The sequence below is a fragment of the Dasypus novemcinctus genome, unplaced genomic scaffold (genome assembly GCF_030445035.2).
Source record: "Dasypus novemcinctus isolate mDasNov1 unplaced genomic scaffold, mDasNov1.1.hap2 scaffold_98, whole genome shotgun sequence".
NCBI lineage: Eukaryota > Metazoa > Chordata > Mammalia > Cingulata > Dasypodidae > Dasypus > Dasypus novemcinctus.
The window spans coordinates 1664364-1736452 of record NW_026688629.1 but is presented as its reverse complement, the minus strand read 5'-3'; positions in this window follow the sequence as shown (position 1 = coordinate 1736452).

Below are 72089 nucleotides of genomic sequence, written 5' to 3'. Positions count from 1 at the left end.
GTTGCCTAAATTTGTTTTTGCCTTACTTTTTTCCTCTGGGTGCGTAACAAAAGGAAGCATTTCTACCAACTACAAGGCACAAGGTAGAAAGTACAGTTAAGAGAATGCAGCACATATGTAGAGTATGTTGGAAAACCCAGTAACCCCCAAGCTCACTGACTCCAGGATCTCAGACTGGGTGAAAGCAGCTTCAACTGAGTCTCTACAGAACCTTCACACACCTTCCATCCTGTGCAAGACACCTGGTCATTCTGAGAAAGGTGTGAAGATAAGTCAGCCTGGTTGTTGTCCACAGCCACCCTGCTAAGGCCAGCAAGGCAATCCTTAGTATTGTCTTAAAGTTCTTAAGAACTACAGGGGTGCCATGCTAAAAGAACTTGTCTCACAGCTGCTGGAAAATCTGGTGTGCTTGTGCTCCAAGTCACTTTACAGGATGGGGAGGACAGAAAACCTCCCAGTATGGGCTCAGGGCTCTTGCTCACACACCACCACTGGCCAGAACAAGCCCACCACAACTGAGCTTCCTCCCACTGTGGCCTTCAAGCTTGTCCACTTCTGGCATGGTCACAGGGTGCCCTGGTCCACTGTGCCTGTCCACTTCTGGCATGGTCACAGGGTGCCCTGGTCCACTGTGGCCTTCACTTCTGTGGAAAGCATCACCTCCAGTATGGCTCCTACACACCTAGGTTAACAAGAAGCCCAAACCATGGCCAGTGATAAAGTTTTCAGTGTTTGGTACTGTGAAAACTGGATAGCTCTTTGGGTTAAAAATAAACTTGTATTTTCCCACTTCATTGCAGACAAAAGAAAATTCTGGATGGATTTTAAAAGGTAAGTGAAAAAACAGCTCTAAGGGCCTTTTAATCATCAAAGCAATGGGGAGAAATCAAAAAGAAAATATCAAACACTTTGACTATATGCCTTAGTCAACAAAAGGGGTACTGATGCAAAGTACCAGAAATCTGTTGGCATTGACAAAGGGGGTTTATTTTGGGTAGAAGCTTACAGTCACAAGGCCATAAAGTGTAAGTTATTTCCCTCACCAAAGTCTGTTGCCACATGTTGGAGCAAGATGGCTGCTGGTCTCTGTGAGGATTCAGCCTTCTTCTTCAGACTCCATGGTCCCAGCTTCTTCTGGTCTCAGCTGTAGGCTGGCATAAGGCTTGTCTCTCTGTCTGGCACTTGTTACTTTATCGGCTTGCCGGCTCTGGTGTTGCCACAAGGTCAACAGTAGACCATCAGGTTCTCTCTCTTTCCAGGCCTCTGCCATGTCTATAGAGCCATCTCTGTTCCTCTGTGTTCTTCTCCTGTGTGTTTACTTCCCTGGGATCCAGCATCAAAACTCCAACTACTTCCTTTGCCATGTCTTTTTCTTAGTGAGTCCCTGCCCACCAAGGGGGTGAAGACTCAATGTCCTACTGACATGGGCCATTTCAACCCCTGATCATAATTTAACAAAGTAAAAGTGAAACCTCTGAAGTTAATACAATCTATTATGCCCATAGGAAGAGACCAGTTTACAAACATAATCCAATATCTATGTTTGGAATTCATAAACAGTATCAAATGCCTATACTATATAAAAATTAAAGACATTTGAATTAAATAAAATAAAATCCAACATTTTAAGAAATGTAATACACCGTGGAGAGATCACATTATCTTTAACATACATAACGTAGGATGTTGATTGGCCGAGAGTCACCTCTTGCTGGCAGTGTTATGTCCTCTTGAAGGAAACTTTGTAGGTAAACCCCCACATCAGAAGGCCCTTCGGGAACCCAAGGAAGCCCAAGCACCCCACCCACTCTTCTGGGATGATACAAGGTCAATTCTCCAGAGGAGGAACTTGGTCTCCTGTCAGGGAAAGTTCTGGAATCCAGACCCTCCCCTCTGAGGTTCAGAGTTACTGCCCAGCCCACCTGAGGCCATCTGGAAAGAAAAAAAAAGATAACATGGTCCCCATCACTCACATCACCTCCATATGCCTAGTAAATTAAGGACTTAGAAAGAAGCTGGGCTCCTGGTCATTCTGTGGCTTAAGTCCTTCCTGGCCAGCCCACCAGTGGAACACATGTGTGGCTGGAGAAGAGCCACAGGGTCCAACACATAGACCAGGTCTTCAGACACGTGGTGGAGAGGTGGGAGGCACCTTCCTCTCTCACACCTGAAATCCTGGTGCCAAAGGGGACAGGGCACCATGGCAGCCAGCAGGGGGCAGTGCTAACAGCAGGGGAACAGGGAAACAGAAGATCCTCATGGAAAAGGCTGGGCTTGTGCTTCCTCTGACCCTTCTGAGCTGAATTAACACCTAGGGTTCTTATTCTGAGAGAAAGATCCTAAAGGGGAAGGATGGACTCAAGAACAGAACTTGCAATTACCCTACACTGAATGTAAGAGCTAATGGCACTTTATTTTGTTCCCTAAACTGGAGAAAATCAGCATAATAGAGTATGATATGCTACATTATTGAAAAACGCCCATTTCTTTTCCTAATGAGTTCTAAAACTCTCTTTAAAGTAAGAATGATGAGTAAGCAGCAATGCCTGTCCCTCAAGCCCTGGATTAGTTACCAGGAGCCTATCATAGCTCAGAATAACTTCCCTTAGCAATGCTGGTGGAAGCTATCACAATCTTAGACAGCTCTTCTTTGTGGGGATTTCGCATATTCAGAACTTTTGCAGAACAAAATGAAATTTTCTATCACAGAAAAATAAAGAAAAAAATATTCATCACCAGCCAGCCTCAGTTAGTAACATGACTATCCATTTCCAAAAACTAATCAAACAAAAATCTGCTTTTCCTTGATTTGTTTCACCAATTTTTCTTCTTTCCTCTTTTTTTCTTTCACTACTTTATGGATTGAAGCAGAATGTCATTAATAAAACCGACCCAGATTTACATGCTACCACAAAACGGAGCTTCTGGGTTTATTGGTATTTCATTATTACCATTTCTCAAGGGATTTCTTGTTTCACACAGGATGTTGCTTTTAAAACACAAAGCAAAAAGAACCCCACTTACTTTTCTCTCTTGATGTCCATTTGGCCCTTTGTGTTTTGAGTATTATTGAAATTCAGTGTTTCCTGATACTGGTTTGGCCCTTGCTGTCTACCATCAGCTTTCCCTCAGAAAATAGCTGAGGTGTGAACAAAGTGCAGGGTGACACAGAAGGAGGGTTGCTGAGGTTGGTGGTGCTGGGGGTAGGAAACAGACGTGACAGTGGAGGAGACCTTGCTACTGCAGGTAGAGCTGCTGGTTGAGAAAGGGCACTTGGTAGGAGAAGCAAGGGCTTTCCAACAGTGGGAAGTGGAGCCAGAGACACAACCTCAGAGCATTGTTCAGGATCAGCTGAGTGGCAGATGGCACCAATAGCCAATTCTCCTGCACTCCCGGCCACCCACAGGAGTAACCGTCCCTGCTCCTCTGCTAGGTGCTTGCATGTGACCAAGGAGCCATGTGTGACTCTTCAGGCAGAAGCATGTAAGCACCCATGGCCAGGAGCTCCAAAGACTTCACACTGAAAGGACAACAGCCTGACTGGTGACCCGCCCTCCACCTGGGTTCCTGAGACTGGACTGGGCAGAGCCTCCCTGCCACATACACAAACACACACACACACACACACACACACACACACACACACACACACCTTTTGGCATGGGAAGTCTATCTTTACTTTTAGCTGCTGTCTCAGTTTGCCAGGGCTAGTCTGACAATGCCCCAGAACTGCTTATTTAAGCCCCCAGGTTGAAGGTTCTATCATGTGCCTCTCTGACAGTGGTCAGATCAGGAAGGAAAGGCTTGGCCCAGTGGACCCAGTCCTTAGCAAAAGGGCACTGACCATCACTAGCCAAAGCCAATTAGTCTATGGGGTGCAGCAGTGCTCCAAAATGTATTCACCAAATACAATGAATGTGCCACACTAATGAAAGAGGTTGTTGATGTGGGAGGAGTGGAGTGAGGCGGTTGGGGGTATATGGGAACCTCTTATATTTTTTGAATGTAACATTTTTTGTGATCTATGTATCTTCAAAAAATACAACTAAGAAATTGATAGGGGTGGGGGTGGGGAGTGGGGTATATGGGAACCTCTTATGATTTCTAATGTAACATTTTGTGTGATCTATTAACTTTGAAAAAAGATAATTAAAAAATAAAAAAATAAAAACAAAACAGTAATTAGAGCTCCACCGACCCAGGGCTTACTGTGAGCCACTGTATGCGCACTAAGCACATTCATTCTCTTAAGTGGTCCATGAGGTCAGTTCTGTTTGATCTGTCCTAGAATGGCAAAGTGAGACAGAGAGGCTGTGACTTGTGAAGGCTCCACAGCTAGTCACCACAGAGCTGATACTTCCACTCGGGGCTCCTCAGCCTGGGCTGCTAACCAACACACTGACTACTGTTAACTGTGCTCCAAGGAAATTGATTTAGGAAGAATTTGATCAGCTTTAGTACAGAGTTTGATCAGCTGTAGTACAGAATTCGCCCTCTTTATGACCAATGATCCCAAGGTCAGAGAAACTGCTCCTGGAGCCCTGGAGCTGATCAGATACCAGTGCCCATAATCCCAATACCATGGTGTGAACATTGGTTCAAATAGACTTTGAAATGCCTTTTGCTGTTCTTGTTGCTTTTAAGGCTCTTTTCTTTAGATTTTAATTAATATTTATTTCAGTTGCATAATTTCCTTTTGGCATGCACAAAGCCCCAGGACTTGAATTTGCCTGTAACCTCAGCTAACCAAAACTGCCCTGAAATGCTTTAAACACATAAAATCCCATTTGAATGCATGCGTTCTAAAGACAGTTACCAGACATTGTATGTCCTCCCATGGCCCACTGGGTGGACTGTGGGAGAGTGTGGGCTATAATGTGGACCATTGACCATGAGGTGCAGCGGTGCTCAGAGATGTATTCACCAAATGCAATGAATGTCTCATGATGATGGAGGAGATTGTTGCTATGGGGGGAGGAGAGGGGTGAGGGGAGGGGGGGATATATGGGGACCTCATATTTTTTTAATGTAATATTAAAAAAGTAAAGACAAAAAAATAAATAAATAAAGACATTTCCCATTTTCCAGGAGGCAATAAGGCATTCGAGCAGCAGTCAGAGACTTTCTTTCTGGAGGGCCAGGGGGGAACTCTTCTGGCCCTGTGGGCTCTGCCGTTATCACTCAACCCCAACATCCTGCACAGGAACGTTAGAGAAATGAATGGGTGTGGGTGTGTTCTAATAAAACTTTATCAAAACAGGCAGGTGGCCAGATTTGGCCTGCAGGCCTTAGTTTGCCGACCCTGTCATATAGAAAAGTGTGCTTATGGCTCATTCCTGATGTCCCACCAAGAGATAGAGCCCTGGTCACTTCTTACCTCGGGGTCCCTCTCTGGCCCTTGTTCAGTTAGCCCTGGAAGGCGGGGCCATTTATCAGACCGCCAAATTCTGGAAGGAGACACTGAGTCTTCAGGCTCACTCTGCCCTTCTCCCTCTTGGGCCTGGCCCGCAGGGGGCAGGGGCTCTGCCCTGTATTTCTACCACATTTAAGCTTCAAAAGCCACAAGCCCCACTGTGCAGTATTCAGCGGTACCTTCCATCAGTGACATCCCATCGAGGAGCAGTCTATAGTCCACCTTATGGAAAGGGACTCCTCAAAGGTACAAACAAAACGGTGTAGTGTGAACTGTCTGTTATTCTGAAAATCCAGATGAATTTTATATTCTCTAGATAAAGAAGATTTGAACAACTTCATACACCAAGAGTCTTGGCTTTTTGACTATTATCTCATGATGGCCACCAACTCACTGGCAGTATCATAGGTACCGTAGACTCAAAATGTAAACCCCACTTAATAAGTGAAACTATTTACAGTTGTTCAAAAGGTATTGCTCACAGGAAGAAAACAGATGAGGTGTGTGTTTACAGGTCAGGAACCCTTCCGATAGACCCCTCTCCTGTTTTAATGGCCAGCAGAGACAGGTACCTTGTCAGACAGCCCCAGAAGTCCCCTTCCTCCATATTGTTCTTCCACACGCTAGAAGCCAGGCAGAGGGGTACCTCAGATTCAAGAGACATCCCGGGGGGCAGGCTGAGGGCCATGGTTGCTTCAACCAGAAACTACGCTTCTGTGTGTGAAGTGAAGCTCATGAGATTCAAGGGGCCTCCCATCAGTACTCGAGCGAGAGTTGACCTGAACTGGGAACTCACCTGGGCACCACTGATTGTGGGTGGCTAGGAGAAGAGGAAGGAGGCATTTTGTGGGATTATTTTATACACCATTAACTTCCTTTCCAATGGAATCTGTGTTCCACGTTATGGGTTGAGCTGTGTACCCCAAAAAGATACCTTGAAGTCCTAATCCTGGGTACCTGGGAACACGAACTTTTTGCAAAAGCGTTATTGCAAGCAGAATCATTTAAATTGAATGAGGCTGACTGCAGTGGGTGGACACTTAGTCCAGGATGGCTCGTGTCTTTAGAGGGGGGTGTGGACACAGACAAAAGTGGGGGCCGGGAGCACCATGGGAAAAGAGACAGAGCAGGCCATAGGGTGACTGAGGAGGCACTGAAAACCCAAGGCTTGCTGGCCAAGGGACAGGCGCCCCAGCGGCCAGGACTGACACACCAGCACGGCCCACGCACTTGCGGCTTCAGCCTGCCGGGCTGAGAGAGCCGTTTCTGGTGTTTTCAGCCACCAAGTTCATGGCACTTGTGACAGCAGCCTGAGAAAAGTGAGGTGTCCCTCTTCTGGCAGTCCCATCCCTCCAGGAGGCCTGAGGGATAGCCCAGGTGCCCAGCTGTCCGCCAGGCTGAGGGTCCCCAATCAAGGCTTTTATCTAATCAGATGCCCTGAGGAACACCCTGGGGACGGACAGAAACAATGTTGAAAAGAAAGGAATGGGTGACCTGGACAACTCTGAACACCCTTCTCTTCCTTCCTTCCGCCCTCTCTTGGGGGCTTCGGCTGCTTAGACCCCCGAAGTCTTCCCACCACGCACACCTTCCCAGAGGGGCCGGGCCAGACGGTGCAGACCTATTCCTGGTTCTCCTTGTCTGTGGGAAGGCTGCCCGAGGGTTCCGGTGGCCCAGGACCGTCCATCAGCCTGGTTGCTTATTCACGGCCGCGGGAACCACCGCACATACTGCTCAGGGGGCCGCATCCTGCACACTGGATAGCCTCGGGGCTCCCTTTCTAGACTGTCCGCGCACCCCCGGATTGCTGCAAGGCCCCTCCAGCCCGGGGGAGGGGTGCCTCTGTGTCTCGCAGTACTAAAAGCTCTGCTCTTTCGGGTCCAGGCGCCCATCTCACCGACCCTGCTGAGCAGCCCCTCCCTCTCCACCCCCCGGCGCCCCATCGAGTCTTCCTCCCTGGTGAGCACTCCCTCCTTGCTCGCCCCCCACTTGACCTTCCTGGTAGCCCTTTCCCACTATGATGTCCTGCTCCCACCCCCACAGAAGCATCGCCCACCCTGCCGGGGTCCCGCCCCCACGCCCTTGCTTGGCCCCCAGATCCCTTCCACGCGGTGCCGCTGGGTGTACAGTCCCTGCTCCGGGTGGCACAGCCCTGCCCCAGCCCCTCCCTGGCAGGGGAACCCTGCCCCAAGCACCGTCTCACCCCCACCGCGCGGTGCCGCCCCTCCCGCCTCACCCGGGTCTGGCGGGAGAAGTAGCTGCTCTCCTTGGGGTCCAGGCGCCGCAGCAGGAAGTAGCTGAAGGCGGACTGCGCGGAGATGGGCGGCGGCCCTGGCGTGCCCCGCAGCGTGGCGGCGGTGATCTCCTCCTCATCTGCCAGGCCGCCCGCTTCCAGCTTCTCCGCCCAGGCCATGTTGGTAGCACCCGGCCGGGGGCCCCGCCCGAGTCCGCCTCCCTGGCTGCTAGGCGCCCGCGTTCAGCAGTTGCCAGGGAACAGCGGCCTCGCGTCACAAAGCTCGGCGGCGGGCGCAGGGCCAGGGGCGCAGGGTGGAGGGCGCAGCTGGGCTGGGGATGGGACCGTGCCCTCCAGTCTCCTTGCGGGTCCCTGGAGGGCCCACTTGGGACGCAAGGAGCCGCGTCTGCTGGACTGGGGTCCTCCGCCTGCTTGCCCTTGCCCTTGCGCTCCCGGAGGGTTCCAAGCGGGCTGTCCAGAAGAAGAGCAGGCCATGGCAGCGCGGCATCTGAAACCCTCCAGGAGCCGCGGAACAGTAGCGGAAGACTCAGGTGGAATTCACTGCCGTGGTATATTAACTCAGTGTGTCCGCAGCAGCATCGTGTCAACGTGCAACGAGTCGGTTTTCAGCGCCTCGGTCACCACGAGCGGGCACCGCTCACGGTACTGGCAGGTGCTGTTGTGCAGCGGCACAAATCGAATCCATTCAAGAGGTATCTGGCAAAACTGATCTGTTCCGCAGCGCTCTGCTGTTTCTTGAGTCAAATGCTGGTTCAAGAGGTGTGTTCCTTCTGTCGAAAATTCGCTTAACTCTAAAGCCTGGGATGTGTGTGTATCAGTAAAAAGGAAAAGGAGAACTAAACAGGCCTTGGGAATACTTTAACCAGGGCGGCTCTAGGAAGACTGGCTTGAAACATAAATGATAATGAGGGGCAAGACTTGTGGAATCTGGGGAACAGTCGGTCATTCCAGGCAGAGGGAAGAGCATCTGTGGTGGCCCTGAGGCCGAGCCCATTGATGTGCGGGTGGCAGAAAGGGAGGACAAGGGCGGTGCAGCTTTCAGAAGGGGAAGGCAGTAGGGAGTGCAGGTGGACAGGCAGGCAGGGGAGGGGGCGGTCTCAGGCCCGGACAAAGGAGCACCCCTCTCAGGAGGCTTCTTGCCTGTATGTCCTTGATTCAGGCAGAGGTTTCAGATATTTTTCAGTACCATGTCCTTGATGCTAATTAACAAAAGCAATAACCACACACTTACAGTGGCACCCCTAGAAGTAGAGCACCCTAGAAATATGGCACCCCTAGAAGTACAGCACACCTAGCAGTAGGGAACCCTAGAATTATGGCACCCCTAGAAGTATGACCCAGCAAGCCAATCTGTGCTCCTCCTACACCTCCTTACACATGGACACAACCATTCTAAGGTCCACAGGATGGAGGAATAGAGTATGGATTGGAGTGGACTTACTGATATTTCTATTCATGAACTATTGTGATTAGTAATTGAAGAAAATGTGGCATTGGTGTGGAGAAAGTGGCCATGTTGGCTGCTGGTGGTGGGAGTGGGAGGAAGAAATGTAAATGTGGGGGCATTCTCGGGATTTGGAGTTGTCCTGGGTGTTGCTGCAGGGACAGTTACTGGGTATTGTATGTCCTCCCATGGCGCACTGGGTGGACTGTGGGAGAGTGTGGGCTATGGTGTGGACGATTGACCATGAGGTGCAGCGGTACTCAGAGTTGTATTCACCAAATGCAATGAATGTCTCATGATGATGGAAGAGATTGTTGTTATGGGGGTTGGAGTAGGGTGAGGGGGGTGGGGGGTATAGGGTGTGACAGGGAGGGACAAGAGAGCTCACAGAAGGCAGAAGTGACACTGGGCTTGGTCTGGGTAGCAAAGAGGGACTGTGGAAGGGTTTCTGAGGCATAGTATGATCCAGAATAGTGCTCAGGCCCAAAGCCATGAAATGCTCTAAGAACTGTAAGTGAGACCACTTCACAGTTTTCCCAGAGATGTGAGAATCCTTTTGGCCTGGCCCCCAGGTGAGCGGAATTCACTTGGGTATATGAACACATCTGAATCGATTGCAGCTCTCTCCTGGTCAATCTTTCATTTGCTTCTATTTGTCTCATTCCTTCTCTGAAAAGAAGCATAAAATTTAAAAGTGAACTTAGAGCTCTAGAACTCATAGAGTTTCAATAACCTATGCTAAAGCTTAAAAAGCCTTAAAAAGTAAAGATAAAGAGATCTAAAATGTTAGAGCATGATGGGGTCATGCGATGGTTAATCACCATCCAGTTGGTGCTGAGTCATTGGATGATGCAAGCCCTGGCCTGCCAGTGTGAGGGCATTCTGTAGGTGGCTTTAGACCATTAGGCAGTTGCAGCTATGGCTGATGACATCCACAAACAAGGGCGACTGCCTTCAGCAAGGAGGGAAGTCCCATCACCCCGGCAGCTGGAGGTCTTAAAGCAACACCAAGGCCCTCAGCAGTGGCAAATCCTTTCTCTCCTTCTCCAGCTTCTCCCAAGGAAAGTCATCCCCTGTGCTGTCTCCAATGCATGGCCTGCCCTAGGAAATCTGAACTTGCCTATCCCCAGGGTCACTGAGCCAATTCTACTAACAAATCCCTCCCTATTTACGTATGGACCCATATCCTGTTGGCTGTTTCTTCAGAGAATCCTAATACTGGTAGAAATGCAGACGTTACTAGCTAATATGTCCTGTGATTACTTTGTGGTGGGCCTTTTGCTAAATGTTTTTATGTGTATTAACTCATTTCATCCTTATTTTCTGATTAGCCATTTGGAAATGAGGCCCAAGGTCATACAATTTGCAAGAGAGGTTGAAATCAACCCCACGTGCCTGACTCATGAACACAGATTCTCAGTCCTCTGCTGTATCGCTGCTCAGACCAGGTTCAAGTCTCATCTTCACCCGTGGTTCTGTATCCAAGGCAGGCTTTGACCATCTGTGAGCTTTGGAGAGGAAACACTGCCCAAGTCCAAGGCCCCTGGAAATCATACAAGCCTGTGTACAAGTGCTTAGCATAGAGCTCAGCACAGAGTGGGTGAGAAGTAAATGGAAGCTCCCTTCCCTGTCCAAGGCCCCGGAACTAGCCAGAGGTAGAAACCCAGGCTCCAAACTCTGCGGCCCTTTCCACATCTGCCTGCCTTGTCTCACTCTCCCCTCAAGCTTTAACCTGACCGTAATTGGAGAGTGAAGCATCTGTACTTCACTAAATACAATGTAATTCACGCATGATTTACATTTTAGATTTTCCCCCAATCAAACCTGCCCCTTACAACCCTACCTAAATTTACTTTGCTTCATTGTATATTTAAAAAGAGAATACTCCTGAATATATATATATACTTAAAGATTTTATTTTAATTTACCCCTCTCCCCGGTTGTTTGCACTTGCTCTCTGCTCATCTTCTTTTTAGGAGGCACTGGGAACAGAACCCGGGGCCTCCAATGTGGGAGGGAGGCACCTAATTACTCAAACCACCTCTGCTCCATTTCATATGTCTCATTGTGTTTCTTCACTGTGTCTCTTACTGCATCATCTTGTTGCATTAGCTAACTGTGTCATCTGGTTGCATCAGCTCACCAAGTCAGCTAGTCCTGTCAGCTTGCTATTTGGCTCATCATCTTTACGAGGCACTGGGAACTGAACCTGGGATCTACCACTTCCCTATATTTTATTAAAGGATTATTTCTGTATAATTCTACAATTATAAATGTTATAGTAATCCAAAGTGCTGTCATCTATTTTCCCATTGCTCCTCCTCAGCATACATTATATCTGCTAACAAAGTACATCAGGAAATGGGAAAAAAATCATTTCTTATATTTGTAGGAGGAGGAAATGAAGGTCTCTAAAAAGCATACTCTTTTCATTTAGCAGATAACTGTTACAAGATGGCAGATTTAAAAATAGTCATTCATTTTATTCATTTATTCTACTTGATCGATTCTGTTTGACATATAAAATCAAGTATCTATGATACTAATATTAAATTGAACTTCAATTTTAAATCAATCACTGACACTTGGTATTCACAGTATAAGGAAAATAAAGGCTCCTTCCATGTCTCTGTAAGATCTAGACAGATCCTTTTCAGATCACCAAATAGTCCATAATTCTGCAAAATGGCTAATTCACAAATAAGGCTCTTTTTATGCTGAGACCCATAAAAACACAACTTCTTTCATGATCTGAGTTCTGAAGTCACTATTCCTTCTTGTCAGCACTGAACCCCGGGGTTTTGAGAAAACAATTTTCTTGATAAAGATTTGACAAATTCAAGCCTTGATTTTAGCATCTCAGCCTCATGAAAATGGATCTGTTATGGGAAGAATAAAAAAAAAAGGAACTGGCTAGTATAATCCTTCACAATTGAAATTACCATGTTGAACTTGTTTGTCTCTAACAACCTGCCAACAAATACTTGCACACACATAAGAATGGAAGCTCCTCGAGGGCAAAGTCACAGCTATCTTACTTGTGTACTCCCAGAGCCCAGAACAATGCTTAGTACATAATAAGAGCTCAATATATATTAGTTGCTTAAATAAGAGGGATATTTAAAGGATCAAAGATGATTCCTGTCCTCGAAGACACAATCAATACTAGAAGTATGCAACAAGCCAATGCAGAGTGTGTGAAGAAAATCAACATTCCAGCCCTCAGAGGAGGTCAGGGTTTAAGGTTGTGGAGAAAGAAGAGACCTGAGCGGGGTGTTGCTGAATGGACAGAATTTAGTCATGAGGAGATGCTGTCTGGAGGGAGAGGGGGCACCTGGTCAAAGGAACAAGGGGAGAGAGAATGGAGTGGGTTAGGTGGGAGGGAAGAGACCCCCAGCTTGAGGACAGGTAACAAGATGCAGCCTCAGGGGATCCCAAAAGTCAGAGCAGAGGAGGTTCTACTGTATCCCGTGAGTAGGAAAGAAACAAGGTTTCTGATCACAGGCTGGCATGCTGAGGGTTTTCAGAAGATTAGTCTGGGGTGTGCAAGATGAACTGGACAAGAGTAAGCCAGAGAGGAAACCAGGGAGCAGACTAGCACCAATACCTTAGAGAACTTGGGAAATTCATCTACATTCTAGTCACTCATCATCATAATGCCTTATTAAGTAACTTACAAAGGAAACAATAAGGTCTTAGACATTAGGTAGTGATGAAGATACTGGTTTTAGTGAGTCATCCTGTCCATTCTTACACTTACATCAGGAGGAAATTAAAACAGATATTCCAATAATTTAATACCTCTAAAAGCAGAGTTGAGCATATCTTATGAAGAATATAGGCATATTCTGCTTTTGGAAAACTGAAGATCAGAAAATTCTGTATTTCAAGGGAAGCAGACTTGGCCCAGTGGTTAGTGTCTCTGTCTACCACATGGGAAGTCCACGGTTCAAACCCCGGGCCTCCTTGACCCGTGTGGAGCTGGCCCATGCACAGTGCTGATGCACGCAAGGAGTGCTGTGCCATGCAGGGGTGTTCCCTGCATAGGGGAGCCCCACACGCAAGGAGTGCGCCCCATAAGGAGAGCAACCCAGCATAAAAGAAAGTGCAGCCTGCCCAGGAATGGTGCTGCACACACGGAGAGCTGACACAACAGGATGACGCAATGAAAAGAGACACAGATTCCCATGCCACTGACAACAACAGAAGCAGACAGAGAAGATGCAGCAAATAAACACAGAGAACAGACAACCGGGGTGGGGGTTGGGAGGGGAGAGAAATAAATAAAATAGATAAATCTTAAAAAAAAGAGAAAAATCTGTATTTCAAAACATAAGCCAAAAATTTATAAAAAATATCAAGTACACTGAAAAGCCTAATTAACAAAGTGGGTACTTCAATTAGAGATATAAGATTCTCAGCCCAATGTCCTAGCAGACTACTTAGGACACTGGAAAAAGCAAGTATGAATGAGGGATTACTTTGGGGGGTGGAGAGAATGGACCCATACCTGGACAACTTGATAACCAAGTAAATAGAGTTGCCGTTGTTTAATAGCCTCTTTTCTTAGTAAATTTTTGCTGTTAAAACAAACTCTTTTGGGGCCATTAATGCATAGTGCTTCTCTGAAAAAAAAATCAAAGAGAAATAAACTTAGTTTTTATAACAATCCAAAACATTATTTTTTTGGCCAAAATTTACTCAAAATGTGGCTTTTCCTAATGGCCAGTACTCTCACATCAATCATGAATGTGTTACTCTTTAGTCTACTGAAAAAGTACTTGGCTTAATTAATGATGCTGTTTATAAAATATTACAAGGAATTTCCAGAAAACATATCCTGAAATGTAGTTTTAATTTCTGGAATCATCTATTTTTTTCACCTTTTTAAGAAAATGATCCTTTCCTATTCACCTCAACAGGCGTTTTAATATAAAAACTAGAACAATTTCTTTATCTTTTGTGTACATCTTCATCAACTGTAAAAGGTAATACAAATCCTTCTTTATCTAATTTAATTATAATATCTAGTGAGAGAAGGAAAAAATTCTTCATGTGATACCCTCACAAACACTATCTTCCTTTACTTCTTTGTTCTGTTTTGATTTCTTCCAAACTGTATTTACCAATAGGACAGAAGGCTGCAAAGTAATGACCACAACCAAATGAGGATGTTCACTCACTCAGCTTCAAGAACAAGCCTGTCAGCCTGAAATTAAGGAGGCTTCCTGGGCTAAAGCAAGGAGTAGGTCCTCAAATTAACAGGGGAGCAGGAGGAACCACACACTTCCTCCTTCTCCTTACAAATGGGAGCACACTTTCAATTCAGACAGTGAAGAAAATGTTCTAAGTTCAGCAAAATTAGACAACTAAGCAGCTCAACACATCCCTCTATTCCATGTCTCCTGACAGCTAATGCAGCCCATGACCGTGGCACCCCACAACTGCAACATGTGGCCAAGGGGAGTGGCTGGAGTTCCCTTCCCAGCCCTCTGGTATATGCCATTCCTTCTGTAGAAAGGACCATGAGAGCAGGAGAGGTGGAACATGTGACCATTTGAAGCCTATCAGAGATGGTTCTCTTTGAGATGATTTTTAATTGATGAAAGGAAGGACTTCGACTCAAAGTCAGCATAGTCCAGCAGCTATTTCTGGGAGGATTTGTGTGCTTATATCTGTGATAATGTGGTAGCCACCAGCTATGGGAGGCTTTGGAGCACTTGAAATGTGATATATGATTAGGGAAATGAATTATAAACTTTACTTATGTTTAATGTAAATTTAAGTAGCCATCTGCACTAGTGGCTACTATACTGGACAGTGCAGGCCTAGACTATAAGAGCGGCTAAACAGACATGAGCACTTACTGTGTTATTCCCTCATTTATTCCTTCTTACCATAAGTGTTTGAGGTCAATATTCTTCTTAATCACATTTTACAGATGAGGAAGCAAACAGAAAAAGGTTAAAAAGGGTAAGTACACTGTGCAAAGACATTCTGCTACTCTGTGGCAAGCTGGATTCAAATACAGTCTATATACTATATTCTACCATCTACACTCTAGAGCCTCATGTGGGGCAGGGAAGATTCCATTTTGCATTCTGTGGCTACTAAGCTCCACCTGTCTCCCAAAGAGATAACAACCACTAAGGTTCTGTAACTAAATCCCCTGTTACTTACCTACTGTATACCAATAGGTTATTAACATTTTGGAAGCAAAGTAGGATCTTGCTCCTAAAAGGTCGATCAATTCAATTACCAGAGACTTATGAAAGTGAAAATCCACAGGGGTCTCCAGGGAATGGTATGGAGTAAAAAATGATTTCATTTGATATTTAGGAAGGAGTTTGGGATCCTAAAAATCATATATTCAAACATGAGAGAAAAATAAGATACAAAACCAGAGAATAAAGTGAAGGTAGTGAGTTACCTATGTATAAAAGTTTGATACAAAATTCCTTTAATGAATATTTTTCTAGGACTTAGGACTGGTATCTTTCTTAACACAGCAATGAAAAATATTCTTGTTATAGTTAAAGTCTAATAGCTCAACATATTCTTAAAATGTGTTTTAAAAGTAGTCACTGAAAAAAGAACAATAAACATCATGACAATGCTGTCATATTCAAGAAACATCTCTGAAACTCTCAGAATTGCTTTAAGGAGGACACTCAGTTAAAATTTTTAATCCAAGAAGAAATGATAAAACTGACATCTCAATTCAATAAATAAAGGATTGCAATGGAACAACTAGTGCTGGAAAATTAGTTATCTGTCTAGTAAAGAAGAGTTAAACTCCTACCAATCATCAGACTATGAGCATATCTCCTTTGACTGAGTTTTGCTTTATTGCACTTTGCAGATATTGTGTTTGTTTGTATTTTTAAATAAACCGAGGGTTTGTGGCAATCCTGGGTCAAGCAAGTCTATCAGTTCCAGTTTTCCAACAATGTGTGCTTTCTTCATCTGTGTCACATTTTAATTGAGGTATATACAGTTAAAAATAAAAATAATGCCTTTGCATATTTAAAAGGCTATAGTACACGTGGACTGGGAAACCAAAACATGCATGTAACTCACTTTATTATGGTGGCCTGAAACTCGACCAGCCAAATGTCTGAGGTATACCAATATAATAAATCACAGGTGGATTAAAGATCCAATGGGGAAAAATTAGTAAATATTTGCACTAACACATATTTGGTGAAATAATCTTATGCATGATGGAAAAGTCAGGAACCATTAAAAGACAGGTAGATTTGGTCACACAAAACTTAAAAACACAAAGCAATAGAAAGATGAATAAGGGAGCAGGAAGGCAATACCTAGGAAATACAAATGGCCAAAAACATTTGACAAAATGCTCAACTTCATTACTGCTCACTCAAATGCTATTTAAATACATGACAAGACACCCTTTTCCACTGAACTGAGTGGCAAAAGCTAACAGGATTAAAAAAACACAGCCACCTTCACTCACTGCTGGGGAGGTGTGACATCTACCATTCAGAGTCACTACTGACATTACACCACTGGTCCCACTCTTAACATTCTAGTCTGCAGCTTAAAGGAACATGGGCTGCAGTAGAATGACACACAAGGGTGTTTACTACAGCACTGCTGATAGAGACCAAAGTTGGAAAGAACCTGAAAGATCATAAGCTGGGAAACTGGTGAGTAAGTCCCATAAAATACTGCACCACTTTGAGGAAGAACGTATTTGTTCCACACACATTGGCCTTCAGGAAGGTCTATGTATACTGTACATAATGGTAAATTATATGATATACTGGACATAAAGAGAAAAGAAAATTGGTTTATATATTTGTGTATGTTGGGCATAGAAAGCACAGTTACAAATTTGTTATTTCAGGGAAGGGAGGTGTTTGGGGTTAACTAATTTTAGTGTTTATATGCCTTGGCATTATTAAAAATGTTTTAAAAGAAAAGAGTAATGACTTTCCACTTCTTTACCTTTTACCAGAATATGATCCTGAGTCAAGTTTGAAGGACCAAGCAGAAGGTGATGAAGTCTGTTGGAACTATTTCCAATCACACAAAAAAGATGTGCTGTGAAGTTTATGAGAGTGAATCTTTATAGCACAGATACCACCTAAAATAAAGTCTACCAGAGAAGAGTGAAATTTCTGACTTGGTTAAAAAATACACTCAGAAATAATTAGGATTTGTAGAGTTCAGAGATTCAGACTTTTTAATCAAATGGCTATTGTGCGTGCTAAGCCCTTTAAAACCCTTTAAATGAATCAAGGAATATTAAGATTTGTATGCCTTCAACACTTGAAACCATCTAGAAATCTAACACAGCAGGAATTGGTCCTATAGGACAAGACAGAAATGGGGTAAATTTATCAAAGAAAAGGCCAGCTGTTGCACCTAGCTCCAAGTAAATGAAAGTTTTCCCTTTTAATAAAGTTATGGAGACAGGTCAAAAGAGAAAAGACTTAGTTTTCAGAAGGGGCACAAGAAACCTGTTTGCCCTCCTTGAAATAATGCCATACACCTTTTGTTTTTACCTTATAGAAAGGATATTCTATGACTGAGAATAAGTAAAGTTGTGTCAGTTGTGCTAGACTCAGTCTGTCCAGATATGATTCTTCACCTGAAATGAAAACATCCCAATCAGTTATGCTTGAATTTTGGTACATGTAATGAAAAAAATCATGAACATACAGCACTAATTCATTCATTCCAGAAGTGTGATGTATTTTTAAGTGACACTAGAAAGTGAAGTTGTTAGAATTATGCTCTCATGCTTGTTTAACCAATGACATCTCATTTTGACTTCTATGAACCCAAGCTCCTACCTTCTGCCCCTTTGCATGATTCAGGCAGCTACAGCAGCAGACCCCTGCTAATGGGAGCATCTCAATGATCCCCTACAGGAGCATGAATGGCCCATTGAGGTGCTGATGTCTTCCACCTATGGGAAGCACATCCACCAGCCCATCAAGCCACTGAACCACCACCATGGCTGTGCCAACCACGTGAGGGCTGACTTCCACAGGAAGAACATCATCCCCAGCATCAGTTCTCTTGGCTTTGGGCACTTTTCTCCAGTCTGAGGCTCACCCTAGGCTCCAAAGGCCCAGGGTCTCCTTTTACAGGGGGTGGGGAACCTAGGGCCTTATATCCTGGTTCTGCTGACATCTAGAAACTGCAGAGATGCCCCCATCTGGCCTTATGGTGGGGACAATGAAAGACAAGCAGCTTCCGTAAGGGCCCTTGGTCAAGAGCCTGGGAGACACCTTTAGGATATAGGCACATCCAGCAGGTGGACTTTTACATGAGACTATTTCAGATTAAGTGATGCTGGTGACTCATTGACTGCAGGCACCTTCACAACATTAAAAATATCCCCCCACCTTAAGTGACTGGGATTTTTGTTCATGGATTCTCTGCATTTGTATTTGGGGAGGGGTGTGCAGTTATTTTCCTAATAGTCACAGAAGCCACTACTACCTGATATTATCTCAAGTGTACCTAAAACAATGCTTGCATTTTACTTTCTTCAAGAGGAAATATCAGGAAAGTTACATTTTAGCACAATTGAACTCTAGATATACTGCAATGCACTTTCTCCCCAATGATCTGAACTGCAAATAATGGAATTTTGTTCACTCGAGGACAAAATCCCTAGGAGGATGGATGGCCCTGGTGTCCAGCATTTTCTGTTGTCACCCTGTGAGAAGCAGGTGAGGTCATGAGGAAAGCATGGGGCTTGGCATTCACGAGGGTTGGGTAAAATTCTGGCTCTTCCTTTTTCTAGCTCTGAGGTCTAGTGTAAGTCATGTCATCTCTTTGAGCCTACATTCCCCCATCTTTACAGTGGGTGATGCTAACCTCGTCTGTCTGAGTCTGGCTGGTTGACTGTGACATGTACCATATGCAGCAGGAATTCAGTGTCTCAGGGTTTGGAGGCTAGACATCAAATCAAGGGATTAGCAGCCACATGATTGTGCAGGGGGGCATCCTACTGGTGGCTCAACCTCTGCTCATCACATGGCCATCTGAATCCTGTGGTCTCCACTTCTGCACAGGGGTCCATCTGCCTAGATCCTCTCCTTGTGAGGTCTCCAGTCCTGTAGGATGAAGGCCCTCCTGGCTCAATTTGGTTTTATCTTAAAAGGATCTTAGAGATTCATCCAAATAGCTCCCACCCACAGCACCAGGGACCAGGATTTGAATGTGTCTTCGGGAATATGAGTCAGCCCCCATCACTAAGTCTGTGAGGGGCTTGGTGTGCTCCCGGAGTTGGTCATGAAACAGGTGGCCCTGTGGTACACCACCCTGCTCAACAATCGTGGTGATGATCACCAACTTTGGGTGGTTTTTATGGCAGTCACTTTTAACCTCATTTGGAAATGTTTACTTTGGATAGAATATGAAAAATTGTTTGAGTTTTAAGATACTATCTATATTTTTAATGAAGTAATCCCTTGGAAAAGATAATCCCTCATCTTTTGTGATTAAATTCTCCAGTTCAGTAGTTGAAAGGTAGGTGATCCAGTTGATTTCAAGCCTGATTCCTCAATCATTGGTTTTATTGTTTTGAAGACCAGGTCATTCTCAAAGGACACATGACATTGAATTACTGGTAATTTCAAGGCTGAGTGACTTCTAAATATGTCTTTATTAATTTGAAGCCAGCTTTTTTCACAATATTTTCCTTTTATTTTTTTCAAACAATTAACAATATTTTATTCAGAATGCCTTTGGGTCCGTGATATCATATTAGTAATGCCATAAAAGAAAATATATAAAGTTTGGGTTATAGACATTTTTATAAATAACTCTTTCTTCAGTCTAGATTACCAAGGAAAACAATGCATCTGTGGGAGATGCCTTCATCTGAAAGTGACAGCAATAAATTAATTTCAAACTTAAGTTATTTTCATTTAGTTTAAATTAGACCTTTAACCTTTTAGTGCTTACTTTTAATAAGCAGGGTTTGAAATGGGCAAGATTTCAAAAGCTCTCATGTTTGTTACACAGCTAGGGAATTTAAATGTATTTCTGTAGATGAGACATTTTCAACTTAAATGTGTTAAGTATGCCCATTAGAGCCATATCAAGCAGAAACATATTCTTAGATTAAAATAATTTGTTTTACTAATCAGATATCCACCATTAGTCAAAAATGATTTTTCTATTGTTAGATATATCTAGAGCAAGGGGAAGTGGAGTGGTTGCTGGCTTTAAGAATTGCACATTGAGCCTTCCCCCCAGCATGGGACATGACACCCGGGGATGAGCCTCCCTGGCAACGAGGGACCACTATCAACTACCAACTGATGATGCAACTGGAAAATGACCTTATACGGAAGGTTCAATGCGGATCAGCAGAATATCCATGTCTACATAAAATACCATGACTTTAAAATGCTGTTTGACCTAAAGTAAGGGGGAAATGGAAAGGAGAAATGAGTTTATATGGCTACGAGTTTCTAAAAAAGAGTCTGGAGGCTGGCAGAAGGTTTGCCCTCATGCACAACTGAGCAGAGTCAGAGAGACAGATAAAGCAGATACAACCCCCAGATATTGGTTCCTTTGAGGGCTAAAGAGACCCATGGGAGTTATGGTCATGGCCGATGGGGTTAACTACCAGGGCAGATGGCCCCTCTTTGGAAATGGTGTTTATGTGTGATGAATCTGGACTCAGATGGGATCTCCCTTCATAAGACTTTCATGCTAATGTGCTGGAGGTGCAGTTAATGTTGGGGTTTAAGATATATTTAGGGGATTTGAATCTCTGGACTGACAATGTGATAGCCAGATCCTGAGCCTCAACAGACTCCAGCACCTACAATCTGATTTATTCGACTTACCACACTCAGCTAAGATGGAGGTGAAGAAGGACAACCACCACACCATGGAGCCTAGAGTGATTACAACTGAAAATGGGAGGATTGCATCCAGCATCCAGGTGGAATCTGAGCCTCCTCTTGACATAAAGGTGCAATGGACACAACCAATCCAGTGTCCACATAGAAGAGGTGGCATTGGATTGGGAAAAGTGGACATAATGGACAAAGGGTATGGGGAAAGGCAGGAAGAGATGAGAGGTGGAGGCGTCTTCGGGACATGGAGCTGCCCTGGAGGGTGCTTCAGAGGTAATCACCGGACATTGTAAATCCTCACAGGGCCTACATGATGGAATAGAGGAGAGTATGGGCCATGATGTGAACCAATGTATATGAGGTGCAGAGGTGCCCAAAGATGTACTTACCAAATCCAATGGATGTGTCATGATGATGGGAACGAGTGTTGTTGGGGGGGGGGGGAGAGGGGGGGTGGGGGGGTGGGGTTGAATGGGACCTCACATATATATTTTTAATGTAATATTATTACAAAGTCAATAAAAAATAAAAAAATTAAAAAAAAAAAAAAAAGAAACAAACAAAAAAAAAAAAAGAATTGCACATTGAGTTTGGAAAAAGAATAATATAGAGGATTCAAGACAAAGCCTAGTCATTTCAAAACAGATGCTTTGAAATACTGGAATTTTAAAGGGTGTGGACTTAAAGTGTTTTTGTGTTTTCTAAAGATTTTATTATTTATTTATTTATTCATTTATTTATTTAATTTATCTCTATATTTCTCACCCTCTCATTGTTTGTACTCACTGCCTGCTCTCTATGTCTAGTGTTTTTTTTGTTTTTTTTTTTTTTTTAGGAGGCATCTGGAACAGAACCCAGGATCTCTCATATGGGTGGGAGGTGTTCAGCCACTTGAGATACATCTGCTCCCTGCTTGTAGCATCTTTTGTAGTGTTTCCTCATTGTGTTGTCTCATTGTGTCATTTTGTTGTGTCAACTTGCTGCACCAACACTTTGCATCAGCTCTCTGTCTTGTTAGTTTTCTTTAAGAGACACTGGGAACTGAAGCCAGGACTTCCCAAGTGGTGCCCAACTGCTTGAGCCAATTCTGCTTCCCCTAAAGTGCTTTTAATGAAAGAATACTTCCTACAAAGCTTAAGCGTTTAGAAGAACTTTGAGTATGGGCATTTTTACTCACCTATGGATGTCACTGTTCATTGGCTTGACAGAAGTGAACTCCAAGGCTTCTGATTTGCATTTTTAGTTCATAGAGTTGTTCAGTTGCCTGAAGCTTTGCATAGGTTTTACTCTGTCTTGGAATTCAGGGAAGAGGCAATTTTCCATTCCATTCTTGCCTCAGCCATTGGCCAACTGTGAAAATTTGGAGATGTCCCTTATCCTCTCTGCAATTCAGTTTTGTTTTTGGAAAATACAGGGGCTGGTCTAGTGCCTGGATTCTGAGCCACAGGGTCTCAAGATTGACCTTGAATCAGAGTCTCCTGGACAACTGTTAACTAAAACAGCCTGCCCTATCCCTGGAGTTTCTGATTCAGCATGTCTGGATCTGGGTCTGAGAATTTGCCTTTCTAACAAATTCCCAGGTGAAGCTGTGGCTGCTGGTAGGTGGGTTGGGGGAACCCCACTTAGCCAGGCCCTTGTATGCATAGAGTTTCATCAGGTAGACTCTGATCATAATGCTGATTGCTTTTAAGGCCTATTGGTTAGAAAGACTGCTGATAAAGCCTCAGGAAAGAAAAATCTTCCCTTTGTGTTCTTTTTGCCATAAACCCCAAATTGAGATAATCTCATGGGGATAGAGGGGAGGGACCATATTTGAGAGGATTTAGCAATCACTAGCTGTGGACATTTCCATGGGCTAGCAAAGGGGACGGCTGTGCTACCTCAGGAAGGTCTCTATGACATGGGCTATGGGTGGGAGGCTCTTTGTCTCTTCAGAGATAACTTAAACTGTCTGACTTGTGGGTGTGAAATGGTAAGAGGCTGCAGTCCTGCCCTTGGTGACAATGGCAACATCTCCAGTCCCAGGAAACAGTTTAACAATGCAAGGTCTATAAACTTTAAGTATTAAGGGGAAATGTAACCAAATATGCTAAAAGCTTATCTAGAATGTATGAAGTCCATGCTAAAACCTAACCTAGGATGTGGAAGATATATATGCTAATTCAAGCCTATTGAGAACTGAAACAAAGGGACCATTTAATGTTTCCTCCATATAAAAGGGATTCAAAAATCTTGTTCAGGGCTCAGGAATGAAACAGAAAGCTCCTGAGTCCGACCAGCATCAATAAACCATTTTTCCTTCTCAAAATCATTCCTGAGTCCTGGCCTCTCTATACACAAATAATTGAACCTCTCTCAAATTCTACAACAATATCATACTATTTTCTGTCTTTTAACCATTTATTTCACCCTTTGTAATAATCTTCATTTCAACACAATTCTCCAAGTCTCTCTCTTTTTTTTTCCCTTTCAGGATGCAGTAGTCCCTTTTGTATCTCTTGTAAGTCTTTTGGTAACATTCTATTAGTGTTCGTTTTTTTTTTCCTGTGAAAACTTTGGACTCACCCTCATTTTTGAAGTTCAGTTTTACCAGATACAAAATTCTTGGCTGATGGATTTTTCTTTTTAAGTACATTAAGTACTTCATACCACTTTCTTCTCTTCTTCATGGTTTCAGATGTGAGGTCAGCACTTAATCTTACTGAGGTTCTATTGCACGTGATGCTTTTCTTTTGCTGCTTTCAGAATTCTTTTTATCTCTTATGTTTGTCATTCTGAATAGCAGGTGTCTCAGAGTAGGTCTATTTGGATTTACTCTACTTCTGGTGCATTGTCCTTCTTGGATTTTGATATTTATATCTTTCATAAAGGTTGGGAAGTTTCCATTTGCTATTCCCTCAAATATTCTTTCTACCCCTTTTCCATTCTCTTCTTCTGGGAAACCAATAGTGTAAATTTGTGTACTTTGCATTGTTTTTTGATTTCTTGAACACTTGTTTCACTTTTTCCACTGTCTTCTCTTTTACTCTCCTGTCTTTTCCAGTTCAGGTGTTCTGTCTTTGAAATCACTAATTCTGTCATTGAACATTGAAAATCTGCATTTATTGTCTCTAATGTATTTTTAAATTCATTGAACTATATCACTCATACATAAACATACATAAACAGTAAGTGTATAGTAGTTGTAAACTTACAAAACATATATAACATCAAACAAACATATATATCTCACCCTACCACCAATAACTTATACTATTTTTAAACTTTTTAACTAATAAAAAGTATCGTCAAAATATTACTACTAAACAATTTTCCCCTAACCAATCCAATTATTATCTTTACATCATTCATATATGAGCATACATAAACAATTAAGTGTATAGTATAAGTTGTGAACTTACAAAGCAAACCTGCATAACATCATACAGGGGTCCCATACATCAACCCTCCACCAACACCTTGCACTGTCATGAGACATTTGTTACAAATTATGAAAGAATATTGTCAAAATCTTACTATTAATCATAGTCCTTATGTTACATTTGTTGTGTCTTCCCCAACCCACCTCATTATTTTTTAAATATTTTCTATGACAGAAGTTGTAACCTTATAAAAAATCATGCATATGTGCAGAATTCCCAACCAACACCCTCCATCAACACACCACAATGTGGTGTGTGTCATTTGCTACAGATGAAATAATATCAACTGATTGTTACCATGTCCATAGTGTACACTTGGCTCACTTTTTCTGAACTGCCTCAGTACCAACACAGTACATCTTTCACACAGATGCAAGAATATTACATTATTACTACTAACCACAGTCCATAGATCACTCCAGCTGTGTTTTTCCCATCCTTCTCCATATTCCCAACACCCAGCAGTAGTGATCTACATTTGTTTTACCTAACAAAGGACACTCTTGCATCTGTATCATCAATCACAATTCTCACCCACCTCTTAGTTTACTATGCTACTCAGTTCCTAGATTATTTCCTAGCATTCTGTCAATTGGCATTTTCAGAACTAGACTACCATTTTCAGCCACATCTCCATTTATAAACTAGCTGTTACTCACTGTGTGTTACCATCCACTCTATATATTTCCATACCTTTACAGTAAAGCTAATTAAAAATTCTACATACATTAAACATCAGTAGTCCACTCAGTCCTTCTCTTATCTCTTCTAAGAATCCACCACCCACTACCAGGTATTGAAGATATTTTCCTAAAATGTCTTCTATAAATTTTATGGTGCTTACTTTTATTTTCAGTTTGTGATATATTTTGAGTTAATTTTTGGATAAGGTGTGAGATAGGAGTCCTCTTTCCTATTGTCAGCTATGGATGTCCAATATTTTCAGTGCCATTTGTTGAGTGGATTGTTCTGTCCAAGCTGTGTGACTTTGGCAGGCTAGTAAAAAATCACTTGAACATATATGTGAGTCTGTTTCTGAACCATAAATTTGATTCCATTGGTCTATTGTGTCTGTCTTTAGGCTAGAACCATGCTATTTTTACCACTATATGTAGGTATTATGATTTAAAGTCTGGAGATGAGGGCTTGCTTTTCCTTTTTATGATGTTTCTGGCTATTCAGGACTCCTTACCATCCCAAATAAATTTAATGATTGTGTTTTCAATTTTTTTCTTTAATGCTGGTGGAATTTTTATTAGGATTGCATTAAGTCTATATATCAACTTGAGTAGAATTGACATCTTGATGATATTTAGTCTTCCAATCCATGAGCATGGAATGTTCTCCCAGTTATTTAGGCCATTTTTGAATTGTTTTAACACTGAGTTGCAGTTTTCTGAATACAAGTGCTTTGCAACATTGGTTAGGTTTATTCCTGACTATTGAGTTTTATCTGTTATATTGTATTTTCACCACTCTTTTGACACTATTAGTTACTTTCATTGATATAATCTTCATTTCTATACTTTCTTCCAGGCCCCTCTCTCCTGTCTTTTCTTTTCAGGCTCTAGCACACACTTTAGTATTTCTGAAAAATATGGTCTCTTGCTTAGAAATTCTCTCAGTTTCTGTTCATCTGTGAATATTCTAATCTCACCCTCATTTTTGAATGACAGACTTGCTGGATATAAGATTCTTGGCAGGAAGTTTTTCTCTTGTAGTGTCTTAAATATATCAGACCACTGTCTTCTTGCCTCCATGATTTCTGGTGAGAAATCAGCATATACTCTTATTGGATATCCCTTATATGTTATGTATTTCTTTTCTCTTGTTGCTCTCAGAATTCTCTGTCTTAGGCCCTTGACATTTTCATGAATATGTGTCTCGAAGTTGGTCTATTTGGATATTTTTTGGATGGAAGTACATTGTGCTTCTTGGACAGGGATCTGTCCTTCAATAAGGATGGGAAATTATCTACCATTTTTTCTTCAAATATTTCTTCTGCCCCTTTTCCCTTCATTTCTCCTTCTGGGACACCCATGACTTTTATGTTTGCATGCTTTTGCTGTCATTTCTTTCCCCAAGACCTTGTTCAATTTTTTTGCATTCTTTTCTTCATCTGTTCTTTTATATGTTCACTTTCAGAGGCCATTTCTTCAAGTTCACCAATCCTTTCTTCTGCCTCCTCAAATCTGCTCTTATATGATTCCAATGTTTTTAAAATTTCATTGATTGCACCTTTCATTCCCATAAGATCTGCTGTTTTTCTATGTATGTTTTCAAATTCTTCTTCGTGCTCATCCAGTGTCTTCTTTTTTTATTTTTTATTTTTTGTCTTTATTTTTATATTTTAATATTACATTAAAAAAATATGAGGTCCCCATATACCCCCCACTCCCTCCCTCCCCCTCCCCCCATAGCAACAACCTCCTCCATCATCATGAGACATTCATTGCATTTGTTGAACACATCTCTGAGCACCACTGCACCTCATGGTCAATGGTCCACATTATAGCCCACACTCTCACACATTCAATCCAGTGGGCCATGGGAAGACATACAATGTCCAGTAACTGTCCCTGCAGCATCACCCAGGACAACTCCAAGTCCCAAAAACACCTCCAGTGTCTTCTTAATATCCTTAATTTCTTTGGCCATCTCATTGAATTTATTAAGAAGATCTCTTTGAACATCTGTAATTAGTTGTCTCAACTCCTTTATGTCATCTGTAGGCTTATCTTGTTCCTTTAACTGGGTCATAGCTTCCTATTTCTTGGTGTGGATTGTACTATTTTTGTTGGTGTCTTGGCATCTGGCTTACTAGAGAATTTATTCTGGGTGCAGTTTTTCTCTTAGTTTAGGGCTTCCTATCATTTCTCCCTTGCTGTTTGAGCAATAGGAGCCAAGCATGTAGTTGGTGCTGTAAGCTATGGAGGCTCAAGCTGCCCTCATTGTGCCAGGGGCCAATGAAGCTTCTTCCAACTTTCTCCTTTGCCAGGGGTAGGGACAGAGTCACAGCTATGTAGAATAACCCAAGTGCAGGCCTAGACTGTAGTTGCCCAGAGAGACTGATGAAGCTTCATAACTTTTTATCCCCTGCCTGGGACAGGGATGGAGCTGCAGGTGTGGGCAGCAATCTATGCAGTGCAGGTCAAAGATGACTACAGTTGCCCTGGTAGACTTCTGATTTTTCAGTCTTTTACAGCCAAAGTTACCTGCAGTTACCTGTATAGGCTGGTGCAGGGCTCCTCAGGCTTCTCCCTGCCAGAGGCAGGGCTGAAAGCCTAGGTGGGCTGCAGGCTGATCTGCATGAAAGAAACTGGTTCCTGCCAACACTGAGAATTTCAGTCAGCCTGGCTTCCCCTCAGGCTGTAGGTGAAGTCAGAATGATGGCTACTGGACTCTTTTTGACTTGGGCTGGTTCACACCCCAGCTGTTCCCAGGGTTATAGCTTAGCCAGCTGAGTCTACCAATCAGCAGCCCAAATTGGCAGCCAACTGTCTCCTCCTTCCCCATTTCTGGGAAATGGAGCTTCCAATTCCAGCCACAGAATAGCCTCTTGGGTGGCTCCTGCAGCTAGAGTAGGATAGTCACCAGCCTCCACGGCTTGGCTGGTAATTTCCCAGAGAGGCTGATGCAGGTCTCTGCAGCTTCCTCCCTGCTGAATAAGGCACTGGGGCCTAGGCTTGAGCTGTAATATGATCTGGGTGGGAAGAAGCCGGTCCCCACCAGCACTGGGATCCTCAGTCTACCCCGCTTCCCCTCATGCCAGGCACAGAGTTAAGTTGGTGGCTCCCCACCTCTTTCTGACTTGGACAGTCTCAAACTTTAGCTGTTCTCAGGATTATATCATAGCACACTGAATTTACTCATCAGTAGCTGAATTTCGTGCCCAACTGACTCTTCCTCCCCCATTTTGGGGAAGTGGAGCTTTCAGTTACAGCCATGGAACAGCTCCCAAGGTGGCTTGTGCCTTCAGTGGATGATAAGCACCGACCTCCGTGGCATGGAGTACTCTACTTACGAGTCTTCTCTGAAGATTCATCTTCAGATGAATCTTCTATTCCTTCAAGGACATTGCAGGATGCTCTTCTGGCTTCCTGGAGCACCCAAAGAGGTGCTTCAGCTAGCTCCAGAGAGCTCTTTGTGTTTACTAACTGCCCCGTAGCAGGAGCTGATTCTAGGAGCTCCTTACTCTGCCGCCATCTTGCTGGTTCCTCTAATATATATTTTATATATATATAAATATTTTAAAGATACATAGATTACACCAAATGTTACATTAAAAAATATGGGAGGTTCCCACATGGCCCACCCCTACATCCCCCACTTTATCTTCATCAACAACTTCTTTAATTAGTGTGGTGCATTCATTGTATTTGCTGAATACATTTTGGAACACTGCTACACAGCATGAATTATAGTTTATGGTGTGGATTACACTACCCCAGTCCACCTAGTGGGTTATGTCCCTGCAATATCATTCAGGATAACTCCATGTCCCCAAAAAGCCCCACATAACACCTCTTACTCCCTCCCCCTGCCCTCAGTAGCTTCCATGCCCACAATCTCCACATCAGTGACATAATTTTCTTCCATTGCTACAGTCACAGTAGTTCTATAGTAGAATACCAGCAAGCCCACTAAAATCTGTAATATATTCTTCCATCCTGTGTAACTTGGGATGGAGATGTACACTCCACCTCTAGAATCATCAAGTGGGGACTTAGATTCCACATGACTGATGGATGCAATTCTCCTGCTTGCAGTTGTACACATTCTTGGTTGCCTGGTGTGGTGGTTGACCATTATACTTCCCCATCAGCTGATCTGGGTAAGTCCAAGGAAACACAGAGTAGGTGTTCCAACTCTGTCGAGGTTCAGGGCCCAGATGACACATGGACCATCCAGAGATTCCAGTCTTCTGAGCATACACAAACTGCAGCATCAGTCACAGGTTCAGTAAAAATGACAGAAGAGGCATGTGTAGAGAGGTCACATCTGAGTCCAACTCCATCACAGTCAGGAGCACAAATTCCAAAGTAAGGCCCACTGCAAGGCAATGAATTCCACAGTCATCTGTCATGACTATAGGACCTGTGTGTCTCTGTAGCCCTCAGGAGCACCAGTATGTGGGGTTGTATCTACTTTGGCTATCTTTCAGATCCTACTGAGATGTGCATTAGTGCGACCCCTCTGATGACCTTCCAGCTCATTTTGAAATCTCTTAGCCATATAAATTAATTTGTCTTTACCACTTCCCCCTTTGATTTAAGGTCTTTTTCTAGTTGCATCACCAGCAGGTGATTGGTAGCAATCCATCAGCACTAGGTAGGCTCATCCCCGGGTGTCATGTCCCACGCTGGGGAGAAGGCAGTGCATTTACATGCTGAGTTTGGCTTAGAGAGTGGCCACATTTGAGCAACATGGAGGCTCTCAGGAGGTAACTCTTAGGCACCCTGCAGCTCATGGCCTAGTTTAAATATCAAGCACAGAAGCTCATAAGCATAGTCATCAGTACAAAGGGCCCATCATTGGGCCATTCTTCTTCATGGGTCTTTTCCCTTGCACCTGGGGGATTATGCTCTTCCACTGGGGGATGCAACAGAGCTCCCCAGGATAGGAACTCAGCACTCCCTCAGTTGTCATGTGTAACTCTACTCACTATGACAATATCCAATGAACATCTGAACATATCTATATATCCTATATGCATACCCTGGAGAACTCCCTCCCACCCATATATTCCCTTTCAATGACACCCCTCACCAGTACTCTTCCCCTGTCATAGTGGATCCTCTCTGTAATCCAAAACTTCTTCAAAAATTAAGTCTAATATATTGCCAAATCCAATTAGAAGGATAATGAAACAGTATTGACATGCTTATAGATTAGACATAGAATTTATAATAATTTAGAAAAACTAAAATAAAGAAATAAATTGGGGTATTAAAAAATGAAAAATATCATAAAACTTTGTTCCTGATGTTCTGTGTTTCATCATTGTAATAGGTGTTGCCCTGCAAGTACAGTGGCAAGGCAATCTCTTCCATTCCTTCTGCAGTATCTACATCATTTTTAAAAATTTTAATTTTAACTTCTAAAGTTTTAGATCACAATAAAATCACATATACAATTAGGGGACCCCCATATACCCAATATCAAACCCTTTTCCCCCTTCCTCAGCAATGATCTTTTTACATGTGCATGTTGCGTTTGCTACAGCTGATGTACAGATTTTAAAATATAACTATTAACCATGATTCCGTTATGGCTAACATTATGGCTTATATTTTAGACTGTATACTTTTTGGTTACTGTATAGTTTACATTATGTTTTACATTTTTGACTATTCACTTTTATATATTTTTGGTGAAATTTAACAGGGCTTACATCCATTTTTGTAAGATCTTGTGGAACACTTCCATTGCCCTCCAGTAAACCCCACTTCCATCTATTCTATTCCTCTCTCCAACTCCCCTCAGGGCCCACAGCGACAACCAAGCTTCACTGCTTGGAGAACAAGATTCATAGATACTTACAACAATGCTGAGGGCTTGACACTCTAGTCTATCCTCCCCCTTTGGGAACCACCCACGCTCTTGAGAGACACCTTCTCCTCTGTTTGAGAACATCAGGCCTCCCCAGGATGGGCGTACAATACCTTCCCACTCATTGTAAGTATCTCCACCCACTAATAAAACACAATATGATAAGATGAACCCTCACACACTCCCTAGAAGTCTGTCCCAGGTACATCCTGTGCCAAATGTTCCCCATCAAACACCTTAAACAAGTATCCTTTCCTTAATATATTTTCTAAAGAGTTTTCTCAACATGTAGTTTTAATCACATACCTGACAATCTCCCATGTTCTCCCCCTCCCCCAACTCTTGTCCTCAACTACATGGGCCAGCTGACCCACCCTCCCAATCCTAACCCCCCAAGCCTTCAAAACCCCACCCAATAGTATACCTATGCCCTCATCTTATCCCTTCACTCCACAAAAACTTACCCACATTTTATCATAGATTTCTCTCATGTAGACATCAGCTCATACACACACACACACACACATTTCCTCTAAGCATATCGTCCAATCTCTAGCTCTCTGAAACAGTCTGATTTGCTTAATTCATGTCAGAGAAGATATGTAGTATTTGTCCTTCAATGTTTGGGTTACTTACTCAATGTAAGGTCCTCAAGGTTCATCCATGTTATCCCATGTGTTAGTACTGTATTCTTTCTTACAGATGAGTAGTATTCTGTTGTATGTATATACTACATTTTGTTTATCCATTCATCTTTTGATGGGTATTTGGGTTGATTCCAACTTTTGGCAAAAGTGAGTAATGCTGCTATGAACATTGGTGTGCATGTATCAGTTTATGTCCTGGTTTTCAGTTCTTCTGGGGATATACCCAGCAGTAAAATTGCTGGTCATATGGCAAATCTGTAGCTAGTTTTTGAGGAACTGCCAAACTGAACTCCAGAATGGCTGGATTCTTCTACATTTCCACCAACGGTGGATAAGGGTTCCCATTCATCTGCATCCTCTCCAACACTTGCACTACTCTATTTCTTTAATAGCCTCAAGTCTAATTGGTAAGATGGTATCTCATTGTAGCTTTGCTATGTATTTCCCTAATAGGTAGTGATGTTGAGCATCTTTTCATGTGTCTTTTATCCATTTGTATTTCTTCTTTGGAGAAACATCTGCTCAAATCTCTTGCCCACATTTTGAATGGGTTGTTTGTCTTTTTATTTTTGAGAAATAGGATTTTTTATATATGTTGGATATTAGGATCCTATCAGATATATGGTTACTAAATATTTTCTTCCATTGGGTAAGCTGTCTTTTTACTTTCTTGATAATCTCCTTTGAGGTGCAAAATGCTTTAATTTTGAGGAGGTCCCATTTATCTATTTTTTCTTTTGCTTTTGTGTTTTGGGTGTGAAGTTCATGTAGCAATTTCCTATTACAAGTTCCTGTAGATGCTTCCCTACATTGTCTTCCAAGGTCTTTATGGTCTTGGCTCTTATATTTAGATCTCTCATTTATTTGAGTTGATTTTTGTATAAGGCATGAGTTGGTAATCCTCTCCTTCTTTTGCATATGGATATCCAGTTCTCCAAGGACCATTTGTTTAAGAGGCCATTCTTCCCAGTTTAGTGGGCCTTGTACTTTCTTGAATATCAGATGACTGTATATATGAGGATGTGTGTCTGAACTCTCAATTCAGTTTCATTGGTCAGTGTGTCTATCCTTCTGTCAATACGATGTTGTTTTGACCACTGTAGCTTTATTGTATGATTCAACATCAGGTAATATTTTTCCTCATTTCATTTTTCTTTTTCAAATGTCTTTGACTGTTTGGGGCCACTTTCCCCTCCAAATAAATTTCATAGTTAGTCTTTCCAGTTCATTAAAAAATTCTGTGTTGATTTTTATTGGGTTTGCACATTAACTGTGTAGATGAGTTTGGAGAGGATAGTCATCTTAATGATGTTTATTTTTCCTATTCAAGAACAGAGAGTATTCTTCCATTTATTTAAGTGTTCTTTTATTTCCTTTAACAATGTTGTGTAGTTTTCTCTAATATAAGTCCTTTACATGTTTAAATTTATTCCTACTGATATATGGCTGACAGGGAGCTGTACAGAACATATATCCAGGGTGCATGGTAATGTTTGGATATACTCATAGTGGCAACAATTTAAAACCACAGCACGGGAGGTACTGGGTTCCTGGCCAGTGGTGCTCTGCTGTGGTCCCTAGGGGAACAGCGACAGTCTCCCAGGTGCAGTGGCAGGGACCGGGAGGGAGTGAGGTTTCAACAGTGAGCCCCTGACGCTAATGACTATTTTTGTGAGCTGATAAGCCTAAAATAAGAACAAATCCTAGAGCAGCATTGTGCCTGGGAATTTCCTCCTGTCAGCCATCATGTTACTCAAATGTGGCAGGCTCGAAGCCAAACTCAGCATGTAAATGCAATGCCTTTCCCCCAGCGTGGGACATGACACCCGGGGATGAGCCTCCCTGCACCAAGGGATCACTATCAACTACCAACTGATGATGCAACTGGAAAATGACCTTGTACAGAAGGTTCAATGCGGATCAGAAGAATATCCCTGTCTACATAAAATAACATGACTTTAAAATGCTGTTTGACCTAATGGAAGGGGTAAATGGAAAGGAGAAATGAGTTTATATGGCTACGAGTCTCTAAAAAAGAGTCTGGAGGCTGGCAGAAGGATTTCCCTTATTCACAACTGAGCAGAGTCTAAGAGACAGATAAAGCAGATACAAACCCCAGGGTATTGGTTCCTTTGAGGACTAAAGAGACCCATGGGAGTTATGGTCATGGCAGATGGGGCTAACTACCAGGTCAGATGGCCCCTCTTTGGAACTGGTGTTTATATGTGATGAATCTGGACTCAGATGGGAGCTCTCTTCATAAGACTTTCATGCTAATGTGCTGGAGTTGCAGTTAGTGTTGGGGTTTAAGATATATTTAGGGGATGTGAATCTCTGGACTGACAATGTGATAGCCAGGTCCTGAGCCTCAACAGACTCCAGCACCTACAATCTGATTTATTGGACTCAGCACACTCAGCTAAGATGGAGTTGAGGAAGGACAACCACCACACCATGGAGCCTAGAGTGCCTACAACTGAAAGCAGGAGGATTGCATCCAGTATCCATGTGGAATCTGAGCCTCGTCTTGACATAGAGATGCCATGGACATAACCAATCCAAGGTCCACAGAGAAAAGTTGGCATTGGAGTGGAGTGGAAAAAGTGGACAGCGTGGCTGATATGGGTATGGGGAATGGCAGGAAGAGATGAGATGTGGAGGAGCCTTTGGGACTTAGAGTTGCCCTTGATGGTGCTGCAGGGGCAATCACTGGACATTGTAAATCCTGCCAGGGCCCACTGGATGGAATGTGGGAGAGTATGGGCCATGATGTGGACCCTTGAACATGAGGTGCAGAGGTGCCCAAAGATGTACTTACCAAATGCAATGGATGTGTCATGATGATGGGAATGAGTGTTGCTGTGGGGGGGAGTGGTGGGGTGGGGGTCGTGGGGTTGAATGGGACCTCATATGTATATATTTTTAATGTAATATTATTACAAAGTCAATGAAAAAAAAATAAATTTATTCCTAGTTATTTGATTTTATAATTGGTATTCCAAATGGTATTTTTTCTTGATTTCCTCCTCAGATTGTTTAATATTGGTGTAGAGAAATCCTACTGATTTTTACACATTGGTATTATACACTGTGACTTTACTGAACACATTTATAAATGCTAGAAGCTTTGTTTTAGATTTCTCATGGCTTTCTATGTAGAGAATCATGTCATCTGCAAAGAGTGAAATTTTACCTCTTCCTTTCCAATTTGGATGCCTTTTATATCTGTTTCTTGCCTCATGCCTGACAAGGTACTTCTAACACTATTTTAAATGGGAGCGGTGATAATGGGTATTCTTGTCTTGTTCTTAATCTTAGAGGGAAAGATTTTACAATTTCAGCATGTATATGATGTTAGATGTGTGTTTTTCATATATATCCTTTATCCTGTTCAGAAAGTTTCCTTCTATTCTTATCTTTTGCAGTATTTTTATTAGGAAAGGGTGGGTATTTTGTCAAATGCTTTTTTTCTACATCTATAGATATGATCATGTAATTTTTATTTTTATTTGACCTGATTATATGGTGTATTACTCTGATTAAGTTTCTTATGTTTAGATTTCATTGCATACCAGGGATGAAATCCACTTTGTCATGGTGGATAATTCATTTGATGTGTTGCTGAATACAATTAGCAAGTATTTTGTTAAGGATTTTAGTATATAGGTTCATTTGAGAGTTTGGTCTGTTAATTTTCTTTCTTGTGGTGTCTTTGTTTGCCTTTGGTATTATGGTAATGTTGACATCCTAGAATGAGTTACACAATGTTTCTTTTATTTCAATTTTTTGTAAGAGTTTAAGCAGAATTGGAGGTAGTTCCTTCCAGATGTTTGGTGGAAGTCACCTGCGAGGCTGTCTGACCCAGGGCTCTCCATAGTTGGGAGGATTTAATGACAGGTTTTTTCTCTTTACTTGTGATTGGTTTGTTGAGATTATCAGTTTCTTCCTTTGTTAATGTCAACTGCTTATGTGTTATTGTTGGTATATAGTTTTTCAAACTATCCTCCTATGATTCTTTTTATTTCTGTGGGTTCAGTGGTGATATCCCCTTTCTCATTTCTTATTTTGTCTATTCACATCTTTGTTCTTTTTTCTGTGTTAAACAAACACAGGAAAAAGCTAAGGGTTTGTCAATTTTATTGGTTTTTTCAAAGAACTAACTCTTTGTTCTGTTTATTTTTTCTAGTGCTTTCTTATTTTCTTTTTCATTTAGTTCTGCTCTGAAATTTGTTCTTTCTTTCTTCATCCTTTGGGGTTATTTATTCTTTCAATAATTCCTCTAAATGTGCAGTTATTTGTTTGATTTTAGCTATTTTTCTCTTTTTATATATGAATTTATGGCTAAAAATTTCCCTCTCAGTACAGCTTTTGCTGCATCCCATAAGTTTTAATATGTTGTGTTATCATTTTCACTTATTTCAAAGTAGTTGCTGCTTTCTTTTGAGATTTCCTCCTGGGCCCACTGTTAGTCTAAGAGTGTGTTGCTTAACTTCTATATCCTTGTGCCTAATCTGGTTCTCCAGCCCTTGCAGACTTTCAGTTTCATCCCACTGTGGGCAGAGAAATTATTTTCTATGTTTCCAATCTTTCTGAATTCATTGAGACTTTCTCTGTGGCCTAGCCTGTGGTCTATCTGGGAGAATGATCCATATGCACTTGAGAAGAATGTATTTATGCTGTATTTTGTTGTAGTGTTCTGCATATGTCTATTAGGTTCAGATTCTCTAATAAATTATTCAAATCTTTATTTCTTTATTGATTCTCTGTCAAGATGTTCTGTCTAGTGATGATAATGGTATATTAAAGTCTCCCAAAATGATTGTGGAGTCATCTATTCCTCCATTTAGTTTATTCAGTGTTTGCCTCATGTATTTTGAGGCACTCTGATTAGGTGTATAAATATTTATGATTGTTCTTTCTTGATAGATTACCACTTTTACTAATATGTAGTGCCCATTTTTGTCTCTCACAATAGTTTTGTTTTTAAAGTCTGTTTTGTCTGATATTAGTATAGTTACTTTTGCCTTTTTTGGTTATTAGTTGCTTGTAATATTATTTTTCAGCTATTCACTTTCAACCTTCTTGAATCACTGGGTCTGTGGTGAATTTCATATAGACAGCATATAGATGGGTCACATTTCCTTATCCATTCTGCCAATCTGTGTCTCTTGACAGGTGAGTTTAATCCATTAACATTCAGTGCTATTACTCACAAGAAATTACTTACATTAGCCATATTTTCTTTGAATTTGTGTGTGTCATATGTTGTTTTTATTTCTTTTTTGTCTTTTTTGTTCATCTTAAACTGTCCTCCAAATCTGACTTCAGTTTTTTTCTTTCAAGCTACAGAATTCCCCTTAGTATTTCTTGAAGAGCACATTCATTATTGGCATACTCTGTTAGTTTCTGTTTATCTGTGAATATTTTGAGCTCTCCATCAATTTTGAATGCCAGTTCTACTCAATAGAGTATTCTTGGCTGGAAAATTTTTTTTTTAGTATCTTGACTATGTCATACCACTGTCTTCTTGCATCCATGGTTTCAGATGAGAAATCAGCATTTATTCTTACTGAGCCTCCCTTGTGTTCGATGGTTCTCTTTTCTCTTGCTGCTTTCAATATTTTCTCTTTGTCTTGAGCATCAGATAATTTCACAGATATGTTTTGGACTATGCCTTTTGGGATTTATACTGTTTGGGTTGTGCTGTGATTCCTGGGCATGTACCATCCATCTCCCTCAGTAAGTGTGGGAATTTTTCAGCCATTATTTCCTCCAAAAAACCTTCTGTCCCCTTTCCCTTATCTTCTCCTTCTGAGATATTTGTGCATTTTGTGTTGTCATTCAGATCCCTAAGTCTCTATTGGATTTCTTCTAACTTCTTATCTAATAATTCTACTCTTTCTTTGATTTCAGATTTAATGCTTTCCACCTCAATAATTCTTTCCTCTGTCTATTCAATTCTGCTGTTATTTGCTTAGAGTGGTTTTTTTAAAATTTTTTTTTATTTCTTGGATTGTGCCATTCATTACCAACAATTGTTATCTTTTTCCATATGTTTACACTTTCTTCAGTACGCTCTGCAAGTGTTTTCTTAATATCCTTAATCTTTTCTTTCACTTCATTATAATGATCCATGGTATTAGTTTGGACATCTTTGTTTAGTTGTTCAATGTTCTGCTTCTCTTCCTGGTTTTAAGTTTTTTCATTGGTGTGGGCCATGTCTTCCTGATTATTGGTATGTTTTGTAATTTTTTGTGGCTCTCTGCTCATCATTTTATCTTGATGGGTTTCTTCAGTTGGTTATGTCCTCCATGTAGTCTCAGGTTTTATTTAGTTGCTGTTTTTGTAGGTGTATTAAGTTTTCTATTTTACACTTTTTTCTTCTTATTTTATTTCCTTGTTGTTGTCTAAGTTCCCTTGAATGAAAAAGTTTACATCCAGGGGAAGCAAAAAAAGTGAAAAAAAAAAAGATTTAATAGTAATATTGATAGTAAATGTTAGCAGAAGAATCATATAAGACCTAAGTGATTGGATATTAAACTCATGTAACTGTGTAGAAATACAGGAATAAAAAAGTGGTGCATCTCCAAGGAAATGGGGAACTGAATATCAAAAAGAATATAGTGTGAATTAACAGGTCAGTATGATGAAGAGAGAGGGAAAGAGAAAAGAAAGGATAAAAATAGAAAGTTAATAAAGGATAGAAAACCAAACGGTTAGAACTAAAAAGTCAGAAAAATTGGGGACTAAACAAAGGTAATTGGAAATTAAGGACAACAACAGAAGGTGGAAGTTAGAAAGATGCAGGAGGGAAATGAGACAGCATTGATTGCCAAAATAAGTACACACAGAAATGAGAAAATCAAGAAAGTGGAATCACAGCAATCAAGAAACAAGCTGGCAGCATCGAAATGACTCTCAGTCTCTTTGAAAGAGAGCACCCACACCTTCCTGGGAACCCTAAATATGCTCTTGGAAGCTTATTAAGCACTTCCTGTTGTCCCCCTCCCTTAGAGGAGTTGTACAGGACTAGTTAATTGCCTGGCTCCACCTTCTCCCAGACTAATTTTCCCTATCCCAGGGAGGTTAGGTAAATCAGACTGCCTCAGCAGATTTACCTCTCCCTTCTTCCTGGTTTCTCCAGAGGCCAGCTGGTATACTTCTGAAAGCTAAAAAAAGGGGGGTCCAGATCATAGAACCCACACTCAGGGGACCCCTCTCCACTTTTCACCAGAACGTTCCCACTCTCAGAATTTGTCTCTTCTAGCTGACTGACTGGCAAGAGTCAGGGAATGCTGTGGGTTCCTGCCCTGAGGGAGGGGCTCAGCTGTCCAATAGCTCCTGCATGAAGCATCAGAAACCCATGGTTTCACCTTGCACAATCATTCTTTTTGTTATGCTCTCTGCATATGGATGCCCTTAAGCCTCCTGCTTTTTGGGTTCCCAAAACAGCTCAGTCAGGAAGGATTTTGCTGCACTCAGTTGTTTTATTTAGGCGAGATGATGTAGGTGTACTTAATCTGTCACCATCTTGCCTCTCTCCATTTTTTTTTTCTTGATTGAATTCTTTATGCTGCGGCAGCTTGCTCAGTCTGTAGAGGTGGGGTCTGGCTGCAGAAGAGGGGTCGGTCCAGCTCTGGACAAGGGGTCGGTCCCACTTGGGACGAGGGGTCGGTCCGGCAGCAGACGAGGGGTCGGTCTCACAAGGGGTTGCACCGTTTGGCTGATGGGGTCACCCGGCGAAGCCGGCGAAGAAGGGGTCGCCCAGAGAAGCAGGCGATGAACTGTGGACAAGGGAGGCCAGGCCCTTGTCAGGGGCTCTCAGGACTGGAGGGCGCACGGCAGAAGAACTACCGCGGAGACAAGGTAAACACGCAAGTCCACTATATTGAGGGAGAGGCAACAGTGTTATAGGGGCTGGGGAAGGCTGATTGGTTGAAGCCACGCCCTGTTCTGATTGGTTGCCGGCGAAAGGTCAGTGGGCACTACTGGATGGGGGAGGGGTGGTGATTAGGGATTGGCTGTTGCTGTTGCTGGGGGAGTGGCAGGGTTTAGTGATTGGTGGCTGCAGTTGCTGGGGTAGAGGGCAGACTGGAGTTTCCCGCCCATGCCTGGCTGTTGCTGCTGTCAGGGGAGGGGAAAAGGGCAGACTGGATTTTTCCGCCCACGCCTGGCTGTTGCTGCTGTCAGGGGAGGGGAAAAGGGCAGACTGGATTTCTCCGCCCATGCCTGGCTGTTGCTGCTTTCGGGGGAGGGGAAAAGGGCAGACTGGAATTTTCCGCCCTGTGCCTGCACAGGGAGAAGGAAGAAGAAGGGTGCCGCCCCACAGGCATCGTGTGGTGCCATCCGGGAGGAGGGGTGGCCACGGAAGCATGGCTGCCGAGAAGGGGAGACCCGAGGGCACTCTGCACCCATGACGAGCTCCCTTTAGGGGTGGCGGTGAGTCCAACCAGCCACCCTATTATGGGGGCAGTGGCTTGGCCTGCCATGGGTGCACCCCCGCCAGGCCAGCAAACCACACTTCAGCCCAAGGGGTGACCGCATTATGCAAAGTCTTTGTTAATTTCAGAAGAAAATAAGTTAATATAGGAAGGAAGAGAAGTTGGGAAGAGTGCTGGTGAAGGAAGGGATGGGTCTGTGTGAAAGGACCTTTGTGCAGGAATGCCAAACCCATCAACTAGACAGGGTGAAGGACATGTCACTGCTATTTGATAGGATTTGTCACCTTGTTGTTGAATGAATTGCAATTGCTTAAAGAATTTTATCATATCACAGTTTACATAATGATTTCAAGTACTTTTCACAAGTGAATCAATTTTCTCAGTTTATTCAACTATTTTAAAAGCAGAAACCTGGGAATGATATCTACCCTTTCCCCCCACATACCATCTAACTCTGTAGGGCAGAGCTTTCTACTGGGATTCCCTCATTTTTGTCTGGAGCCAGAACCCTCAGCCCAGAAGAGAAGTGGCTCTTCTCATTCAAGACCCCCAGCACTTGCCCTCTGAATTTGAGTCATTTTCTGGTTGCATAGCAAACAGGAAATCTGCTTCTCCTCCCTTGGGTCTGAACAAGGCCACCAGACATTGAGCAGTGGGGCCAGGACTGATGAGACCACAGTAAGCAGTAGCCATGTTTAAGGGTAAAGAAAACATGTTGAGGTCTGGACCTCAGAAATTCAGGGTCACCCCATTCCTCTCTGCACCCCACCTTGGTCTGCAGGCAACATCTTCAGACTATTACACATAGCTTCAGAGAGAGGGAACCCGCCCCATTCCCCACAGACAAAACACCAAAGGTCAGTCCTGAATGTGAGAGCCCAGTGCTGACCCAGGTTCTCCCTTGCCTCTTCATGTTTATGGGTCTTGGTCTGTCCCTTTCCTTCACATGGCCTCAGTGTCCCCATCCCTAAATGAGGGCCTAGGACACATATGTCAATTGTAGAATTGGAATAGAGCCTGAGGGAGCTTTTGTTGATTCACTATCTTTTACCTTATTTATCCTTGAATAAGCCAACATAAGCAAATTATGTCTAGAATTAAATTCATGATCATCTTTGGAAATGGTTATTATGAAAAAGAAACTAATATTTTAATCACAGATTTTTTTTGTTTAAAAATTATTTCAAAGCTGTTTTGACTCTTGACCCCTAACTGAAATCCTAAAATGACTGGGCATAAATAAGACATTAACAGAGTAAGGGATTTATTGTTCTTTTATTATTCTCCCAATTACTGTGAACAATTAAAAGAATCAGGGAGTTATTCTTAAGTAAAAACAGTTCAGGAGAGTGACTGTGGCTTAGGTATTGAGTGCCTGTCTCAGACATGGGAGATTCTGGGTTTGGTTCCTGGTGCCTTCTGAAAAACACAACAAAAAAGAAACACCAAGGAAACAAATGAAAAAAAAAGCCTCAGGGGATAAGTGATGATTTCTCACTTAAAACGTCCCAGGTTCAATCCCTGGCCCTGGGACCTCAAAAAAACGCACCACATCACAAAAATTCAAAGCCCCTTACCTGGCAGATCCAGTCAGAGAAATTCCTCTATTTTTTTATTTTTCCATAAATAATATAACACCAGTTTGTTATTTCATTTATGTACCAAACTCTCCTAACTGGCTCTACTGTTCATAGAAATCCTTTAAATAAAATACATACCAAGAGCTAAAATCATCTGTAAGTAGTTAAGATTTCTACTTTGAAATCATCATCAGAGCTAACAGGGATGCCTAGGTTTGCCATGACCCTGGACCACCACGTGGCATTAATCTGCATCTTCTGCCCACAGGATCAGAGCTGTGAAAGGGGGGCTGTGTATCTGTGGGTCTGGGGCCCAGAAGGAACAGGACTCAGAGAAGGTGACCACTCAGGGGATGGCTGGTGGGGAAAGACAGAGAATGAGCAGGATTCTGCTGACCAAAAACAGCATTGATCCTGAGCTTATGGAGGAATGGGAGGGTTAGGGACTACATAAAAAGGACAGGGAGGGGGAAAGGAGTTGTCTTAAATTGTCATGTTTCCATGCAAAAAAAAATCATGTACAATTGTGTCAAAGCACCTGTAAACAGAGTGATGGAGAGGGTTTATTGCGTACTTTTAAGTTAATATGCATAGACATATCTAAATAGGTAGACATTAATATTGGTGTGAATGTGTCTGTAGGTAAATATAGCCACAGTTAGTTTGGCCCTCACAGGCCCCAGGGCCTATAGTCAGTCTTATTTAGGCAACTGCCTGAGTAGGAAACAGGGTTGTGGTCTGTAGACCAGGACAGAAAGTGGTCATAAGAGACCCAGGTGGGACTTTGCCTTGATTTAGGCATCCCCATGTGAGTTTACTTTAAGAAAGTCAGTTGACATTAAAAAAAGGATCAGGAAGCCATTATAAATGGCATTACATGGCCTAGAATTGTCTCTTAATAAACAAACATGTATCTACTGTTATAGATTAGTGATATTGACCAGACTCAGACTTTGAATAAAGTTCAAATTGAGAGCTTCATTAGCTGCGCAGTGACTGTCTCATTCTATGCGGAGGAGACAGCAGCCCTGAGTTAAGGGAAGAGGTGTTTTTATAGCCTTTGAGGATGTGGGGGTGGGAGTTACTAGCAAGCAAGGAGGCACGGAAGCAGAACACTGTGGTTAGCTGAAGATAGTGTATCTATTTTTTTCTTTTTTAAAAGCCCTTTCTTGTGAGCAGTCCCATGTTATTTTTTGGCCCTTTTCTTGGGGACAGCCCTAAGTTATTTATTAACACTCTCCTTGGAGACAACCTAAGTTATTTATTTATCTGAAGGTACTTGCAATTCCTATTGCCTAATGTAGTTCTATTCCTATTGCCTCAATGTGGCCTTACCCTTACACTACCAAGAAATGAAAGACCTTCCAAATGGTGTGTTTGACTCTTATGAGGATTGTCATCCTGTGCAGCAGCCCTTGGGGATGCATCCCTAGGAGGAGGCTTGCCTAGGAATCCCTCCACATTGAAAGCCCTCAGCACAGGGTCAGGGACAAATCATTTGTCAGAGGGGCTTAGCAGTGTTGGGAATGCTGATGAGTCATTTCAGATATAACAGCTTTAAAACTCTCATGACTGGCTTGCCTAGCTGTCACTTTTGCAGAAAATCCTCTTGAGAAAATACCTGTGAAGAAATAAATTTATTTTGAGATCTTTGGGGTGCAGCTAAACTCAAATAATTACACGTGTAATTGTCTTAAAATTAGCCCAATAAACATTTTTTAGCCATTTAGCATTAACTGGCTTTGCATACCCCAGGAAATTAGCCCAACATAGGCTCTCAATTTGTAGGTAAGCAGGGATGTTTATATGGTCCCAAGCTGCCTTGGCACTCCTTGCCCTCCTTCCCCTTCGTGGACTCCTTCCCACCTGTGGCCTTTGGAAGCTTTTCTGTAGGGGTCCATCCTACAAAACAGCCAACACCATGCCCGATGAATAGATTGTCACTGCCATCTGGTGGTTATGTGTTCTGGGTCAATGACAAAATCCTCCATTTAAATTCCCCACAGTTGCACATCCTGCTAATGGGCTTCCTGTGTTCCCTGAGCATGTGAATTGTGGAATTTCCTTTCTGACCCAAAAAGGTGCTTCACCTGGTGTTCCACTGCTTTTTCTTTAGCTGCCCCAAGGGCAGAGAGGGAAGCTGTGGAAGGGGAGCAGATACCTGGATCCTGGCCCCAGATTTGGACAGGAGTATGTCCCAAGTGGGAAACATGTCATGGGAAGTCAAGAAGGAGGAACAGGTGCCAGAGAGCATCCTCCCTTCACCCAGACTCTTCTCTCCATATTTTATCCCAGCTCCAGCTGTCACACCCAGGCTCTGATTGTAGCACTGGGGACATCTTGATCAGATATATGTGATGTTACACTGGGCCACCATTTCACATCACCCTCCTCCCCCAAGGTGCTTGGCTCCCTCCATGGAGTCCCCACACTCTGAGTCCTCCCTCTCTTATGCCCATCAACTCTCTGCTGTGTCCTTTTAGGAAATGTCCACAGAGATCTAGAAAGTTCATCTGGGTAGAAGGTAAATGTCTGCCTCCATGCCAGTGATTCTCTAATAGGGCTAGGAAAAGTGAGGAATGGGATTTGCCCCAGACTGGGGAGTGTCCCAGAGGCCCTCCAATTTTTACCCTGCCACCTGGGCAGGAGTAGTTGAAAGAAGCCTGTGGCTATATCCCATACTGCATTTACACTGATGCTTCTAGCTTTCAGAATGTCTGCATTTGAAAGAAGTGATTGAAATCTGCTATGGGTTTGGGAGCAAAGGTAAGGGATTGTATCTTTTTTTTCTATCTGGTTGCACCATCCTCTTTTTGGTGCTTCATTTTGCATGTGGGGGCAGGGGCTGCACCTCACTGCACAGGTCTGGGATGCCTTTATTTTTTACAGGAGGTTCCAGGAATTGAACCTGAGTCCTACATATGGTAAATGGGAGCTCAATTGCTTGAGACACAGCTGCTTCCAACCAAGCCTGAAGCCATCTATAGGAAATTATTCTCATATTATTAACAGAACTTCATTAATGCCACATTTGGGAACCTGCACTAAATTCCTGTGACAGGTGATACCCTTCCATCTAAGCTCAGAAGCTTCCTGTGGACTAACAGGGTGACGACTGGTCTCTAAAGGTAAGTTAATTCTTAAGCGGAAATTCAATGGGTGTTTTAGGGAAAGTCCCCAAGTTGGTGACCCATTTGGGGATGAGACCTTATCCTGGGACTGCCCTTCATATATCTCTGCTTTGGGATCTGGCTTTGGCTGAGAAAATCCTGGGGAGGCCTGTGGAAGGAGGTTGGTAGGGGAAGACCATAGGATGGCCAGCCAGTGGCCACTATATGGGGCTGATGCCACCCTTGACCTGAGAACACAGAGACCGCTGATCCCTAGATCTTGGAGAAGGGCAAATGGGAACCATCCGTGATCTTATGTATGCAATTGTCAGGGTTTCTGTTTATTCCAGGCAAGGTGTTAAAACATCAATAACAATACTATGGGAAGTAAGACCAATAGAAGTGACTACTAGTCACTGCTCTCGGATAAGAATTGTTCCAATAGTCACAATTCCTCAAGAGGCAGGGGACTGGGCTTTTTATACAGGAGGAGGAGGCAGGGACCCTTCTGTAAGGGGTGTGTGGACCCATGTAGAGTGGGTGCCTGGGTTTGATCTGTGACTGATGTGTGACCCTCCCTCCTGCTGATAGCTCACCTGGCCCAAGGCTTGCTGGCAGTAGGAGCCTTGGTTGATCCAGACTGCCTGGTAACATGGGCAGAGGGATTTCCTCACAAAAAATGTTCCATGACTGTGTCAAAGGGGCCTCCCCAAGGCTGGAGATATACTCAGGGTATCTTCTATCACAAGGCTCAAAGAAATTTCTGTCCATAGCATCATCTCCATCTTTTTATGTAAAAACCTGGCCTTATGAATTGTTGGTGGGTATCTGCCTTGTCTATCAGCCAGCTCTGCAGAGATCTGTCTCCCTCCTTTTGCACATAAATAGAGGAGGGCCTCAGAGTCTTTAGTGTTAGGAGTCAATTGCCTCTGTCTCTTCTTTTTCTTGGATGAGAGGGGCCACTCACACCCCCAATTACACTTACCAGGCTGCCCTTTCCCCTCATTCCCCTATTTTTCACCCTGTTCATGATCATTTTTATTTTTTTTTGAGTTCTTGTGACCAAGAAAACAGCTGCTTAAAGATTTGTGTACAAGATTGTATGTGGAAATATTTTCCATTCTCTTGAGTAAATATGTACAAGTGGGGCTAAAGGACTATTTGTTAAGTGTATGATTTACTTTAGAAGAAACTGATATTATATTCCAAAGTGGCAGTTTTGTTTTGTTTGGTTTTCATATGAGTAAAACATATGAGTTCCTGTTGTTCTGCATTCATGCCACTATTTGATATTCTCATTTTTTTCAAAGTAGTGGTAGTGGTGTCTTAGGAGGTTCTAATTTGCATTTCCCTCATGGCTAATATGTAGAACTTTTTTTCATATATTTTTTCCTACCTATGTATTTTTTTAAAAGGTACCATTAGGATCACTTAGGTATTTCTAAAATTAGAATGTTTGTATTCTTTTTTTTAAATTTTTTTATTTTTTATTGACTTTGTAATAATATTACATTAAAAATATATATATATGAGGTCCCATTCAACCCCACCCCCCACCCCCCCTCTCCCCCCCCCCAACAACACTCATTCCCATCATCATGACACATCCATTGGATTTGGTAAGTACATCTTTGGGCACCTCTGGTTGAGGTTTTCTCTAATGGTCAAAGAAGCTTCCTTCCTTCATTTTTCTCCCCATTGAAAGTAACTGTGACATTCAGAACATAGCCTGCTGCAAACACACAATGAGACATTTAATCATGAGCTGTACTAGGTTAGACATGCTTATGATTAACCAGGAAAATAAATTCATGTGTTATGATTCATTGTTAACTCTCCATCAAGGCTAGAAACAGGAGAATATATATGGTTGAGTTTTGAGTATTCTTTGTATATATCTCTAAGGAAGAAATACAAATGGCCAAAAAGCACATGAAAAGATCCACAGTTCTGTGGTAACCACTCTGGTCAAGGGCAGTCTGGGGCACCTCCCTGAAAAAAAACTCTCTTCTGAGACCCGAGCTTATACCGACCTGCTTAGGTTAAGAGGCGCCTTGTGTTCCCACAAGGGACACAGCTTGGGATGGATGAAACAAAAGGCCGAGTGAGTGTTGTGCAGTGTCAACACACAGAGGAAATGTGGGAAGCACACAAAGTAGGACCCCATTAAGTTATAAGCAGAAAAACTTTCCCTTAGTTTTCCGTGAAGATGTGGCATAAAGTACTAGCCAGGAAATTTTAGAATGCTTTGTGAACTACAATGGCTGGCTTTTGGCATGGGCTGGCCCCAGGAGGGCACCTTTGACCCCGGATCATCTGTAAACTCCATGAGATGTTAACGAGAAAACCAGAGTGCCCAGACCAGTTCCCCTACATTGATGCCTGGCACAGCGACCAGGAGGGAGTGAGGGTTCAACAGTAAGCCCCTGACACTAATGACTATGCTTGTGAGATGATAAGCCTAAAATAAGAACAAGGCCTAGAGCAGCATTGTGCCTGGGAATTTCCTCCTGTCAGCCTTCATGTTACTCAAATGTGGCCAGTCTCGAAGCCTAACTCAGCATCTAAATGCAATGCCTTCCCCCCAGCATTGGGACATGACACCCGGGGATGAGCCTCCCTGGCACCGAGTGACCACTATCAACTACCAACTGATGATGCAACTGGAAAATGACCTTATACGGAAGGTTCAATGCAGATCAGCAGAATATCCCTGTCTACATAAAATAACATGACTTTAAAACGCTGTTTGACCTAATGTAAGGGGGAAATGGAAAGGAGAAAAGAGTTTATATGGCTACGAGTCTCTAAAAAGAGTCTGGAGGCTGTCAGAAGGATTGCCCTTATGCACAATTGAGCAGAGTCTGAGAGACAGATAAAGCAGATACAACCCCCAGGTATTGGTTCCTTTGAGGGTTAAAGAGACCCATGGGAGTTATGGTCATGGCCGATGGGGTTAACTACCAGGTCAGATGGCCCCTCTTTGGAACTGGTGTTTATGTGTGACGAATCTGGACTCAGATGGGATCTCTCTTCATAAGACTTTCATGCTAATGTGCTGGAGTTGCAGTTAGTGTTGGGGTTTAAGATATATTTAGGGGATTTGAATCTCTGGACTGACAATGTGATAGCCAGGTCCTGAGCCTCAACAGACTCCAGCACCTACAATCTGATGTATTGGACTCACCACACTCAGATAAGATGGAGTTGAAGAAGGACAACCACCACACCATTGAGCCTAGAGTGATTACAACTGAAAGTGGGAGGATTGCATCCAGCATCCATGTGGAATCTGAGCCTACTCTTGACATAGAGGTGCAATGGACACAACCAATCCAATGTCCACATTGAAAAGGTGGCATTGGATTGGGAAAAGTGGACATGGTGGCTGATGGGTATGGGGAAAGGCAGGAAGAGATGAGAGGTGGAGGAGTCTTTGGGACATGGAGCTTCCCTGGATGGTGCTTCAGGGGCAATCACCGGACATTGTAAATCCTCACAGGGCCCACTGGATGGAATGGGGGAGAGTATGGGCCATGATGTGGATCATTGACCATGAGGTGCAGAGGTGCCCAAAGATGTACTTACCAAATGCAATGGATGTGTCATGATGATGGGAATGAGTGTTGCTGGGGGGGAGAGGTGGGGTGGGGGTGGTGGGGTTGAATGGGACCTCATATATATATTTTTTTAATGTAATATTATTACAAAGTCAATAAAAAAATTTGCAGTAATTAAAAAAAATCATTGATGCCTGGCAGGACACTGCGAGTCAAAGTCCGCCCTAGTTAAGGAAATGTACGAGTAAGGAAGCCAGGATTTGCCTGATACAAAAGCCCACAGGTGCTCTCTCAGGAACCAGGCCAAACAGGTGCCTTGCAAAGGGTCCAGAGAAAGTAAGCCCCAAATCTAGTGACAACCCACCCATTCTAGAGGGGCCACCACCTTATGAGATTTTTCCTACAGTGCCAGTGCCGAGGAGTGAGGATGAGCCAATTTTCCCAAGCAATGCAACCTCGCTGCCCTGACGGCCATCTCCACTGCCGTCCTCCCTGAGCAGTATGACCTCGCTACCCTGACAGCTGTCTCCACTGCCATCCTTCCTGAACAGCATGACCTCACTGGCCCCACACCCACCATCCTCCCTGAGCAGCACTTCCTTGCAGCCATTCCTGCAGCCACTTCCACTGTCATTCCCACAGCCGATTCTGCAGCTGCTTTCTCCAAGCAACACAGCCCAGCTGTTCCTACAGCCACTCCCACAGTCCTTTCCACAGCCGGTTCAGTTCCACGGCCGCTTTCTCCAAGAAACAGGAGCCAGCTGCTCCTGCAGCTGTTTCCACAACCGGTTTCGCAGCTGCTTTCTCCAAGCAACACAGCACAGCTGCTGCTGCAGCTGCTCCCACAGGAGGTTCTGCAGGCAATTTTTCCAAGCAACATGGCCCAGCCACTCCCGCAGTCGCTCCCACAGCCGCTTTCTCCAAACAATGCAGCCTCTGCACCTCTGTAATGGCTGTTTCCACCAATCTTGACCACTGGCAGCATAGTGCTGGCCATCACTCAGGAAGGAGTCCCTGAAAGATGACAACTCAGACCACGAGGAGCCCCAGGGACAGGTGGAGCAGGGAGAAGGGCCACCTTACAACTACCTCTCTCTGAAGCCTGGGCTCCAATTAATTATGATGCTGATGACCATATATAAGGAGGACACTTCACTACTACTGATCTCTTTATCTGGAAAAGTCACACCCCACATACCTGGAGAAGCCTCAGGTCATGATGGACCTCTTCCAGTCCATCATTCAAACCTGCAAACCCACCTGGGCTGACTGCCTGTAAACAGCCCTTATGACCTTACTCAACTTCAAGGAGAGAATGTGAGTCACAAAAGGAGTTTTCACCTGGCTCAAGGAGCACCCATCTGGGGGAAGCCTGGACTGGATCAATATGCCCACACTAAGTTCCCAGGTAAGAACCCCCGATGGGATCCCAATGACATGACCAGGCCCAACTGATTAGAAACGTTCCATTGGGCCTTAGTTGAAGGGTTCAGAGCTGGGAGCCAAAAGGTAGTAAACATGGCAAAGACCACCCAAGTCCTACAGACTCTCGAGGGAAGTTGGCTCAATTCTGACAGGATTGACTCCTGACATTTATTTCAAACTTTGGGGTGTGATACGATACAACTTTTGTTGTTGATTTTCAATTTGTTCTACTTTTTAGCCATGGTAGATCTTTGCAGTGCATCCTATTGCTCTTTACTATAACCCTATCATTGAGGGGTTTATTTTACATCTATTTACTTTTTGGTACTACAAAATATTCCAGATCCTTCTTGCATATTTGTTTTCAAGAAAGAAAAATTTCTCTAAGAAGGCATTTATTGGAGAATGGTTTTAAAACCTGAAGTCTGGGCATTATCTCTGCTCATTGTTACTGCAGCCTTGAGGGCCTCTCTGCAGAGAGTGTAAGGAAATATATATTTATATACTAAGATGTGTACATGCACATATCTAGAACAAGAAACCCTCCCTTCAAGAAATTCTAAAGAGAATTCTGCAGGAAGAAAGGAAAAAACAGGACAGGCAGAGTTCGAGGAGAGTGTAAGAGCAACAAAAAAGACAAAAAGACAAGGGACCCAACATGTGGCTCTTCTCTACATGTTATTTACATAAAGCCATGTGTTGGCACTATCCTTGTTAAATACATGAGCCAGAGCATTATGTTTTTGGTCTGTTCATGTGCCAGTTGAACCCTTAATCTAAGCAGTTTCAACACTTACTCTCCAGTTCATTGGACCTATGTAGAACAACTAATAAGGAGATGCTAATGGACAACATCTATCCCAAGGAGCAAAGAATGGCTGCACCTCTAAGCAAGCTAGTTCCACCCATATATCCCAAGGGATCTAAGCCCCCTCTCAATTAGAAACAGTGGGCATCACCATCACAAAATCCTGAAGATTGGGGAATGAACAATGGACTAAAGTAGACATTATTTTTATATTATAGACTTATTATTCTAGCAATGGAAGAATGTTTATCATTGATATAAAGGCCATGGACACCAGAGATTCTGAGAGGAGGGAGCAGGCAGAATAGGTGTAATATCAGGGCATTTTCAGGACATTGGAATTGTTCTGCATGATATTGCAATGATGGATACAGGCCATTATATGTTTGTCATTACCTAAAATTGTGCAGGACAGGCTCTTAACTATAATATAAACTATAATTCATGGTTAGCAGCATTGTTTCTATATGCGTTCATCAATTGTAGCAAATGTACTATACTAATGAAAGATGTCGTTACTATGGGAAAGAGTGGGAGGGTGAAGGGGTGGGACATATGGGTTCCCTCTATTTCTTATGTAACATTTATGTAATAAAAACCTACTTTAAAATTTTAAAAATTTAAATAAATAAATGAATAAAAAAACTCATTAAAAAACTTTTAAAAATTAAACATCATCTGTCATTAGGGAATTGGCAGACTATGAACACGATAATATATGACCACATGCTTGTTAGAAGAGATAAAAACCTAAAAACTGAGAATACCAATTGCTGATGAGTATATGGAACTATGGAGCAATACATCTCTCATTCACTGCTAGTGAGAACACAAAATGGTTCAGCCAGAAGACAGTTTCCTTTAAAACTAAACATTGTCTTACCATACAATCCAGCAGTTTTGCTTTCAGGTATATATATATGATATGAAAATTAGAGTCCATACAAAAGTCCACACATGAACGTTTACAGCAGCTATATTTGTAAGCTCCAAATCTGAAAGCAAACAAAATGTTGGTCAACCACCACAACAGGGAACAGAGAAAGTCCACAACTGCAAGCAGAATTCCATTCATCAGACATGTGGGATCTAAGGCCCCTCTTGATTTAGAGGTGGAGTGGTCATCACCATCCCAAGATCCTCAAGATAGAGGAACAAAATAAGAATTAGAGTGAACTTAATGGTATTCTACTATAGACTTATTGTGACTCTAGCAATGGAAGAAATTCTGTCACTGTCATAGAGACAGTGACCACTGGAGTTGTTGAGTGCAGGGAGAGGGAAGAAGAGGGTGTGATATGGTGGCTTTTTTGGGGACTTGGAGTTGTCCTGAAATATATCACATGGACAGATGCAGGATATTATGTATCCTATCATATCACACTGAATGGACTGGAAGAGAGTGTAAACTAACATGTAAACAATAATCCAAGCATTGTAGCAATGATCCAAAAGGTATTCATTAAATAAAAGGAATGTGCCACACTGATGAAAGGTTGTTAATGTGGGAGGATGGGGAATTTAGGGAGTGGGGTATATGGGATGTCATATTTTAAAATGTAAAATTTAGTGTGATCTATGTATCTTAAAAAAAGAAGACCGTAATAATTTTTGCTAAAGAAATCTCATAGCAAATTTATAAAAACAAACAATAAAAATCTTTACCTCTCAGTGAACATACCCTAATAATGACTGAAGTAATAAATGCACAATTATGTCATTATGGCAAATACAACAAATTTTACATGTCACGGGAATTGTTTGCTTTTTAATATGTATCAATAAAGTTGATTTCTTTTTTAAAGAGAACTATTTTTAAAACCTCACCACATTATTGACTCCATATTTGTGTCCATGTCATCTCTTCTTCATGTACTTCTATCCTTTTCTCCTTCTGAAATTACACTAAATCCTCCTTCAAGCCTTATTACAATTAAAATCTCCCTTGTGATGCCTTTACTAACCTCCCCAGGATGAGTCTGTAATTTTTGATCCACTTCAGCAGAATTCCAGAGCCACATACATTGAATGACTAAAAGAAAAAAAAAATGATAAACACAGGTAAACAGATAATTTCTACAAGTGTAGAGAAAGAAGAATAAGTTAAACAAGGAAACAATGCTTCTGAGAGAGGGAAGACCCAAGAGTAAGAGATCAGAGGAAACCTATTGGGGAAAAAATCTATTTTAGTTTATCTGCTATTTTCACTCAGGCTTTTTAATAAGACAGAACTTTGTGTTTTAAGCTTTCTCTGTGGTCATAATCTGCTGATTTCCTTAAAGCTTCTACCAATAAAAGGTGCCCATGGAGTCAAAAATATATTCCCCCAGTACCTGTGAAGATTCTGTAAGTCGCTCTGAAAATATCAAGGCAGTGTCTAAGTTCACCAATGCAGGTTCTTCCTTGAATGATGAAAGAAGTTGGAAGCTCTGTTCCCAAGAAGTGAAGTGGGATGGAACGAGTCATAAGGTCTGTAGAACGCAAATGGTGTTTTCTTTGATATAGTGAAGGAGAAGCACTAGATTATCTGAGCAATTAGGGATTCCATTCCCATGAACCACATTAATGAAGTATTCTTTTGTCTCAATCTCCCTGAGATAATTATTTCTCTGGAGATAAGAAAAGAAAACACAATGCAAATTTGCAGCAGTTTAGTCCCTTGTGACCGCTTTGGAGCTCCATGTTCATCTCTTATCCCTGTGGACACCTACCTCCCAGGAGGAGGTCACCCTTATTAAGGTGTGGGCTCTAGTCTTGTCAGGTTTCCCATACTGATTTCCCTCTTGTTGCTTCTGGAGAAAGATTCTGAATACACTAAACTATCTTATTTCCCAATTTTTCTCCTCTGGAGTTGGCTGTCATGAATGAAGACACCCACTCACAAGTGAATTTCCTCTTGTCTCACTGCTTCTCCTTTCTCCCCCATAATTAGCAATATCTGTTCAACCCACACAACCATCTGGTTTCTCAGTCATTCAACAATATTTATTCAGCAATACTGTACGGTAAATCCTAAAGTACATTCTGCGAATGAAGAGAAGACAAATGTACTGTGTTTCCTAACAAACTGTTCACAATTTTAAAAAGCCAAGAAATGAGCACTCACAGAATCCTTAGAAGCCTGCCCCTGGTGCACCTTGTGCCAGATGTCCACCATCCAATACCGTAAAACAGTTACCCTTCCTTACTATATCATCTACAGTGTTTTCTCAAGGATGGATATAAGACATTTAAAATTACACAAAAATATATATAGGGGCTGATAGGCTAAATATAAATCATAATGTAATACATAAGATAACTAAAAATATAGAAAATTGTATAGTCTAAAATATAAACCACAATGTAAACACAAATGTTACCTTATTTGAAAGCTATTGTCTCATATCTGTACATCAGTTTTAGTAAATATGGTATGAATATGTTAAAAGATTACTGCTGTGGAAGGGAAAAGATATTATGTTGGATATGTGGGATTACTGTATATTGTATATATGAATTACTGTGATCTAAAACTCTTGTGAAGATAAGCTTAATAATTAGAAAAAAGAAAAGAAAAAGATAGGATGTTGAATTTTCCCAAATTAATATGTACTCTATATCTAACCTTTAAACTCATCATTATATTCCATTTTACGATTAAGGGAACCTGGCAATATATTGGGCTTCACTTTTTAGGAAGTTTTGGATCACAGAGAGGTTCAACAATGGCAGGGGAGGAATACTGCTGTGGGATGTTATTGACAGGGGACACATGGTTGACAGGGAATTCTACAGGGCATATATCCAAGGTAGATAAAAATGTTTGGATATTTTCATAGTGGAAACAATTAAAAACAACTGAGGGAGTGCTGAGTTCCTAGCCAGGGGAGCTCTATCACAGTCCCTAAAGGAACAGCAACCATCCCCCAAGTGCAACAACAAAGACAAATAAGAATGAAGGTCCAACAATGAGCCCCTGCTACTAATCACTATGCTTGTGAGCCTGTGCACCTGAAATAAGAACAAGGCCTAGAGCAGCAATGTGCCTAAGAGTTACCTCCTGAGAGCCTCCGTGTTACGCAAATATGGCCGGTCTTGAAGCCAAACCCAGCATGTAAATTTGTTGCCTTCCCCCCAGTGTGGGACATGAATCCCAGGGATAAGTCTCCCTGGTGCCAAGGGATTAATACCAAGTACCAGCTGATGATGTAACTAGAAAATGACCTTGAATAAAAGGTTCAACTCGGACCAGCAGAATATCTCTGTCTACATATAATGACAGGAGTTAAAAAGTTTTTTGACCTAAATTAAGGGGGAAATGGAAAGGGCAAATGAGTTTATATGTCTATGAGTCCAAAAAAGAGCTGGGAGTTTATCAGAGGGGTTGCCCTTATGCACAACTCAGCAGAGTCTTAGAGACAGATAAAGTAGATAGAACCCCAGGTATTGTTTCTTCTGAGGGCTACAGAGACCCACAGGTTTTATGGTAATGGCAGATGGAGTTCAGTGCCATGTCAGTTGGCCCTTCTTTGTAGTTTGTGTTTCTGTGTGATGGAGCTGGACTCAGATGTGATCTCTTTTCACAAGCCTTTCCTGTTACTTTACCAGAATTGTAGTTGGTGCTGGGGGTTAATATATACCCAGGGGATCTGAATCTCTGGACTGACCATATGATAGCCAGGCCCTGAGCCTCAACAGACTTCAGCTCCTACACTCTGGTTTATTGGAATTACCCCAGTCAGAAGTTGAAGAAGGTCAACCACCACACTATGGAGTCAAGAGTGCCTACAACTGAAAGCAGGAGAATTGCATCCAGCATCCATGTGGAATCTAAGCCCCCTGTTGACATAGATGTGGAATGGACACAACCAATCCAAGGTTGACAGGATGTAGGAATAGAATATGGATTAGAGTGGACTTACTGATATTCTATTCATGAACTATTGTGATTAGTAATCGAAGAAAATTTGGCATTGTTGTGGAGAAATTGGCCATGGTGGCTGCTGGGTGTGGGGAATGGAATGAAGAGATGAGATGTAGAGGCATTTTGGGGACTTGGAGTTGTCCTGGGTGGTGCTGCGGGGACAATTAGCGGACATTGTAGGCCCTCCCATGGCCCACTGGATGGAACATGGGAGAGTGTGGGCTATGATGTGGACCATTCACCATGAGGTTCAGCGATGATCAGAGATGTATTCACCAAATGCAATGAACGTGTCATGATGATGGAGGAGAATGTTGCTATGGCGGGAGTAGTGTGGTGAGGGGGGTAGGAGGTATATGGGGACCTCGTATTTTTTTAATGTAATATTAAAAAAATGAATAAAGACCAAAAAAAGTGAAAACATAATAAAGATGCAGAATCAGGATTATAGTAAAAAAAAAGTGTTTTCTCAACATTATAATATCAACCACGCACACATCAATCCTGCGTGTTCACCTTTCCACCCCAAACATACCCACAATTCCATGGACCATCTGACCCAGTGTATTATATTCGTGGGTGTAGAGCAATACAATGAGCAAGAATTGTTGTACACCGATAATGGAGAGGACACATAGATGTTCTCAAATAGAGGAGAGAGTATCTCTCAAGAGCAAGGCTGGCTCCTAATGGGAGAGGATAGACCAGTTTGTCAAGCCCTCAGCACTGTTGCAAGTATCTATGAATCTTGTCTTTCAAGCAATGAAGCTTGGTTGCCAATGTGGTCCCAAGGAGAGGGAGAGAGAGAGAAAATAGATGGAAGAGGGGGTAACTGGGGGTAAATGGAAGTGTTCTGTATGATCTTGCAATGATGGATACAGGCCATGATAAATTTCAACAAAAATTTATAAAAGTGTATGGTCTAAATTGTAAACCGTATTGTGTACTACTGAGCATGTTTGGTAGCTATCCAATATTTGTACATCGGTTGTAGCAAATGTAACATCCACATGTAAAAACATCATTGGTGAGGAAGAGGGAGGATTTTGGGTATATGGGAGATACCTATATTCTGTGCATGACTTTACTGTGACCTTAAACTTTTTTGAAGATATAATGAAAAATAAAAGAGGCAAGACACTGAGGAAGAAATGGAAGAGATTGCCTTGCCACTATATATACAAGACAACACCTATTAGAGTGATGAAAGGCAAAAAGTTAAAAAAAATTTATAAAAATTTTCATTTTTGTTTTCTTTATATGAGGTCCTCATATATCCCCTCTATATGAGGTCCCCATATACCCCCCACACCCTCACCACACTCCTCCCCCCATAACAACAATCTCCTCCATCATCATGAGGCATTCATTGCATTTGATGAATACATCTCTGAGCACCACTGCACCTCATGGTCAGTGGTCCACACCATAGCGCACACTCCCACATTCCACCCAGTGGGCAATGGGAGGACATACAATGTCTGGTAACTGTCCCTGCAGCACCATCCAGGACAACTCCAAGTCCAAAAATCGCCCCCACATCTCATCTCCTCCCACTTCCTATCCCCAGAAGCCACCATGGCCACGTTCTCCACACCAATGCCATATTTTCTTCGATTACTAATCACAATAGTTCATGAACAGAATATCAGTAAGTTCACTCTAATCCATACTCTATTCCTCCATCCTGTGAACCTTAGAACGGTTGTGTCCACTCCACATCCATATCAAGAGGGGGCTTAGATTCCACATAGATGCCGGATGCACTTCTCCTGCTTTCAGTTGTAGGCTCTCTTGGCTTCCTGGTGTGGTGGTTGACCTTCTTGACCTTCATGTTAGCTGAGTGGGGTAAGTCCAATAAACCAGAGTACAGGGGTTGCAAGTCTGTTGGGGCTCAGTGCCTGGCTATCAGATGGTCAGTCCAGAGATTCAGGTCCTCTGGGTATACACTAAACCCTAGCACCAACTACAGATCCAGTAAAAGCAATAGGAGAGGCTTGTGGACAAAGAACACATCTGAGGTCAGCTCCATCACACAGAAACACAAACTCCAAAGTAGGGCCATCTGACATGGCACTGAACTCCATCTGCCATTACCGTAAAACCTCTGGGTCTCTGTAGCCCTCAGAAGAACCAATACCTGGGATTGTATCTACTTTATCTGTCTCTGGGACTCTGCTGAGGTGTGCGTAAGGGCAACCCCTCTAATAAGCTCTCAGCTACTTTGGAGCCTCATAGCCATATAAACTCATTTGTCCTTTCTATTTCCCCCTTTTATTCAGGCCAAAAAACATTTTAACTCCTGATATTTTATGTAGACTGATATATTCTGCTGGTCTGAGTTGACCCTTTTATTCAAGGTCATTTTCTAGTTACATCATCAGCTGGTAGTTGGTAGTAATCCCTCGGTGCCAGGAAGGCTCATCCCCAGGAGTCATTTCCCACGCTGGGGGGAAGGCAACACATTTACGTGCTGAGTTTGGCTTTGAGACTGGCCACATTTTAGCAACACGGAGGCTCTCAGGAGGTAACTCTTAGCCCCCCTCCAGCTCTAGGCCTTGTTTTTATTTCAGGTGCACAGGCTTAAGAGCATAGTCATTAGTATCAAGGGCTCATTGTTGGACCTTCCTTCTGTTTTGGTCTTTGCCATTGCACTTGGGGGATTGCTGCTGTTCCTTTCAGGACTGTGATAGAGCTCCCCTGGCTAGGAACTCAGCACTCCCTCAGTTGTTTTTAATTGTAACCAGTATGAAAATATCCAAACATTTTTATGTACCCTGGATATATGCCCTAGAAAACTCCCTCCCAAGCGTGCATCACCTGTCCATAACATCCCACACAAGTATTCCTACCCTGCCATTGTTGAGCTTCTCTGTGATCCAAAACTTCTTCAAAAATGAAGTCCAATATATTGCCAGGTCCATTAATAGTAAAAAGGAACATAGTGATGAGTGTAAAGGTTAGATATAGAATACATATTAATTTAGAAAAAATAACGTACAAATAAATTGGGGAATCAAAAAATTAAAAAATTCAAAGCTTTGTTTTTGATGCTCTGTTTTCCATCACTGCACTAAGTGTTGCCCTGTATGCAAATTGGCAAGGCAACTTCTTCCATCTTTTCCTCACTGTCCATGTCCTTTCTTTTTCTTTTATTTCCTAATTATTAAGCTTACCTTCACAAAAGCTTTAGCACACAGTAATTCACATATACAATATACAGTACTCTCACATATCCAACATTAAACCCTTTTCCCTTTCACAGCAATAATTTTTTTTACATATTCATACTATATTTACTGAAACTGATGTACAGATATTGACACAATACTTTCAAACAAGGAAACATTTGGGATTACATTGTGGTTTATATTTTAGACTATACAACTTTCTAAATTTTTAGTTATCTTGTGTTTTACATTATGATTTACATTTTAGCCTATCAGCCCCTATGCATTTTTGGTGTAATTTAACATGTTTTATATCCATCCTTGTATAATCTTGTGGAACACTTCTATTGCCCACACAGTTATATTGGTTCCATCTATTCAATACTTCTTTTCCCCTCCCATCAGGACGCACAGTGACAGTCAATCTTCACTGCTTGAAGGGCCATGTACGGAGATACTTGCAACAGTGTTGAGGGCTTGACATGCTCAACTGCCCTAATGCATTGGGTGCCACCATTTCTCTCAAGAGATACAATTTCTTCTATTTGAGAACATCAGTCCTCCCCAGGATGTGGGTATAACTTTGCTCTCATTATATGGGCCTCTATCCAATGATATAACCCAGTATGGCAAAATGAGCACTCACACACTCCCTAGAAGCCTGTTCTGCATCAGATTATCACCTTTGAGCATCTTAAATAGGTAACTTTCCTTATTATATTTCTGAAAAAGTTTTCTCAGCATTGTATTCTCAACCAAATACCTGACAATCTCCTATGTTCCTATGTTCCCCCACCGTCCTCCTAATTTCTTGGGCAATATTACCCATCCTCCCATTGCTAGCCCCCCTCAAGCCCACAAAACCCTACCCAAATTTAGCCCTATGTCCCATTTTACCCCTTCCTTGTGCAAATACCTTCAGCTTATATAGATTTCTCCCATGTAGGTGTCAGCTTAAATCTTTCCTCTACCCCCCAATATTCTTTAAACCTATCATGCAGTCTCTAGCTCTCTGAGGCAGCTTGGTTTACTTATATCATTTAGATCATGTAGCATTTGTCCTTCAATGCTTGGGTTGTTTCACTCAGTATAAGGGTCTCAAGATTCATCCATGTTATCACTTGTGTTTGTAGTGTATTCATTCTTAAAGCTGAGTAGTATTCCATTGTATGGATATACCACATTTTATTTATTTATTTATCCATTCATCTGTTGGTGGGCATTTGGGTTGATTCTAACTTTTGGCAATAGGAAACAATGCTGCTATGAACATTGGTTTGCATATATCAGTTTGTGTCCTTGTATTCAGTTCTACTGGGTATATACCCAGCAGTGGAATTGCTGGGTCATATGGCAAATCTATAGCTAGTTTTTTGAGAAACTGCCAAACTGTCCTCCAGAATGGCTGGATCCTTCTGCATTTCCACCAGCAATGGCTGAGCGTTCCCATTCCTCCACATCCTCTCCAGCACTTGTAGTCCTCAGTGTTTTTGATAGCTGCCAGTCTCATGGGAGTAAGACGATATCTCATTGTAATTTTGATTTGTGTTTCCCTAACATCTAGTGATTTTGAGTATTTTTCATGTGCTTTTTAGGCGTTTGTATTTTTTATTTGGAGAAGTGTCTGTTTAAGTCTTGCCACTTTTTAAGATGGGTAGGTTGTCTTTTTATTTTTTGAGATATAGAAGTTCTTTATATTTGAAGGATAGTAATCTCCTATCATATACATGGTTACCAAATATTTTTTCCCATTGGGTAGGCTCTCTTTTCATTTTCTTGACAAAGTCCTTTGAGGTGCAAAAGGCTCTAATTTTGAAGAAGTCTCATTTATCTATTTGTTCTTTTGCTGCTCTTGTTTTGGGTGTGAAATTCATGAAGCCATTTCCTATTACAAGGTCCTGTAGATGTTTCCCTACATTGCTTTCTAAGGTCCTTATAGTCTTGGCTCTTATATTTAGGTCTTTGATTCACCTTGAGTTGGTTTTTGTATAAGGTGTGAGTTGGTAATTCCCTTTCAGTGTGTTTGGTGGCCTTGGAATATCATGTGTCTGTATCTATGAGGATCTATGTCAGAATTTTCAAATTGGTTCCATTGATCGGTGTGCCTCTCATTGTGCCATACCATGCTGTTTTCACTAGTGTACTATGTTTTGAAGTCACGTAGTGTGATTCCTCCAATTTCATTTTTCTTTTTCAATATATGTATGGATATTCGTGGCCTCTTTCCTTTCCAAATAAATTTCATAGCTAGTTTTTCTAGTTCTTAAAGAATGCTGTGTTGATTTTTATTGGGATAGTATTGAATGTGTAGATCAGTTTTGGTAGGATAGACATCATACGAATATTTAGCCTTCCTATCCATGAACGGGGAGTATTCTTCCTTTTGTTTAAGTTTTCTTTGGTTTCGTTGAATAGTGTTGTGTAGTTTTCTGTGTATAAATTTTTTACATCTTTAGATAAATTTACTACTAGGTATTTGATTTTTTTATTTACTATTGTAAATGGTATTTTTTTCTTGATTGCCTCCTCACTTTTTTCATTATTGGTGTACAGACATGCTACTGATTTTTGCGCATTGATTTTATAGCCTTCAACATTACTGAACTCATTTATAAGTTCTAGAAGTTTCGTTGTAGACTTCTCAAGGTTTTCTATGTATAGGATCATATCATCTGCAAATAGTAAATTTTGACTTCTTCCTTTCCAATTTGAATGCCTTTTATGTCTGATTCTTGCTTCAATGCTCACCCAAGTACTTCTAACAAATATTAAATAGAAGGGGTGATAATGGGTTCCTTGCCTTGTTCCTGATCTTAGAGGGAAAGATTTTCAGATTTCAAAATTGTAAATGATGTTAACTGGAGGTTTTTCATATATATCTTTAATTATGTTCAGAAAGTTTCCCTCTACTCCAATCTTTTGCAGTGTTTTTATTAAGAAATAGTGCTGTATTTTGTCAAATGCTTTTCTGCATCTATAGATATAATCATGTGATTTTTTTCCTTCAATCTGTTTATGTGGTTTTTACATTAATGTATTTTCTTATGGTGACCAATCCTTGCACACCAGGAATGAATTCCACCTGGTCATGGAGTATAATTGATTTATGGTGCTGTTGAATATGATTAGTAAGTATTTTGTTGAGGATTTCCACATCTATGTTCATTAGAGAGATTAGTCTGTAATTTTCCTTTCCTGTGGTGTCTTTGTTTGGTTTTCATATTAGGGAAATTTGGCATCATAGTACGAGTTATGCAATGTTCTTCTGTTTCAAATTTTTGGAAGATTTTCAGCAAGATTCGTGTTAGTTCTTTATGGAAAGTTTGGTAGAATTCACCTGTGAAGCCATTTGGCCCAGGGCTCTTAGTTGGGAGGTTTTTAATGACTGATTCTATCTCTTTACTTGTGATTAGTTTGTTGAGATCATCAATTTCTTCTTTCATCAATATAGGCTGTTTAGGTATTTCTAGAAATTTATCCATTTCCTCTGAATTGTCATTTTTTTTAGAATATAGTTTTTCAAAGTATCCTCTTATGATAGTCTTTATTTCTGTGGGGCCAGTGGTGATATCTCCTTTGTTATTTCTTATTGTGTGTATTTGCATCTTCTCTCTTTTTTTCTTTGTTAGTCTAGCTAAGGGTTGGTCAATTTTATTGATCTTCTCAAAGACCCATCTCTTGGTTTTGTTTATGGTTTCAAGTGCTTTCTTATTTTCTATTTCACTTAGTTCTGCTCTTATCTTTGTTATTTCCTTCTTTCTTCTTCCGGCGGGGTTACTTTGTTGTTTTTTTTTCTAATTCCTCCAAATGTGCAGTTCGTTCCTAAATTTTCCCTCTTTCTTCTTTTTTGATGTATGAATTTATGGTTATAAGTTTCCCTCTCAGTACTGCTTTTGCTGCATCCCATAAGTTTTGGTATGTTGTGTTATAATTTTCATTAGTTTCAAGGTAGTTATTAATTTCTTTTGAGATTTCCTCTTTGACCCACTGTATTTCAAAGAGTGTGCTGTTTAATTTCCATATCTTGGTGTGAAACCTGGGCCTCTGGCCCTTGCAAATTTTCAGCTTGATAGTGGTGTATTAAAGTCCCCCACTATAATTGTAGAGACATCTATTCCTACCCTTAGTTTCTCCAGTGTTTGCCTCAGATATTTGGAGGTACCCTTGTTAGGAGCATAAATGTTTATAACTGTTCTTTCTTTGTGAATGATTATCCCTTTCACTAATATGTAGTGTCCATATTTGTCTTTCACAATTGTTTCGCCTTTAAAGTCTGTTTTTTCTGATATTAACATAGTTACTCCTGCCCATTTTTGGTTATTATTTGCTTGTAAGATTCTTTTCCAGCCATTCATTTTGAACCTCCTTGAATCCCTGGGTCTAAGATGTTTTTCATATAGACAACATATAGATGGATCATACTTTCTTATCCAATTTTCCAGTCTGAGTCTCTGGACAGGTGGGTTTAATTCATTGACATTCAGTGTTATCACTTTCAAGGAATTATTTATATTAGACATTTTTTCTTTGGATTTGTATTTGTTATATTTTGTTTGTTTGTTTGTTTGTCTTTTTAATTGTTCTTACACTCTCCTCCAACTCTGTCTCTCCTGTTTTTTTCTTTCCTCCTATAGAATTTCCTTTAGTATTTCTTGAAGGGCAGGATTCTTGTTGGCATACTTTATTACTTTCTGTTTATCTGTGAATATTTGAACTCTCTATCATATTTGATTGTTAGTTTAGCTGGAAAGAGTATTATTTTCTGGAAATTTTTTTTCATTTAGTACCTTGACTATGTCATACCACTTCCTTCTTGCCTCTATGGTTTCAGATGAGAAATCAGCATTCAATCTTATGAAGCCTCCTTTCTATGTGTGTTTTTTTTCTCTTGCTGCTTTTAGAATTTTCTCTTTGTCTTGAGCATTGGATAATTTGAAAAGTATATGTCTTTGGGTACGCCTGTTGGGATTTATGCTATTTAGGGTGCATTGTGCTTCCTGGATGTGGATGTTCATCTCCCTCACTAGGTTTGGGAAGTTTTTATCCATTATTTCCTCAACACCCCTTCTGTTCCCTTTCCCTTCTCTTCTTTTTCTGGGATGCCTATAATGCATATGTTTTCACATTTTGCATTGCCATTCAGGTCCCAAAGTCCCTGTTGAATTTTTTTTTCTCTTTTTATCTATCAAGTCTACTAACTTTGATTTCAGATGTACTGCCTTCCACATCACTAGTTCCTCTCCCTCTTCAAATGTGCTGTTATTCGCTGAGAGTGTATTTTTTATTTCTTGGATTATACTGTTCCTTCCCATCATATCCGTTGTCCTTTTTTTTTTTTCATGATTGCAATTTCTTCTGCATGCTCTCCAAGTGTTTTCTTCATATTCTTATCTCTTACTTCACCTCATTAAATTGGCCCCTATTTAATGTTTTGAGAGGTTTATTTACTTGTTTGATGTTCTGCTCTTCTTCCTAATTTTAATTTGTTCACTGGATTGGGTCATGTTTTCCTGATTATTGGTTTGGTTTGTAGTTTCTTGTTGCTGTCTGGTCATCATTTTATCTTCTTGGTTTGATTAACTTCTTTGTCTAGTCCTCAGGGATAACTAGTTGTTTTTGCGTGTGTGTTAAGTCTTCTCTTTGCCACTTTGTTCTTCTTATTCTATTTCCTTGCTGTTGGCTAAGTTCACTTGAAGGAAAATATTAGGGCAAGTGAAAACAAAACAAGTAAGAAAAGAAAAAAGTAGAATAGTAGTATTGATAGTAAATGTTAGCAGAAGAACCATGTGAGATCTAGGAGAATGGGTATTAGACTCATGTAAGCTGTGTAGAGTAAGAACAATAAGAAAAATGGAGTATCTATAATGAGACAGTAAACTGAATATGGGGAGGAATATAGTATGAATTAAAAGACCAGTGTGGTCAGGAACGTGGGAAAGACAAAGGAAAAGACAGTAATATAGAGAGTGAATAAAAGACAAAACCACACAAAGTTTTTAGAAATGAAAATTGACGGCTAAATTAAGAGCAGTGGAATGTAAGAGAAACACTAAATGACGGAGGATAAAAAGATGTAGAGGAAAGGGGTTAGCATTGGTAGCCAAAATCAGTACACACAGAAAAGAGGAAATCAAGGATGAGGAAACACAGCAAATGTGAATCAATTCCTGCCACACCTAATATAAAAAAAAGAAGAGGAAGGAAAAAAGGGGGGAAAGGGGGGAAAGCTGGGGTGGAAATGCAAGCTAGAAAAACAGAAAGATGAAGAAAAAGAAGAAGAAGAGGAGGAGGAGGGGGAAAGGGCTGTGGGGGTATAAAGAGGAAGGAAAAAATAAACCAATAAAAAATACCAAAATTTCAAGCAAGGAATCCTTTCTGCATTTAAATAAAATGCTTAGGAGTCTGACATTCCCCCTTTCTCTCTTTCTCCTTTCCCTCTCTCCTAGGGCAGCAAGGAAGTTGTGTGAGGTGTCCAGTAGGAGATTCAAGTGGGTCCTTGGTGTACCAAATCACCAGAGAAAACAATGTGTCTTAATTTCCAAAGAGAGAGTGCCCCCACCTCAGCAGGAACCCCAAATATGCTAATGGAAGTTTTCAAAACACATCTTAGAGTCTATCTCCCTTAGGTGTGCTACAAGAGGGCTAGTTGATTTTCTGACTCCACCTTCTTCCAGACCAAGTTTCCTAACCCAGCATTTTTAGGTAAATAGGGCTTTCTCAGCAGATTGTCCTCTCCTTTCTTCCCCAGCTTTCCCTAAGCCAGCTGGAATGCTCCTCCAAGTTCAAAAAAAAAAAGGGGGGGGGGGGAAGGCAGGACCTGAAAATTGAATCCGCACTCATTTTGCCCCTCAGCACCTCCCACCCAAACCCTCCAACTCGCAGAGTCAGTCCAAAACTGAAGGGCTAGTGGATTCTTTTACTGCAGGGAGCTCTGGATTTGGGAGTGGGAAGTCTGGGATATTGCAGACTTAGGGTATGTAGGTCTGTGGAACGTCCGCTGTGGTGGCTTAGGGGTCATGGACCTGGAGACCATGCTTCTGGGGAACACAGAAGCCACCACACTACTGACAGTCCAGGGAATGCCTAAGGGGGAAGAGTCCCACCTCTCCACAACTTCCGACCTCGGTGCTAGAAACCTACAATTCTACCTTAGCAAGCATGATTTCTGTCTCTCCAAATCAATGTCCAAACAACTCCTGCCTTGCAAGTTTCCAAAACAGCCCACTGCAGCAAGTTTCCAACCCTACTCAGCCACTCTTCTGAGGGCGCAATCATGAAGTGCATTCACTCAGATGCCATCTTGCCCCACCCATCAGCTATCATCTTTTAATATCTCCATTTGTTCACCCCAGCTTGTCCTTAAAGGGAAAGTACAACTGCCTCATTATCTAATAAAAGATGAAGAAATGCACATGCTAGCTGTTCTTTAATCCTCCCCTGGTTAGCCATGTATATCACTCTGGTTGCTTAGATACTCCCAGCAGTGAACTCAGACACTTGTTCTTGCTGGATTTGGGAAGTATCGGGTCTCAAACCTAATGCCACGTTGCCTAAGTTTGTTTTTGCATTACTTTTTTCCTCTGGGTAGTAACGCTAGGAAGCATTTCTACCAACTGCAAGGCACAAGGCAGAAAGTACAGTGAACAGAATGCAGCACATATGCAGAATATGTTGGAAAACCCAGTAACACCCATGCTCACTGACTCCAGGAACTCAGACTGGGTGAAAGCAGCTTCAAATGAGCCTCTACAAACACTTCACACACCTTCCATCCTGTGGAAGACACCTGGTCATTCTGGGAGCGGTGTGAAGATAAGTCAGCCTGGTTGTTGTCCACAGCCACCTGTTAACGCCAACAAGGCAATCCTTAGTATTGTCTTAAAGTTCTTGAGAATTCCAGGGGTGCCATACTAAAGGAACTTGTCCCATGGCTGTTGGAAATCCTGGTGTGCCTGTGCTCCAAGTCACTTTACAGGACTTGGACAGAAAACCCACATCATGGGCTCAGGGCTCCTGCTCCCACACCATGGCTAGCCGGAACCAGCCCGCCATTCCCGAGCTTCCTCCCACTGCTGCCTTCAAGGTTGTCCACTTCTGGCATGGTCACAGGGTGCCCTGGTCCACTGTGGCCTTCACCTCTGTGGAAAGCATCACCTCCAGTATGGCTCCTACACTCCTAGGTTAACAAGAAGCCCAAACCATGGCCAGTGATAAAGTTTTCAGTGTTTGGTACTGTGAAAGTTGGATAGCTCTTTAGGTTAAAAATAAACTTGTATCTTCCCACTTCATTGTAGACAAAAGAAAATTCTGGTTGGATTTTAAAAGGTGAAAAAACAGCTCTAAGGGTGTTCTAATCATCAAAGCAATGGGGAGAAATCACAAAAAAATATCAACCACTTTGACTATATGTATTAGTCAACAAAAGGGGTACTGATGCAAAGTACCAGAAAGCTGTTGGTATTTACAAAGAGGGTTTATTTTGGGTAGAAGCTTACAGTCACAAGGCCATAAAGTGTAAGTTACTTCCCTTACCAAAGTCTGTTGCCACATGTTGGAGCAAGATGGCTGCTGGTCTCTGTGAGGATTCAGGCTTCATCTTCAGACTCCATGGTCCCAGCTTCTTCTGGTCTCAGATGTAGACTGGAATAAGGCTTGTCTCTCTATCTGGCACTTTTTACTTTATGGGCTTGGCTTCTCTGGTCTCTCCACAAGGTCAGCTGTAGACCCTCAGGTTATCTCTCTTCCCAGGCCTCTGCCATGTCTACGGAGCCATCTCTATTTCTCTGTGTTCTTCTCCTGTGTGTTTACTTCCCCAGGTTCCAGCATCAAAACTCCAACTACTTCCCTTGCCATGTCTTTTTCTTGCCGAGTCCCTGCCCACCAAGGGGGTGAAGACTCAATGTCCTACTGACATGGGCCATTCAAACCCCTGATCATAATTTAATACGTAAAAATGAAACCTATGAAGTTAATACAATCTATAATGCCCAGAGGAACAGACCAGTTTACAAACATAATCCAATATCTATGTTTGGAATTCATAAACAATATCAAATGGCTACACTATATAAATATTAAAGATATTTGAATTAAATCAAATAAAATCCAACAGTTTAAAAAACATAATGCACCATGGAGAGATCACATTATCTTTAATATACATAACGTAGGATGTTGATTGGCCGAGAGTCACCTCTAGCTACCAGTGTTATGTCCTCTAGAAGGAAACTTTGTAGGTAAGCCCCTAGACCAGAAGGCCCTTCAGGAACCCAAGGAAGCCCAAGCACCCCACCCACACTCCTGGGATGATGGAATGTCAATTCTCCAAAGAAGGAACTTGGTCTCCTGTCAGGCAAAGTTCTGGAATCCAGAGGTTCTGAGTTACTGCCCAGCCCACTTGAGGCCAGCTGGCAAGAAAGAAAGATAACATGCTCTCCATCACTCACACCACTTCCATATGCCCAGTAAATTAAGGACTTAGAAGGGAGCTGGGCTCCTGGTCATTTTGTGGCTTAAGTCACTCCTGGCCCAGCCCACCAGTGGAACACATATGTGGCTGGGAGAACACATAGACCAGGCCTCCAGACAACTGGTGGAGAGGTGGGAGGCACCTTCCTCTGTCACACCTGAAAGCCTGGTGCCAAAGTGGATAGGGCAGCAGTTCAGCCAGCTGGGGCAGCACTAACAGCAGGGGAACAGGAAAGGAAGATCCTCATGGAAGAGGCTGGGCTTGTGCTTTCCTCTGATCCTTCTGGGCTGAGTAAGCCCCTAGGGTTCTTATTCTGAGAGGGAGATCCTAAAGGGGAAGAAGGGACTCAAGAACAGAACATGCAATCACCCTACACTGAATGTGAGAGCAAATGGCACTTTATTTTGTTCCCTAACCTGGAGAAAACCAGCATAATAGAGTATAATATGCAACACGACAGAAAAATGCCCATTTCTTCTCCTTCTAATTAGTTCTAAAACTCTCTTTAATGTAAGAATGATAAGAAAGCAGCAATGCCTGCCTCCCAAACTCTGGATTAGTTACCAGGAGCCTATCATAGCTCAGAATAACCTTCCTTAACAATGCTGGTGGATGTTATCAGAATCTTAGACAGCTCTTCTTTGTAGGGATTTCATGTCTTCAGAACTTTTGCAGAACAAAATGAAATTTTTTTATCACAGAAAAATAAAGAAAATAATATTCATCACCAGTCAACTTCAGTTAATAACATGGCTATCCATTTCCAACAACTAATCAAACTGAAAAATCTGCTTTTCCTTGATTTGTGTCATCAATTTTTCTTCTTTCCTCTTTTTTTTTTTTTCACTACTTTATGGATTGAAGCAGAATGTCACTAGTAAAACTGATCCAGATTTAGATGCTACCACAAAACGGAGCTTCTGGGTTTATTGGTATTTCATTATTGCTATTTCTCAAGGGAGTTCTTGTTTCACACAGGATGTTTGCTTTTAAAACACAAAGCAAGGCTATACTCAGGCAAGACGGTGTCTGAGTGAGTACACCTTATAACCTTTCCCTGCAAAGAAGCAGCTGAATAGGATTGGAATTTTGCTGGACCGGGCTGTTTCAGGCATTTGCAGGGCAGGAGGTGTCTGGATATCAAATTGGTGGCACGGCGAAAAAGAAGATTCGTGTATAATGTAGAATTTTGGGTCTCTTTCATGGAGATTGGGGTTGCTCGCACGAAGATTCCCCCTGGGGTGGGCAGTACTGGAGACTTTGCTGCACCAGGGAATTCCCAAGACCTGAGAGAGCTATTCGGGGGCTTGCAGGGTGGGAGGTGTCTGGAAGCCAATTTGGTGAGACAGAGACAGAGGCATTCTTGCGAGACATGGAATTTTGGGTTTCTGACACAGAGATCAGAGCTTCCAGCTAGAGCCCCTCCCACTAGAGCAGACAGCCCATCTGCGGCATCCCCAAACTGCTTGTAGTACAGCGGTGCCCCCAGCAGGCTGTTTCATGGGCTTGCAGGGTGGGAGGTGTCTGGAGGCCAATTAGACAAAGGTGGAGATTTTTGCAAGATGTGGAATTTTGGATTTCTGACATGGAGCTCAGAGCTTCCGGCTAGAGCCCCTTCTTGTAGGGCTGGTGGCCCATCTGCGGCAGTCCCTGAATTATCTATAGTACAGTGGCATCCCCAGCAGGCTGTTTCAGGGGCTTGCATGGCAGGAGGTATCCTGAAGTCAACTTGGTGAGACAGTGACAGAAGAGACTCTTGTGAGAGGGGGAATTTTGGGTTTCTGACAGGAGGTCAGAGTTTGTGGGTGCGACCCCTCCCCATAGGGCTGGTGCCCAGCTGCAGGGATCCCTGAAGGCTGTGTTGCACTGTGGTGCTCCCAGGCTCCCTGTTAACTGGATTCGTGGTTCCCAGGTCTGTGCCCCCTAAACCCTGGTGGCTCACACCCCAGAGACTCACACCTCTTGAGTCTGCAATATCACAGACTTCCTATCCCTGAATCCTCCATGCCCTGAGGGCCATCAGAGGTCCTTGACTGTCCTAGCCCTCAGCGTTTGTAGGTATTTTTTTTCCTTTTTTCCTTTTTCTTTTTTTTAATTATCTTGGTTGCTAATATTGCATTATCTCCTGGTCTTTTCTCCCATTGTATCCTCCAAGGTCCTTTTCTGTTTATTGAGTTTTTTCTTTCTTCTTTTCTTTTTCTTGCTTGTTTCCCTCTCTTTTCTTTGCCCACCCCCTTTTTTCTTCTCTTTTTTTCTTTTCTCTCTTTTCCTTCCTATTTTATATTATTTTATTTACACAATAGGTGCTACATGGAGCGCCTCACATTTGCTGTGTTTCCTCATCCTCCATTTACTCAGTTCTGTGTTAATTGATTTTGGCCACCTACACTAACCCCTTTCCCCCACATCTTTCTATCCTCCACCATCTACTGTTTCTCTTACATTCCACCTCCATTTCTTTGGTTCCCAAATTGTCTAACTTTTATTTTCTAATACCTTTGTTCTGTTTTCTGTCTTTTATCCACTCTTGATACTATTGTCTTTCTTTTCTCTTTCCTCTCCCATGAAAACACTGGCCTTTTAATTCATACTATATTCCCCCCATAATCAGTTGACTGTCTCATTATAGGTACTTTAATTACTGTTATAACTCTACACAACTTACATGAATCTAATATCCATTCTCCCAGATCTCATATTGTTGCTCTGTTAACATTTATTACCAATACTACTTTAAACATTTTCTTCTCTTACACAATTTCCTTTCCCTGGCCCTAATATTTTCCTTCAAAGTGAACTCATCCAGCAACAAGAAATTAGAATAAGAACAAAGTTACAAAGAGAAGATATGACCCTTATGCAAGAACATCAACTAATTAATCCCCTAGACTAGACAAAGAAACTAAGGATGATTAAACTCATGAAGATAAAACGATGGCCAGACAGCGAAAAAAAGCTACAAACCAAAAGAATAATCAGGAAAACATGCTGAATCCAATGAACAAACTAAAAACCAGGAAGGGGCAGAACATTGGACAAGTAATTAAAGATATTAAAGATCTCAGAACATATATTAGAGACCAACTTAATGAAGTAAAGGAAGAGTTTAAAAATATGAAGAAAGCACTTGGAGAGGAAATTGCAGACAGACACAAAAAGATAGCAGATATGATGGGAATGAACACCACAGTTCAAGAAATCAAAAATACAATTGCAGCAAATAGCAGCAGATTAGAAGAGGCAGAGGAGAGAATTAGCAACATGGAAGGCAGTACATTGGAAATCAAACAGGTATTAGAATTCATTGATAAAAAGATAGAAAAAATCCAGCTAGGACTTAGGGACCTGAATGACAATGCAGAATGCACAAACATACGTATTATAGGCATCCCAGAAGGAGTAGAGAAGGGGGAGGGGTCAGAAGGGGTGTTGCAGGAAATAATGACTGAAAATTTCCCAAATCTACTGAGAGAGACAGATGTACATTTCCAGGAAGCACAATGCACCCCAAACATCATAAATCCCAACAGGCCCACCCCAGGACATATACTTGTCATATTATCCAATGCTCAAGACAAAGAGAAAATTCTAAAAGCAGTAAGAGAAAAGAAAACAATCACATACAAGGAGGGTCCATAAGATTAAGTGCTGATTTCTCATCTGAAACCATGGAGGCAAGAAGGCAGTGGTATTCTATAGTCAACGTACTAAAAGAAAAAATTCCAACCCAGAATACTCTACCAAGCTAAACTAGCATTCAAAAATGATGGAGAGTTCAAAATATTCACAGATAAACAGAAATTGAAAGAGTATGCCAACAAGAAACCTCCCCTTCAAGAAATACTAAAGGGAGCGCTGCAGGAAGAAAGGGAAAAACAGGAGAGACAGAGTTTGAGGAGAGTGTAAGAGCAACAAAAAAAGACAAAAAGAGAAGGAAAAAAACAAACAAAATATGACAAATACAAGTCCAATCAAAATATGGCTAACATAAATAATTCCTTGAAAGTAATAACACTGAATGTCAATGGAT